Raw genomic sequence first — 60,948 nt, 5'->3', positions numbered from 1 at the left:
AACACATTGTGATCTACTCAGCGTGCTGGCATCTGCTGCCCAATTATTCTTGCAGCAAGTGGGAGCAGCTAAGCAAACTGCTTCCACATGTGGTTTGTTTATTGAGATGTGCAAACTGGAATTCTGGCTTGTCGCTTCTCAGACAAACCAGAGTCATAAGCCATAAATAAACCATGATTTATGACTCTGGCTTGTCTAGGGACAGAGAAGCCAAGTTCCCAGTCCATACATCACAATAAACAAATCATGGACAGAAGGAGCCAAGTGGGAGTGATTTAACAGCGTGAACCAGCACGCTGGTTTGTTCACAGCAAGCCAGAATAAGAATTCTGGTGTATTATGAGATGTGAATTCCCTTGTTTCCCTTTTGCTCATTACATTTTTTTTTAAAGATGTTGGTGGCTTTGCTGTGTGCAAAATGCATATAATAGATTCCACGTGCTGCTTGCTAAGAGTAAAATGTTAGGACATTTTTGTGGTTGCCTCGGACAAGTAAAATTGGAGGCAGATTCTTTGAAAGAATTTCTAACCAAGCCATATAGAGATAATCAGATATAATTCCTTTTCTTGCCACTGGTAGGGTCCTGTTGAATAAAATAGGATGATAGTATTAGTAAAAGGCATCAGTAATACAATGATATTTCACTACCATCATATTTCTAGGCTTTTTCCCCTGGATGAAATTTTAAATTGGCAGTTATTAGGGAAAGGTGCAGTTTTGTTTTCATCTGCTCCTTGCTCAGCAAAGAAAAGCGAACTTCTTATCTAAAGGGCTAACAAAAGCCTGTGCATTGTCCCCCCGCCCTACAAAAAAAATCAAATATAGGGCCTTGTTGACACAAACGAAAGAGCCTCGTGTGGTGCAGAGTGGTAAGCGGCAGTTACTGCAGCTGAAACTCTCCCCATGGCCTGAGTTCGATCCCAGCGGAAGCTGGTTCTCAGGGAGCCGGCTCAGGTCAACTCAGCCTTCCATCCTTCCGAGGTTGGTAAAATGAGTACCCAGCTAGCTGGGGGAAAGGTAACTGCGACTGGGGAAGGCAATGGCAAACCACCCCGCTACAAATTCTGCCAAGAAAATGTCAGCAAAAGCAGGCATCCCTCTAGGAGTCAGCAATGACTCAAGTGCTTGCACGAGAGGTTCCTTTCCTTTTTCCTTGACAGAAATGAGCCTCAGTGAAGTGTTATAGTTCAAACTTGCCCAGTACTCCCCCAGCTCAGGAAGACTTTTTCAAGTAAAAATGTCCATATTAAAATAGAAATTAAAGTACAAATACAAGTTAAAATGGTATAACTTACAGAACAATCAGATTCGCAGCTCTAGAGTGTTCCTGTAGAAGTTCATTCAACCGGACCTGGCGGTAGCTCTGTTTAAAACAAACCAGATTGCAATAGGGAAATAGTGGTTTATATTAGAATGTTCAAAATTGAGTGATCATGAGAATGACATACCAAGCATAGTTTTTTGAGGACTACTGTTTAACATAAGGTCATGATGTATTACAAAGTCTTCCTTTGTAATGTGAGTCCTCTAAAGCACATTTTTTATTTGTTACTTTGTTTGTAAATTGGAGGGAGGAAACTTATTATGACTGGTTGGGAGAAAATGTTTTATTTTGTGGTACATTCTGCTTTCTGTTGTCACTGTCAAATTAATATGCACCCAAATTTATTTTCAGATTCCTGTTTAATGAAATATACTGATGGGTATGAAGTATAATAATGATAATTTAATATGTAGCTAATTTTACCTAGCTAAATAAAGAGATGGATGAATTTAAAGTCTATAGTTACTCTTATACTCCCTTGGGTTGAGGATGATGATGCTACTGAAGATGAACAATTTCCCAGTGAAAAGGACTCATGAATTTCAGTGAGTAACCGATCTCGATCGCACTACATAAACTCCATGTGAAGGAGCCCTTAGAGGCATGGTTTTGATGTGGGTGATGACATACCAGGCAGATGAATCTACACATTCACTATAACCTTTGCAGTGGATGGCACTTTAAAATCCTTTTTATTTTTTAAAGCCAGTCTTTTAATTAGCACTAAAAAGCTTTCTTAGCTATGCATTTCTTGGGCCAGCAGCCCAACCCTATCTGGAATTCGGAATAAGGACTCTAGTGAGAACATGATTTTTTCAGGATATGCATAAGTCCTCGTATCTCTCTTGTTAGGAATTAACCACTGTTTGCATATCATTTGTTTTACTAACTACAACATGCTGGATTCAGAATCAACAGTTTTTCTACACTAGGCTGTTAATCCACCGTAGTTACTTTCAGTTTCGCCGCAGAATTGAGATCCGAGCACTACACGAGAAGCATTTTCTTTCTTGCTTTTCTGCTACATAACTTCTAGATGGCACTGTGGTACAGTGGAATATTGCAAATACGCAAGAGAAAATCGTGCTTGTTTTCACTTTCACAATTGAATGTTGCATTTTCCCTGTTCTAAAAAAACTCACCAAAAGTACTGGTTAGACACAGAAGAAACTGGAGGGTCACATAACCATCTAGAGAACCTGTAAGCAACTGTGAGTAGGGAATGACGAGCACATAATACCTCATGGAGAAAAGCCTTCAATCTCTCCTGTCATGTTTTTTCTAACCCAACAAATTTGCCTTACTATTTTCTTTTTCAACTAGCCATCTCACAGTGTCAAGGGTAATGGCAGGTATGACTCTTCACCTTCTCCTTGAATGCTTCTAGCTCTGCATCAGTGATTTTCCACGGTGCCTCTCTCTTTAATTTCTCAGCAGTTGTTAAATCTTTGCAGCTTTCATGAAGGCGGTATGGTTCAATCATCTCTTCAAAGAATTTCCAGCTGGAACAGAAATTATAAAGGAGGATTCACAGCAGGAGCTGAAATCATTATTTCACAGATATTCTAAGGTAGGCTGTAGAACTGTAGCTGAATTCCATTCAAAGTCTTTAAACTGCATACATTAGGTTTTATACTCGGTTATAGCTGTGCAGTGACACTGTATCTACACAGGCCTACATTTGTCACTGTACTCAGTTTATGTCTCACATGTCATTTTATTTGTTGTAACATAATAACATTGTACCAAACTGCAGTATATTCATGGCTCTATAAGCAAAAGGAAAATGCAACTTTTTCAGTTCATGCCCCCCTCATAGTACTTTTAGTACTAGCTTTGACTCCACTGTGATTAAGCATTTTGAGCTGAACATTATGGCATGGGGTGTGATGTGGACCATTCCTAACCATGATGGCTACATAACCATGGTTTAAGCATGCTTACTAACCATTTACTGAAAAAGGGTTAGTGGCCTAACCATGACTTAGTGTGTTGTCTGAACACCCCCTATGATGGAAGTAACTATTTAGGCCACAATCCACCATTTAGGCATGCTTAGGCTCCAATCCTATGCAGTTATTTACCTGGGAATAAATCCCATTGAACACAGTAGAACTTAGTTTTAGCAAACATTGCATAGGATTGTTCCCTTAACTTGTTGAAATCAATTGTTTAGTTGTATGCACTCAATGCTGTGTTGAATAGTGGCCATAGACTATTTATGGATAATAGCTGTTCAAAGATGTAAAAATAGTATGTGAAATTCCACACACATTATGATGTTTATCAATTTTGATATATCGCCTTTCATTGAACAAAACCAGTTTTGTAAGGTTTTCATAGCACTCAAATTTGTATTACAGAACAGGCGAATAAGAAGTTTAATTGCAGTGCAAGTATGTACACTTCAGCATAAGTGTTGTGGGCATCCATTAGACAATGGTGTGATAAGTTATACATGTCTCTCCTTGCTCAAATGCTCAGAATAGTATTATTATTAGCTATAATCCAAAACAGAATTAAGCATGTTTAAATCCATCAAAATCAATGAACCACAGCACACTTAACTCTGTTAATTGCTTGTGTGAAAAATATGTTCATCCAAATATCCACATTAATAGTCATGTTGCTCTTTAAACTGAAAAATAAGAAAGCACAAGGCTCTTTGCCCCTATCACTTACCACAGCAAAGCTCTCCCATTTCAAGAATATGTTTAAAACTCCATTTCTCTTTGGCAGTATATATTACTCATTGTAGAGCACTAGAGTGAACATCTCCAAATTTTGTTTGATATTAGTAAGTGGAAATTGCTTGTTTTGTTGAATAGAATATCTGTGTACTGTTTTAGACCCTCAACTCATACAGGTTCTTGGTTGCTTTCTTAGAATTTTTTTAAAAACAAAATCCAACATATCTCCATTCATCTCAATTCCTGATTTAAATTGTTTTTTAAACCGCTCTTACCTCTCTTTGTTGGGTTTCATATTGATGTCACCAATTATATTAATGTCAGCAAATTTTATTCTGAATTTACTTAAAAGCGAAGCCATCCTGAAAACAAACGGGGATGTTTATTTTTAAGTGTCATGATTCGGAAGGCTGATAAAGACAACAAGAGCAGCAAAGGGCGCAATTCTATGCATGTTCAGACAGAAAAAAACCCTCCAGTTCTGAACATTCCCAAGCTAGGATAGACTTCTTTTTCTGGCTAAACATGCATAAGATTGCACCCTAAGGCTGAATTCCCATACAGACATACCTGGCAGTAAATCTCATGGAACTCAGGGAGACTTCCTTCTGAGTAGACATGCACAGGAATGTGCTATAAACTACTTATCATACATTTAAATATTGAAATATATTAAAAGTGCTTTAATAAACACTTCTCATTTGCAAAATGTGGTTGACATGGTAGGTGAATTTGTTGATTTAGCGGAATACCAAAATCAATGCAAAATGCAAGAATATTTACACTCATGCGGAGCTTTATTTACACTCTCAAGGTGAGCTTTATTTACATAAGTAGGAGCTGCCCCATTCTTTTCAGGACCAGGTAATGCTCTGTATGCGGACCGGAGCTGCTAACTGTGGTAACAGCACACAAGAGCAGATAAAAGGCATATTTATAGTACTGAAAAGATCTCCAAACAAAAGTTGTAAGGAGATAAAATATGAAAAGTTTGATGATACTACTACTACTACTACTAGAGACTTCAAATATGTAGCTCCATATGCATTATCTGAGTGATTCTTATAACAATCATGTAAGTAGGATTGATAACACGTCCTTAATATCAATTTCATTCTCCCCCTCCCCATGTGCAAATAGTCTCTGTAAATAATAAGAATATATTAAGCTTTGCAATGAGAAGATAGAAGCCATAGTTACATTAATTTCTCCTCTTCAAGACGAGTGATTTTTCCACCAGTGAAGATCCTTAATTTACAATCTTGCCATTTTTTCCGAAGAGTGAGAATATATGGAACTAGGAGTATTAGCCCTGAGTGAACAAATTAGATCAAATTAAAGATTCAGATCATATTAAAAAATAGAGCAAATTAGAGCTCTGTGCAATAAAAAAATTAAACTACTTTTATTACTATTAAAGGTAGGTTTCCCCAGATGTTTTGTCAAGTTAAATGTTCAGATACCATTATTTATGTGTTTATTTATTTGACTTGTTCACCCGCCTTTCTACCAAAAATGGTACTCATATACTACTAATACTTCCTTTTTTTGTGAAACATACATTGGCTATACAATTCCCCACCCACCCCACTCCTGTCTGTGTGATGTTCCTTTGCATGGCTTACCTCCATCATCAAACAGCCACCACACATCAATGGTACCTTTGCCTTGCTTCTTTTTAAACTGAGTGCTAGCTTCAAGCAGCCGCTGATTGAATTCCCCCACATGCATTGAAGAGATTGTGTTAATGCTGCACTCTGAAACCAGAGGGAACACACTTTGCTGACAAACACTGAAAGAGCTCCCAAATACAGTTTTAGTATTTACAAGGTTTCGATTACAGTAGAATGATGCATATTTAGGCAGGGAGCATTTCAAGGGTTTGGATGGGCATTGGGGTCATTTTGCAGTATGCTTTTGATTGTAAGTTTTTAGATTATATCCCTGCACCCTTACCAGGGATTCTTCTTCTGGAGTCTTTCTGCATTCACTACGTGCCTCTTTAGACTGCGACTATTTGATTTTGAATTGAAAACTTCCCCCCTTGACAATGCTATTCTGTTAAATGAAACATAATCATCTACTGGTGGAATTATAGTGCTATGCTAGATTTACATGCTAGAGAAATCCCACGGTAATTTAAATACTGCATTATCTCTTTCTTTAAAAAAAGCGAAATTACTGGGGGGAAGTATGGGAGACATCCTGGAAGTTGATGGCATCATGTGAAAGACCCATGAACTTTCATGAGTGGCCGATCATGAGAGTGAAATAAATTGCTCATGTAGAGAAGCCTTCTAACCCAGGGTGTCCTGCTTGGCCAGAAGTGATATAAAAGGTGTGTGTGGAAAGAGCAAATATGCAATGTTCTTCACCCCATAATAATCTACACGTGAAAGTGGATGTCATTGAACTAGTTCAGATTATGCTCATTCTTAAGTGTCATTGGTAGGAATGGACTATAGCACTGAATCAAGAATATACAACAGCCCATCAACCCACAGAGTTTCATGCACTTTAATTCAGCAGAATTTCCTAGTTTCTAAGCGATCAAGCTTCTAAGTGCCTGACCAGCTATGAAATATAATTTTTTAAAAAAATTGTTCACATTTTGCGATGCACCATATGGCTATATTTATGGATCTATGTTATCTCAGTCTGTTACAGCTTCATATTCCATTAGTGAAAAAAATGTAACTCGATCATAACTTTTGCATGCAATTTCATGTTTACAAAGAGTTCAAGGCAAATTGTGGCATAAAATGTCTATCTTTGGCTTCTGTTCCACCATGCAGACAGATTTTTTAAAAAATAATTTTACCTGACAAATTACATGAGAAAGAAAGATGAGTGGTTTTTTTTTTTTTTTTTAAAAAAGAAATTGGTAATTTTTCTGCCAACAAAAGCTGTGCAGAACCTCATTAAATGCTCATTTAAAACTACCATAATCCACTGAGTTATGTGTCTAGGAAACAGGGTCTAAAACCCTTTTCCTCTCATGGTTCATTTCCTATAATATGTTCCTGCTTGGTTAAACTGCTAGTTAAGCGATGAGGAACTGCTTTCAAATAAAGGCATAACATATACCGGATTGAAACCATAATTTTAAAGTAGACCAGGAGTGGAATTCAAGATGGACCCAGCGTCCCTAATTATTTTAAAGGGTGGGCCCAGCCTACCTAGTTGTTATTATTTTAAGTCTCAGTTTTCATCCTTTTGCTTATTTTAGGTTAATAATACAAATATTAATCCTAAGGGATTGCTGCTTGATAGAGGGTATATTCAAAGCTTTGCCAGGCAGGAGAAGAACAGAGGATATTACATGTTTTAAACATTTGCCGGGCAATGGGAGAGGTGGCAACAGATAGGCTCTTGGATCGAGTATATCCAGGCTTCTTCTCTTTCCCCTCCCTGCCCACCAGAACGGCCTGTTTTCACCTTTCCTGAGTTATTCAGAGGTGATTCCCTCAGTGGTTCTGAGCGAACACCCCAAAAAAGATTCTTATTCAGATTCCCAGATTGTAGCTATGGCCTTGAGGGGTTCATGATATCCACCGCTTGTTCCTGTCTTCTCCTGCCTCTTTTCCTTGAGGTTCTCCTCAACTCCTTCCCCATTCACTATCCCCAGGGCCTAACTTATGCAGAGTGAGGGGGCAGTACATATCCATTGGAAACATTTCTACACCCAAAGCCAACTTCATGACTGGGAGAACTCAAGGGTGATCATGTGTCTTATTTGACAGGAGACAGTCCTGTCTTTGAGGTCGTCTTGTGTTAGAAGGGTTGTTCAGTTGAAGTCTAAAGATAAATAACTCAGACAGCAGACTGAGCAGGCACAGAGGTCACCTAGTGACAGTTTTCCTCACTATGGCGACATGTCTTGCATTCCTACTTAAATAATATTCTATTATTTTTCAAATTTGAACTTACAGATATAAGAAAACATATGAACATTTTATGCAAATCGGTGTCCTCTTTTGTTCTCTTTTTGGCGATTTGCAACTGGCCATCCTAGGAAGCTCAAGCATCAGCTCCTTTCCTCCCCTCAAATGAATTTAATCTAAATGCAACATGAGCCCTATTCAGGCATTCTGAAAGATGTAAAAGTTAACATGGGAGGAGAGGAAGCACTCAAGTCCTGCCTCTCTCCCCCCTTCATGAGTTTCCATCACAATGTATTCATGGATGCTGACTTCCTGTACCTGTGGAGGCTGTCCACGTAATTGAAAATGCTGGAAATTCTAGATTTTTCATTGTGTGGAGAACCTCCATGGATATAGGAGGCTCACCTCTTCAGAAAGTCATGCCCCATGAGGTCAGGGCAACAGTAAAGCTGAGAAGGAAATGGGTCTAGAGCACTTCCTCCCCTCAGGTGTTAACACCTGAATAGGGCTTAAGAGAATGTTGGACAGCAGGAGTCACATTCTGGACTGAATGAACCCCTTGAAATGTCCAACCTGCCCCCTAGAGGTCAGATCGGGAGTGGAGGAGTGGCATCTGCAGGAACAGGCATTCTCAGTGGGGAATGGGGTTTGCGTTCTTGACCCTCCGCTTATAACTCCCTTCTCAAAAATAATAAAGAATCCATGAAAACATATGTCATAATAAATCTTTCTGTAAGCTTTGTTGCTTTTGCTGCAACAAACGAACACGACGATCCCTAAACTGGAAATTGTTCCCTCGTGTGGCGCAGAGCGGTAAAGCAGCAGTTTCTGCAGCTGAAACTCTCCCCACGGACTGAGTTCGATCCCAGCGGAAGCTGGTTTCAGGCAGCCGGCTCGGGTCGACTCAGCCTTCCATCCTTCCGAGGTTGGTAAAATGAGTACCCAGCTAGCTGGGGGAAAGGTAATAATGGCCGGGGAAGGCAACGGCAAACCACCCCGCTATAAGGCCTGCCAAGAAAACGTCAGTGAAAGCTGGTGTCCCTCCAAGAGTCAGTAATGACTCAGTGCTTGCACAAGAGGTTCCTTTCCTTCCAAAATGGCCATTCAGGAAAACTGAGCAGCGAGCTTGCTGACCGGTGAGCTATTACATATATTTTGTTTTCAGTTCCACATCTTGCCTTTTCTGGGCATGGGCTTTGTAATGTTGAGCTTGGTGGCTCTTCTAAAGAATCTACGGATGCCACAATTTCCTTCTTCAAATTCACTGTTTTTAATGGTGGCTTCTAGGGCTTGCCTCTCCTGTTCCAGCTTCTTCAATTCCTCTGTTAATGGGAAAACAAGATTGGCAATATAAATAACAATATCTATTTGTGATATTTGCATCTCCCTGAGCCTAAAGTAAATTTAGACCTAAATGTTTTTCTTTTCACTGGCCACAATTGCCTAATATCTGACAGACCCTTAAATGGTGACAAAGATTAAATGGTGAGATTCTACTGTTGGCATCTTACCTCAAGTTATCCCTAAGTATATGCATACTTCAACTGAAAATTGGTTCTGCAGAAATATTTCATTTGTTTTTTTGTTTCACTGCATACGCTTGTTAAAAGGGGTTTAGATAAATAATTCTGCAAATACGACTGTGTATACTTCGTTCTTTAGAGACAATAGTCTTAAAAGACAGTATCAGGAATATAATTCCTTCAAATTTGATTCCCACATGACAGCATGGTTCTAACATGATTATAACTGCTATCACATTTAGTCAAAACTAAAGAACTGATCACACACACCCCCAAGCTATCTCTGTTTCCAGTCATCTTCATAAACAGCATCACCTGATCTGTTCAGAAGGACATTTTTTAAAGGGTCTCCTGTAATTTCTTGTTGCTTTTAGGCCATTCTTTCTTTCTTATTATTTGGAGTATTTTACTCTAATGGTATCTGCTATTACTGCATTGATGGGATACATCTACATAGAGAAGTCAAAATATCTTTAATTTTACTGACTATTTTTAAGCAATAGAAGTGACAGGTGATAGATACAAACAGGAAATATAGAAAATGAGTTTTATTTTTTGGGCAAAAGGATACCCATCTTAAATACTTGGTTAGACTGTTAATTTTGTTTGTGGCTTGCTACATTAGATCCTGCGCTTTCCATCAGCATATTGAGAATAAACTGCAAATAAAAATGAGAAAAGGCAGCAGGTGGCAGCAGTGAGTTGTAAGTCTGCATTATTATCATGGCCAAGTATTTTAAGCTAATTCCTGAAGACACACCAAGAGATATCTATGGGACATAATGATTGTTCTCTTGGTTTTATTTGGAGTCTCTCTATCCTCTGGAAAGAATGACAAGTTCAACTGAATTCGGACCCTTTCATCCATTACAACAGTATTATACAGAAGGGACACAGGATTCCTACCCACCCCCATTCACTCAGTGTACATGCACCGAGAATCCTAGTGCATATACACAACGTGAAAAATCTCTTGTCATAAATGATTACCTATACATTTGTAACATGCGAAGTGGCCTTTGTTATCTCAACAGGCGAAGACTGTTGAAGAAGTAGGGAACAGGCAACCTTTCTCAGTACAAAGATACCCCCAAAGTAGCTGTACATCTTAGACCTCTTCCCTGTTACATAATATGGCATGATTGTGTGCATATTGAATCCCATTTTAAAAGCATATAATAACCTCAGTCATAATCCCAATCTCAAGCAGCAGCCAGGACTCATACATGGATCAGGAGAGCCAGTACCAGTTGCAGAGCTGTGAGTCATGAATCTGACAGCTGGGAGTCCCTGGAACCCAAGACCACCAGTCCAAACTACTCCCCACCGAGGTAGGACCCTTTGAGCCAGAGTCCCCTGGCTCAAAGGATCCTCCTACCTTTGAGCCAGGCTCCTCTATGCCAGGATCATCATATTCTGCAGTGCCTGCTTTCCGGTGTAGGCAATACACCAAATGAATATTGACTAAGAAGCAACAGAGTGTTCAGTTCCAGAACCAAGAGGTGTCCCTTTAAGGGTCGGTGGGGGTGAAGCCAGAGAGCAGTAGCTAGGCCCAGGAGGGAAATTCGAACTTAGAGCGTCATCACACAGGCGTTTGGGGTGGGGGGAATCAGGTTTCCTTACTGTTGCTTCTCTGCATTTCCTCATTCTTCTGGGAGGGGAAAGAGGAAGTAAACAAAGACCACGTGGCCCATTCAGGGGCTGTTTTATTGCACCACTTTTCCTGCACACAGGAGATCACTGCACATTCCATTTTTTTTTTAAAAAAAGTCAGATTAAAAGGAGTTTATTTTGCTATGGAAAAATGAGCGGGAGGTGGACATTGTCGTCTAAAGGCTGCGTGCACATCCGTAAATGGGCAGTAGCGAGCGTGCAATAAAACGCTAGTCTGATGAACCTCTTAGTTGGAACTGAGACGTTACAGAACAAGAATTTAATTCCCAGTTACCTGTCCAAGGTCCTGAAAACTCTACATCCAACCATCCTTGTTCTCCAGTGTCTAGCAGATATCTGTGTACATGACCATCTTAAGTGTGACCTGCAGTTTCAATCACTCTCACCCCCATGATGACAACATGGATTGGACTGTCTGCCAAGTTGGTTCCTATTCTCACCATCCATCTCTGACCACTTACTGGGACTTCTGCTTCCTGGGCTATCCAGGGGCTTCATCACCCCAGACTGGACATAGTCTGCAAGTTCTGACATGCTAAGTTTCACAAGCACAGAGACTTCTGTTCCGTTCTATAAGTGGGGAAGTGCTCTGCATGTAAAACTGAAATTGCTGTGCATCTGGGGAGTATTCTTCTTCTATAAACAGAGAGTTCCTGTTGGTTTGGATCCCATCCTGAGTTTTTAGAATTGGGCATTGGCCATCCACTGGATGGTACAGCTCTCTTAACAGAATTGTAGCCAATTAATGACCCCCACCCCAAAATGTTATGCACCCCCACAATTTCTTTTTTCATTAATACAATAACAATTTCCACTAATTACATATAATGTAAGAGCTCCTAATCTCCAGGGAAGATAACTAGCAATATTAATGCTCAAGTCTTAAAGTAATTGAACAAAATTTCCTAAGGCTGGTGTGTTTGTAATTCAGTGGGGTTATTATGTGAATATGTTTATTTACAGAAAGCATACCTCTAGTGTAGGATTTATTCGAAATTCATTTAATTAAGTCTTAACATACCTTGAACTTGGAGGACTTGGGATATGTCAAACCCTTGGCTTATTCGAGCTATTATCACACCGAATTCAAAGTCAAATGCATCACTGAAACAGAGTGTAAATAAAAACATATATATTTCATATACATATATTTCTTCCCACAACACTGAAGTACTGACTCAAAGTTACTCTGTAATGCTGATGTAGTTATTATTTACATTGATTCACCATCTTTTCAAATCGTGACTTCTGTCCAGTTCTAATCTTTCCCTCATTTTCACCTCCAATACGGCTGCATCTAGTACTAATTGAACTGTTTTAAAGCCCTACAAGACAGACTAAAACTAAACTTTATGCACAGTTCTACATTTCTTTCCATGTGTGCTTCTCTCTCCCACTCCGTGTGTGTGTGTGTGTGTGTGTGTGTGTGTGTGTGTGTGAATTCAAAGCAAGCAGCGCTGGTTTCATATGAGTGGAGGAAGTGTGTGTGCTAAAAATCACCTTCCCAAGTGCTTTTTTCATTCATGATCTCCATTTCTTCTCTGCATCTTTTCCCCTGCTGGTGGAAAAGCTCCACAGGAATATGATTTTGAAGTTAAAAAAACAAAAAGAGTTAAGCACTCAGATTCTGTCTGCCTAGGCTCTTCAGATTTAAAAAATGCAGAACTGATCATTTTGGCACTCCTTCTAACATGTCTGAGCCATAAAGAAGAAAACACAGGTTATATTTTGCTTGAGATAAATGTTCAAAATGTTGTTTATGTTGAAATTTTCTGCCAACTCCTGTGTATTTGACCAAGCTTGGCCATATGGATTTTACATCGAGGGACATTCATATCCAAGGGCATATCCACACTACAAATTTAAATTATTCTGAAATTAAAGTGATCGCCACGGTCCATGGATTATCCCAAAGAACTCTAAGAATTGTAATTCTGTGAGATAGCCAAGATTTTTTTTTTATTGGAAATTCCTAAGATCTTGGTCATACTTCAGTTCCCAGAGTTCCTTGACAGAGAGCCATGACAATTAAACCATTTTGAAACTGGTTTACATTTGTAATGTGGACATTAAAATACACAGGAGATGTGTGCTGTGGTACTCTCTTCTCTCACCTACAAGCTTTGTCATTATTTTGCTCCGCATACCAATATGTAGAAAAGGAGAAACTGTGATCTTACTCCCTTCCCCCGCCCTCCAGCAGACTTTATGTAGTGCTTGAAACCTGAGTCTTTCGCTTCAATAATTCTTTGGTATATTCTCCATTTGTTTATGTGGAACTATTCAGATATTCCCAACAGTTCCAGTCCAAGCAAAAACAGCATGCTTCCGGTTTCAACTTACTGTATGACACCCATGTAATTTTCAACTTGCACTGCAGTAGCGTGTCTCCAGTCCTTTTTAAATCCAAGCACTAAAGTATTAGGTCTAATTCTGCCCAAGCCAGAGGCCTAGCAAGATAAAAAAAACACACACCATGGTGTTTAAAAAGATGCATGAGCAAGGTTTATCCAAAATGAGGAGTAATGGCAAAAGATAACGGAAGTAATGTTCTGGAGGGATTTAAGATTAAATTGCATTTGGTGAGTGTCCTTCATGCTTGCACCCAAGCAGCACATATAAAGATTAGCTCTAAATCATCTCAGCTATAAATGGTTTTTAGCTGACAGAAATGTAGCTTTGCTAAATTAGCACTCATTTGCATTTCTTCTGATGCATGCTCATTAAAACAGTGTAATAATTTTAGATCAACAGAGTTCTCATGCCTCTGTTTCTGTGTCCATTTTTAACATGATAGCCCGATGTTTACAGCACCCATTATGTAAGCAATGTTGCTTTAAAGAGTTCTAGCATTTTCAGGAATGGGTGAACAGGTTCTTTTATATTGTAATGACTTCATTCAGTTTAAGATGGAAATCCTGTGCACACTGAGAGTAAGTCCTGATGGGTAGAGTGGGAATTTGGTCTTGCATATGATCAGGCTGTATGATCCTCACCATTCAAGGCAATTGTTACACCTAGGTGAGCACACTTCAGCTCTCTTCAGGCATTCTTCATCCCATGTTGAATAAACATGTGAGAAGAGGACTGCTCCAGTTCAACCCCACTCCTCTCATGTTTCCTTTGCCCTGGACATGTGGAAGGGCGATGGTTTGAACAGGAGCTCTGCAGAGGCTCTACATGCAATCCTGGACCCTGATTTTCCTGTGATTCCATTCAACACAGGACAAAGAACACTGAAGACGGCTGTAGGGTCCCATGATTTGCACGTTATCATCAGGAAATATTCAAGACAATGTTTAAAAATCTAAATAACCAGGCAACATAAGCTTGCAAGCAGAGATAAATTGTGGCTGAAAGTGAAGTTGATAGCAGTTACTTACCTTTACTCTGTTGGATTTAAAACTGCAGTCTTTGCCGATACGGGAATAAGGTAATCTTAAAGCTTGTTTCACACATGCATCATCAAGTGATAACTGGGATATGTGAAAGGGCCATCTCATATACTACTCCTCAGACAGAACTTTGACATCATCTCAAACGCATTGACCTGGTTCGCATGATAACCACAATCCATAGTGATCATGCGAAAGGTGGGTTATGGTGCCATGGTGGTTAAGCCACGGTGGGTTGCGGACGTGGTGCCGGTGGACACCAGATCGGCAATTCAAGCCACCCACTGAGGGCTTCCTGGTTGGAAAGCAGGCTGGCCTCTTTTTAGAATGAAATGAAATATACGGAAATGCAAAAACAGAACACTCCTTGTTACTTCAGAGGTATTAGTGCATTCATTTTGATTGATGGTGGATGGTGTGTAAATAGTAGATTTATACTCTGATTCCAAACACATAAAAGTCTTGTTCACTGCAGAGCAACTTAAAACATCATGTGTGTTTATGATTTCAGCCATTGTAATATACGATAGGGCTTCACGTGTTCTTTTCCCCAGTATAAACATCTGTCCATCATGGCCCAATTCTCATGCAACAGTAATCCAGGATTTTTATCCTGAATGAGTCAGCATGCTAGTTCACATGGCTAGTTCACTCTCACTTGACTCTGCCTGCCATTGGGCAGCTGAACAATCCAGGGACACGCCAAACCCAGAACTCTGGCTTGTCCCTTTCCTGACAAGCCAGAGTCGCAACTCAGGATTTATTCTCAGGTTCCAAGTCTGGCTTGTTGGTGGAGAGGCAAGCCACATTTCCACGTTTGGACTTAAACTACCCAGAGATGGAACATATTTGGGTTGTTTAGCTGCTCCTGCTGCCAGGCAGGTAACCTGTTCATGGTAACCTGGATTTAAAAAAACACCTGGATCACTTGTTGCATGCAAACTGGGCCAATGTGTGTAAGGTATAAGAAGACTGAATTGTTGATTGTACTATATGAAATATGTTTGTGATAGAATATAATACAGAATGTTGACTATATTGCATAGGAGTAGGCAAGAGAAGTCATTTGCAGTGAGCATGTGTAGTTTCAGACATTTGTGAGGTACCCTTAAGGCATCTCCGTTTACTATTGGGCCTCATTCATTTAGTACGGAATTGATTAGTTTGTTCCATAGTTCCATTGCCTGAAACAAGAATTGTTTCTGAACTAACCCATAATACAAAGAGAGGTGCCCTCAAGATACGTTCTGCCTTTGCAAGATATTATCCACATAGGCAACAAGTGCTCTTAACGAATAAACAGCAGTTCTTCACGTAACAGAAGCTGCTTTGAAGTAATACTTCTTGCATGTGCTCTGCAAATAAAGAGCTTACTTGGAGGACACTTTTGACTCCATCTCTAAAGCTGTCGGCTGCCACCGCAGCATAAAAGGCTTTTCTTTTGTTCTTTGTCAGCCATGCCTGCTTCGTTGCCATGCCACTGTTCATCTCTGTAACGCACAGCTTGCGCGGGCCCTGCATGACACAATCATATATTAGGGAGAGAACTTTGTATTATGCCCTACACAATAGTGTGATTTTGAAGGAGTTACTGGATCTGCTGTGTGAGGGAATGGAAAGAGTGTCAGGGAAAAAATACATTTCCACAAAAGGTTCCACAGAGATTCAACCTTTTGAAATGAAGCCCGCTGCGAACATCACTCATTTTCTGTTCAAGAAGGGTAAGCCTGTTAACACCACTTAGGTATAGTGATAGCTGGCAGAAACAAGCTTGAATATATATATCTTTAGAAGTAGGCCCAGTGGCTCTTAAATATTCAGAAAAAAATGCATTGGGTTAACATGGCAGCCCAATCTACAATCCAGTGAAGTAATTGGATTTCAGGTGATTTAGGGCCAATTCATACAACCATTTTTACATGGTATTTATGTTAGGAAGCCTCCTCAAGTTGGCATTTAATGCTCCAACAGAAATCGTGTGGCAATGTTGACACATGGCTGATACCTTACATACCACCATACCAAAGTCAGTTCTTCATGGCCTTATTATGTAAGACAGGGGTGATCAAGGGGCCATTTTCACCCCCAAATAACAGCCCCCATGAAAAAAAATCAAATAAAAAATTCAGCAGCAAACAGCTTCATAGCACCTTCAGAGTGCTAAAGGGGTCAGGTTTAGCATGCACACAATCTAAAGCTAACCCTTTTTGTACTCCATAGCACTACATTTGCCAAATTTGATGGGTTTTTTTTTTTTTAAAAAAGTATTTTCCCCAGCTACTGAATTCAGGGATGCAACAAGAGCATGGAGGGGGCCCACATGTGGCCTGTGTGTTGCCCACCCCTGATCAGGGACTATCTTCTTCCTTCCTTCCTTGAATTTATATTTCACTTTTCAAAGACATACCCAGAAAAAGTAGCTTGCAAACTTACACACACACACACACACACACACACACACACACACACACACCACTATCAGAATTCAGGAAATTAAGCCAGGTTTGAGGTTGTATGTCTTCAGAAAAGGGCAGTTTTTAAAGCTTTCTTAAAGGCCTGCACTGGTATAAGGTGCAAAACAGCTGGAAGAGAATTATGAATTGAGGCAGCACTGAGAAGGCCCTGCCCATCCTACCTGGGGTGACAAAACCCTCTTGCAATGGATCTTGGATACATGTCAGGTTCCTAGGCCACTAGTGCCAGCATTAAATTCTGGATTCAGAATAAGGCATGCAAGTTGGAAAACAATATGCAATTTGGATCGCTGTATATTTTACTGGTTTGCAGCACATATTTTGAGTGCAATTGTTTTCAAGTGACAGTACTCTTTACACAGGAGTAAAATAATGCAAAAGACTGTCGTGAGTATAAGTAAGCAGTCTTTAGAGGCATAATAGTCCTGTAGGCAGCACATCCTTGTTTTATCGCCCTCTTATTTTCCCAGTTACACAGATCACAGAAGTTCATTGTGTCACATTTTTATTAGCTAATAAAACTAAGCTTGGCTTAAATTTGTAGGGAATGAGGAAAACAACCAAAATGCTTACATCAGCACAGTATGCTTCGGTTAAATATTTTGTTGAAATAAAAATCTACCAATATTACATGAAAACTGACAATAAGTAAAAACTTGCTGACCTAAAGCTCTTATATACCCTAATAATGTTCCCATTGGACTAAACAGTAAAACTTCCATTGGCTTCAACTATGCAGGTCAGCGTGGTGAAGAGAGATCAAGCAGCTCCCACCTTTGAATGTGCTGCAGTCCTACATTGTTTTAATTATTTAGGAACAATCTCTTGTCAAAAACAAAAAAAGGTCGCATCTAGACATGAAACCTGCTGATACTACTTGAACTGGAGCCTATTATCTTTGAAAACCACGCTGTGATTTAATGCACAGCGCTGGTCTCCAAAACAGATGCTACAGCCCTTCCCCTTATTTTAGGGTCTATTTTAAGTTTGTAAATGTTGCCATTTAAAGAGACGTCTCATAACATAGGGGAGTTTGCTGAGCCCCATCTTGATGCCAGTATAGAGAAGAGGGGAAGCCCAAGCCCTGAAAAGACTTCCGGTCAGCCTGAGAAAACTGTTGGGGCAGCCCCACCATCCCTGTGGCTGAAGGTCTTTGCGTCCTGAGGAAAGGCCAAAATGAGGGTGCTTTCAGCTCTTGAAAGAACCTTCAGTTGGCCTAAGAGAACTCTGTTTTGATTTTTGTAACATGTTTTTTCTTTCAGTAATTTAAAATTGGAAACCACCTAAAGATATATATCAGGAGAAATTGCATTGTTGTTGGCAAGTGCCACATCCAGCAAATTTATTTATGTGCAGCAGCGTGGGTTGGCTGGGACGATGAAGTTTCACAAAGGGTGCCATAAACTACCAAAGGAGGTTGGACTGACTCATTCCTTGCTACGTCGAGGCAGCAAGTCTTTGGGGAATAGTCTATTTATGCATTGGATGATTGTGATGATTGTCATTTCTATTTTAAATGCTTTAAATGTGTTTATATTACAGCGGGTTTAATTATATTTTACACTTTTGTATCTTTCTGTTTTAATTGTATAGGTTTAATTTTGTAAAGCTGCCTTGAGTCCCAGTATTGGGGAAAAGGCAGATGATGATGATGATGATGATAATGATAATAATAATAGATGATGATGGCAATGTGGAAGCAGACCATATAATGAACCTCTGTCTATGCTGAGCTGCAATTTCAAGTTGCCTTCACAGGGCAGCCATTTTGTGTGAAGCAGGCATATATGTTGACTGAACTTACCGTGTAGACTTCGCAACAGATACAGAGACCATTGTTCTTTGTGAACGAATGTGCAAGGTCTAACAAAGCTGGTCTTGCCATGGGTCCTCCTGTTAATACTATGCACTGAGGCCTGTGAAGATGAAAAGAGGTGCCTGAAATTTGGTAATGCATTTGTGCAACAGCAAACTGTGGCCCACTTCCATGGCGACCTTACCTGAAATTTTTCACATGATCATCCACTGTAGTTAAATCCAGTGCGCTGTCAATGGCATTAATGTAGTAAAGTGCTTGAGAGGATGACCCCCAATTTACCTCTGTTGTTGCAGAGAAAAATATTACAGATTACATAATTGTTAGTTCCTGTATTCTTTTACAGAAGTCATCCATTTTTGATAAGCCAACGCCATGGAAATTTGACTTTTATATGTGTGATTCTAAACAGACTTATGGCACAATTCTATGCATGTTTAGACAGAAAAAAATCGCACACTCTCCCGCAATCCCCAGTCCAGCATGATGGGAGTAGTAAGACTTTTCCTGTCTAAACATGCATAGGATTGCACCTTTAGGCTATATGCAGTTACTTGGGAGTAGGTCCCACTGAACTCAATGAGACTTACTTCTCATTAGATATGTACAGATTTAATTGCTAGACTCACACAGTCTGCCCTGTATGGATGGTACATTATATAGTTTAATCATGAAATGGCACTGGGCAGTTATATCCGGGCGGAGTCAGGAGTTTCCTATTGCTCTTCTGTTCTTGTTGGAAAGAGACAAGTTCTTGCCTTGCTTCCCAGCTGGTATTTCCTTTAAGCCGCTGACACTGCCTGATTTATGATTCTTTTGGTTTAGACCAGTGGTTCCCAATTAGCTAAGTACTGTGGACCCCTTGTTTATCAAATGCCAAGCCATGGACCCCCTCCTTTTGAAAATTTTGTTATCTCCATGTGTGAAGCAAATTTTTGGAGAAAATAAGGGGTAGCCCCTAATAAGCAAAGGATTTGGGGTATACTAAAAAACAGACTATAAAATTTGTGGTATTTGTGATATTACCATGCAAATATGACAATGATTTAGTTAGGAATATAAAGACGAATTTAATTTTACTAACGTCTAGTTTACAATTGAACAAATTGTGACATGTCTAGCAGCTACTAAACCTAAATGTGATGGGAGAAATCATGCCTCTTTTTGTCCCAAAAAATCCCTTCCACATCTGGTTTAATATTTCCTACTTTTAATCTCAAATCTGGATCAACATTGAGCCGATTTCTGTGCTTGTTCTTCATATAACAAAATGTTGAAAATGTTTGTTCACAAAGATATGTGGAGCAAAAGGGAACTAAATGTTTCAAAGCTTTTTTCACCTAACTTCTTATAATCAGGAAAAACCTTCACCCAGAATTGGTCCAATCATTCTTTGAAAAATGATTTCAATGAACCATCACAAGTCATGTCAACAAGTGCATCTCGCTCTTCCGCAGATAGAGTTGTTAGTTGTACATTGGGTACATTAAAAAGGATTCCTTCTCCATGAGTTTTCAGGATTAGGTGCAGGGAAGTAATCTCTGAAGCTAGTCGCTAAATCATGCAGGTGCTTTCACGCATGACGTCACCGTCAAAGCAAACAGAGTGCAGGAGACAGCGTATTTTCTTTTATTAAAATGCAGACCTTGCAGAGCTAATAGGTGAATGGTGCCACGGACCTCCTGGGTGGGTTACGTGGACCCCCTGGGGTCCACGGACCACCAATTTATTTATTTATTTCACTTATATACTGCTCCCATAGCCAGGGCTCTCTGGGCAGTTTACAGAAATTCTAAAATTGAGATAAAAACAAGTATACAAAATTTAAAACTAAAACACAGAACATACACACATAAAGCATTAAAAACCGTTAAAAAACTAAACATGTGGGTGATTAAGATGTGCTGCCATATGCCTGGGCAAAGAGGAAAGTCTTAACCTGGCACCGGAAAGTTAGCAGCGTTGGTGCCAGGCGAGCCTCGTCAGGGAGATCATTCCATAGTCTGGGGGCCACCACCGAAAAGGCCCTATCCCTCATTGCCACGCTCCGAGCCTCTCTCAGAGTAGGCACCCAGAGGAGGACCTTAGATGTTGAACATAGATGTTCACGTCGGGAGAGGCGTTCCATCAGGTATTGTGGTCCCAAGCCGTGTAAGGCTTTATAGGTCAGAACCAGCACCTTGAATTGGGCTCGGAAACATACAGGCAGCCAGTACAAGTGGACCAGAGCAGGTGTTATATGGTCAAACCTTCTGGTTCCTGAAATCAATCTGGCCACTGCATTTTGCACGAGCTGCAGCTTCCAAACCGTCTGCAAAGGCAGCCCTATGTAGAGCGCATTGCAGTAATCTAACTTGGAGGTTACCAGAGCATGGACAACTGAACCCTGTCTAGATAGGGGTGTAGCTGGGCCACCAACCAGAGTTTATAGAAGGCACTCCATGCCACTGAGGTCACCAGAGCCTCAAGTGACAATGATGGATCTAAAAGAACCTCCAAGCAATTGGGAACCACTGGTTTAGACCCTTCTTCCACACCACTTCACTGAGGTGGAAGCAAAAGCTTCCTAGAGAAAACAGTAGTGAAATCTGGGATTTTAGCAAAGTTATGGTTTGGGTAGGTGCATGCATCCCCACAAAATACAAAAACAAAATGTAGTATTTACTTCTGCATATCCAGGACGTTCTACAAATATATAGAAACCACCTTATTGATGAGTGGCCTTGTTTGGCTTCCAGATTGATAGTACTTAATGCAAGACTGTAGCTGAATAACTACTAAATTAAAAGATTAGGTAGAACAAGTGGTATTTTTGTGAACCGCCCAGAGAGCTTCGGCTATTGGGCGGTATAAAAATGTAATAAATAAATAAATAAATAAATATTAGTGGATGTGAATACTCTCTGAATAAGAACTGAGTTATTCAACTCATAAAAGCCTCATTAGCAGATATATGTTTGGAGTCAGAAAGACACAGCTTTTCAGAAGTTGCTTTCTGAGCAATCTCCCCAGAGATTTTTTCTACCAGGAGAAAGTGAGTGTGCCAGATGAAAGTGGCAGCAGCCACCTGATAGGTAGTATTAGGAATCCAAGGTAGGAGTGAATAAAAGGAAAGAGATAGATTGCAGCAGGCTTCCCCCAAGGTGGCATCTTCCAGATGTGTTGGCTGGGGGTGCTGGGACTTGTAGTCCAACACATCAGGAATGTGTCAAATTGGGGAAAGCTAGATTAGGGAATAATTTAAAGCAGCATCTTCCTCTTATATTCTTATGAATACATCTGCTTGTCATAATGGTAACATATCCATGTGTTTAATCACATAGTGCTTTTCTATGCAAAGCGTTTGTTGTGCACTCATCATTCTCTACTCTTGCTTGTTTATGTGTCATGACCCTCCAGTTTAGCTTACAGCACTTTCCAAGAGTTTTTTTAGAACAGGGAAAATGGAGTAGGATTTCTGATTTGCGAAAGAAAATGCAATTTCCTCTTCTGTATTTGTGCCATTCCACTATACCACAGTACCACCTAGAGGTTATGTAGCAGAAGAGCAAGAAAGGTAATATCCTGGTATAGTGCTAAGATCTGAATTCTGTAGATGCAGCAGATTATCAGCTTCATGTAGAAAAGTGCAGGGAGTCAGGAGTCAATTTTTAACAGTAAAAGCAGTAATGGTAAAGAGTTCAATAGTTAAGAAAAAAAGAGAAAAAGAAATAATAATATTCCCTCATATTGAGAATCTCCTTTCTGAATCAAACTCAATGGACCCTTATATCTTCCATATTTATGTTCTCTCACACAGTTGCCCGGCCTTACCTGGTTTCTTGTATGTCACATAAATATAAAGAAAGAGCTCAATCGCATAAGTGATGACAGCTGCCCACCAGTTGATGACAAACATGACTGCGCAGCACAGCACAGCTCCAAAAAGGGACACCCACATGTTGTAATACCTGAAAGCAGGTCTCCAACCTACGGAAGTCAGAACAAGTGGGTAAGTTAGGGTGAACATATGAAAAGGAGGACTGGGCTCCTGTATCTTTTAACAGTTGCATTGAATTGAAAGGAGAATTTCCCTCTTCATTACCACAGTTAAACCTGCAGGAGTTTTTTTCCTGCTCGTAGGAAACCCATTTTCCTGATGGGTTGGGTAGGGAGGCAAGGTGCTTTTCTTAATAACTGCTTGTAATAAAGGAAATACTAACAAAGAAGTTCTATGCACCCTTCCTAGTACTTTCCAATGGCAGTTATTCCCAAGAAAAAGAGTACTGGAGGATTGTGTAACTAAGATACAGTATAAGGCAGGAGCAGGAGTCAGCTGTCCTAACATGATTCATCCTAATAACAATGTAATGACAAATGTTGCTGTGCAGAATTGTTTCTCTCTTATCCATGCAGTTATGTGTACTTGTTACTGAATTGGTATCAGCCCCCACAATTTGTTGAAGGAAAAAAGCTTCTTCCTTTTTTTTGGAATGAATCCAGCCCTTAAGTAATCACAATATCTTAACCCACGAGCATACAAAGTGTATACAGTAATTGGTACTGAGGACCCTGCTAGTATAGATCTGATTTGCGATTCTTTAGCTCTGCAGATAATTAGGGGAAGTCTGTCTTTTTAAACCTGCCCTCTGATCAGGAAGCAGCATGAAAATGGAGAGGAAGGGAGTTAATATATATATTTATGCCACCCCGGAGGTTTCTTCCATGCTGGAAATAAGAGGGCTGTTTCTCCTCAGCCTCAATAAATATCTCCATGTGGTGCAATGAGTGATTTGCAGGCAAAGGAAGTTGAGGCCGCTAAGAGTAAATAAGTAGGGCTGCAGCTTTAATCTGTGGTTGAAGCTGATTGATCAGTGGCAGCAGAATGTGGAGTGCACACTATTTTCTGAGGCGAGGGTTGGTTGTGGTAAAATCAGTATGATGACCTTCCCTTCTAACAACGAGAAGTAGCTTTTTCTGTATTAAAATATTATTGCTGCAGATTTCCTCCAACACCTCAAAAAAGGGCACCAATGCCGAGATTTGGTAATACACAAATAATATGAATGTCATTGATTAAAAAGCAGGTGATTCATCCATTTAAAAAACCTGATCAGCGGATACCACTAGTAAAAAGACCTCCAAATGGGCAGCACCCGAGGGAAGAGGAATCAACAGGTGAAAGGTCACGTAAATGTACTGAATTTTAAAATTCAATATTTTTCTTGGACCCGTCCAGTTGTGCTTTTTAGCAGGGTGTGGCACTTTCCACCCCATGTGGTAAAAAGACCACCATTTTTATTTCCTTCCTTCTTTCCTTTGCTTTTCAAATCTCACTTTGGAAAAAAAAAAAGGGAGGGAGTTTTTGTTTTGGCCTGTCATGTACATTAGTTCAGATATATTTTAAAACTATGGTATACAATATAAAACTTATGAATAATTACTATCATTATCTGTCGCCACCAAGCCATTGCTGTTCACTAGCCATGTATGGTAGCCCACCAAGCATTTAATAAACTGGTTTTGTTCCCTGGATGGGACTGGGTTTGATGGGGTGGCTTTTTGTTTGTAATTTTGTTGCTATTTTGTTTTTAAGATATTTGGTCTGTCCTGTGACCTTGAGCACCTTTGGGCTGGAAAACATGATAAATAATAAGCTATAATTCTGATGGGTTGTGTTTGACTTAGTAGGTCACAAGTTGTTCAGCCTTGATACTTAACACCTTTTGGTCATTTCCATACAGCTAACGAAATAGAACAGTTGCTCACTAAAATATAGCAAGCCACCTCTAAATTAGCAAAAACAAACAAACCACAACTTCAGTATTTTATGCAATACAAATCTATCAAGAGGAGACTAAACTGCTTTTTTATATATAAAAAGGCTGTGATTAATGGTATATTGCCTGTGTATTTCCTTTAGAGGAAAAGTGATTCATACTATATATAAAACAAACAATAAATGAACCACAATGGTGGTTTCCTGGGAAGATTTCCCACAGACCCGAGTTATTTGCTTATACTGTGAGGGCCTCTACAAAATATTTTGCAGATTGGCTGTATAATGTCGTATGGGCAACAACTCAGTGCCATAATGTTACTCAATGCCACTGTTTGAGGACAGTACAAACGGTTTGAAAAATGAGCTAGCATATGCGTAATAGATATAACTGAAAACAGATCACGAAAGCTAACCTGGAGATTTTGCATATGATGCATGGAAGCAAGAGAAATTAATAAGTGCATACGAAGCCAAGAAGAAGTTGGAGATGATGGGAGCAATCGTGTTGAGCTCCGCTGTAAGAAAGAATCACAAAATAGACGTTAGTTTAGAGTCAGTTCAGGGCCGGCTCTACCGTTCGGCAGTGCCTTAGCTTATCTGGGATGTCATGAAAGGGCAGCAACTTATTTAATTTATTATCACTGCATTTTTACCACCTAGGACAGGGAGATGTGCTTGTGGATTTTTTTCAGGTTGCAAAATAACTTGACTGGCCTTGGGTACTATGCACCTCTACCCCATTTGCTGCTTTGCCTCAGGCAGAAAAATGTATTGGACCAGCCCTGGGGAAGACAACCTAAGCCAGACCCAGAAGCAGCTGTACGCCATTACCCGAGAAGATGAACCTCTCAGGCAGCACATTTCTGTATTGATTCCCCTAAAGGTATTGCTACCTCAAGCAGTCACCTGTCTGAGGATCAAATATTAGATTTTCATTAATCCTATCGAAAGAGATATTAAGTGGTTTTGAGACAAAGATATATTTGAGTGAACGTTCTTGTCCAGTTTTCGGACTTGCATATGTATGACAGAGATGGGCTTTCATTGCTGGAAATCCATCAACACTTTTGTTTGGTGATATCTAAGATTTGTAAGGGAAGAAAATCACAATTCCCTTCCCTATCTACTTGTACATATTTGAGAAGGCTCCGGGGTACTAGATATGGTATCTTGGCTGAGGCAATTACTTTCCTTTATTAGATTAAAAGTATATGTACAATACAAATACATTAGTTTTATACCATTCTGTCATGACTTCACCCAAAGAAATCTAGGAACTGTAATGTGAAGAGGTGCTATGAATACTCTGTTACAGATCCTTTGCCGTCTAAGTTAGGGTGACCATATTTTGGAAACCAAAAAGGAGGACAACATGGTCGGCCCCCAAGGGTGTGTGTCTAGCACCAGAACATAGCCTTGGTCACATGTCTGATTTTACAGCACACATTTAAGACAAATCTGTTCTACAAAATAATTTTAAAACCTCAATTTTTAAAAAATTCCTAAAAAATCAATGGATGAATGGATCTGTTTCAAATTTGGTATGGCTAAAGCTCTACCTAAAACCTATCATGGTGCAAAGTTTCATCTCTTTATCTTTAAAAATGATGATTTTAAAAATAATAATTTTAAAACTGCAATTATTAAAAAAATCCTTAAAAATCAATGGATGAACAGATCTGTTTCAAGTTTGGTATGGCTAAAGCTCTACCTAAAACCTATTATGGCGCAAAGTTTCATCTCTTTATCTTTAAAAATGACGATTTAAAAAATAATTTTAAAACCTCAATTATTAAAAAAATCCTAAAAAATCAATGAATGAACAGATCTGTTTCAAATTTGGTATGGCTAAAGCTCTACCTAAAACCTATCATGGTGCGAAGTTTCATCTCTTTATCTTTAAAAATGACAATTTTAAAAATAATAATTTTAAAACCTCAATTATTAAAAAATTCCTAAAAAATCAATGGATGAACGGATCTGTTTCAAACTTGGTACGGCTAAAGCCCTTCTTAAGAGCTACCATCGTGCCAAGTTTCATGTCATTATCTTTAAAAATGATGGAGTTCTAAGCATTTTTGTTAATTCCCATTAGAGCTGCTCTTTGGCTGGGGAAGATTGGAAAAATCCGGATTTCCCCTCCGCCCTCCCGGATTTGTCACCAAAAACCCAGGCAAATCCGGTCATATGGTCACCCTAGCTAAGTAGTGCACTGTGGCAGGGGAGGTCTCATTCCACATGGCCCTTGGCCTAGTTTTAAAAGTCCTCTGCAAACTGAGTTCATACTTGTGGCAAGACTGAGATGTACTTCTCCCAACAGCTCACTGGGGAGGGGGGGAGAGAGAGAGAGAAGAAAGAGATGAGGTGGCAGAAAATGAGAGAGAAAAAGGGGTGGCCCTGCCCACTTTTGATTCTGGCCTCAACCACTACTGGCTTTAGCCCCACCTATTATCAGCATGCATCCCCTGGCAGATTACCCCTGAGGGAATGCAGCCCTTGACAAGGAAAAAAAATCCCCACCCAAGTGAGGCTAGTGGCTCTGATTTTGGTAGGGCTGTGAATCTATTCTAGGTTTCAGTCAGAACACCAAAGGAACTATCCAAGGTGCTGAACCCTATCCCCATTGTAATCTTGTGTAGAAACGCTCATGTTGATTTTATATTTGGGTTTATTTTTGATTTCAAAATAATCATTGTTGCTTAACTCTGGGCAGAAATATTTTGTACAAAGCTTTGAACCGTGCAAAGCTAATTGTACCTGCAATGCATTTCTTAAATACAAAAGGACCTCCAAGGACTTTTCTTACGGTTCCTTAGAGAAGAGTAGACATGGTACGTACCAAAACCAAAAAGCCTTTTTTTGTACAGTGAGGAAGCGTGTATTCAAAATCGGAAAACAGGTACAAAGTTAAAACATCAGAAGCCTAAATAAGCTATGATCAAATGGGAAGATTGTAGCTGAAATCTCCCAGGGATCAGTACTGTGAACCTATTATGAAGGGAGGTAGAACGCACTGTGCTAATGGTTTGGAACAGCAGGCCTTTGATTTATGTAAACAGTGGTTGGAGGGGGACACACTAGAAAGACGTTGGGGAAAGTGCCTTGAAGGGAAATTGTTTGACTTCTTAAGGTTCTGAGCAAGATATACATATGCTGCCAGAGGTAACTAGACACTGAGCGACTGTGGCATCAAACAAAATCTAAAAAAGTACAAAAACTTCCTTTGGGGGGGGGGTCCTCTTATTCTAACCTATTCAGTTGATAGCTTGGTTGCTCTTCCTGTTAGGATAATGAAAATCTTGCCACTCTCTGTACTTGTCAGGCATTGTCCTAATATCCAAACGCTTTTTTTATCTGTAACCAGATGAGGAGTTTGTGTAAGTTTTATGGTATATTCAGGGCCGGCGCTACCATTTGGCCTACTAGGCAGCCGCCTAGGGCACAGACCTCAGAGGGGCGCAGTACTGATCTTTAAGGGTCGTCGTTTTATACAAATTAGCTGTTTTAAGAAAAAAACATAATGAAAGGAAAATATAATAGTTCAGAAACTCTTCTTGAACAGATGAATTGAAGTTGGCAATTTTTGCGGGGTGGGTGGTGCAAGTAGCTCGCCTTGCCTAGGGCGAAAGATAGTCTGGCACCGGTCCTGGGTATATTGACAGTGTAGCCTTTGCTTCCTCCTTAGCTTAGCTTGCACCTTCATTAGGAGGATATATCTATTCAACAGCCATCACTACCCCATTTGGTGTTGCATGAGGCAATCCTAGTTCACCACTACTGTGTAGTAGCCACGGTCAGAGCAGAAAAGGGCCCACAGATATATAGGCAACTAAGCCCCTCTTCTCACCTCATCTGTGGTGGTGCACAGACCTCCAGGGCCTTTTTTTTTTAATAGGATGTATCTACTTCTGGAACAAGTTTCTCCTTCTGCATTCTTATTAATAACCAATGGCAACAAACTTGTATTTTCTCCCTTTTACGTCTTTCACTACCTTAGCAATATAGAGGTGTTTTCTTGTTTTGTTTTTTAATGTTTGGCTTAACGTTGGGAACAGTAGCCTTTCTTGAAGCATGTCAAATGGTTTGAAAGTAGTTTGGGGGGGGGTTAATCATGTTTTTAGTTTTTGTTGTTTTAAAAAAAGCTATTGGTGATAAATGCTAGTTGTGATATACGCACCAATCAAAATAAAAGCCATGGCTATGAAGAAAGTAAGAACGTATCCTCTAATTGGCTCATTGTTTCTCCCATATCCTTTGGCAAAAAAGTGGAGCGCTCGGTAGATGTTATCCTTGCAGAGAGCCTGTCAAAAGAGCAGAATTTTGTTCAGAAAGGTAAGGTTTTTCCCGCCTCTAACAAAAAAGTTTCCTTCGAAGTAAGAGATTGCAGTGGAATTATGGACAAGCTCTTACATTATTAGGAATGGTGTGGTTGCTTCAGTACAGTTTCATCCCATACTGATCTCACAATGTTTGAAACATGGAGATCATGTGAAGGGGTGGATGATACAATAACTTTATCATTACCCTTCCCTGGGAGACAATGGTGCCAGAATAACCAAATCACCCAACCTCCTGCATGCTTTCCTTGCTTCAGACATTGCATTATGCTAGGTATTGCATCAGAGATAACAGCGGGGATGGCCCCCAGGAGAGAGTCCCTTGAAGGTGCGTGGCTTGGAGGCCAAGCCCTGTCCCCTGGAGGAACTCCCAGAAACTCTGCGGGCCAGATTGGGGAACCTGGTGGGCTGGATTAGCCCCACAACCCAGGGGTTCTGCACCCCTGCATTATGAAGTGGTGTTGACTGCAGCCATGTAGAAGTGGCGAAACCACCCCGTCCAGTTGAGAGCACCACCAGCTCTCAACTGCACCACAGTAGTAGTGGGGGGAACATTGTAACTAAAACCTAGAGTTAGCCTGCCATTAAACAGGTGGAATATCTGTCTATGGGTCTGAATCTGCAGTGGCTGCCACATGGTCCCCAGTTTTGTGTCATCGATACTGTCCAGTGGTAGGTGGTGCCCATTGTGTGCCCAGTTGGGGCACAGCGCAGGGCAGACACTTAATATTCTACAAGAAATGTTGAGCCTTTGTGTGTACCTGGAAAACCTTGGGTGCGCTGACAAGTGAAGCTAGTGCCGATGAAAGCGTAGCAGAAAATATTCCAGCAGTGATTAAGGGACCGAACCCTGAAACCATGCTCATAACCTTTGGAGGTGGGGGGAATACAAAAGAAAGCCATTAACCTCATGTAAGCAAGGGGATCAAACAGAACTAAAAAATCCCCCGTGTTTTCCACATTGAGGTTTCTTGCCTCTTCTCTATTATCTTTTCAGTCACCCATTAGAAACTTCTCCATGAGTCTTTACTCAGCACAGCAAATTACTTTCATTGTCAAGAAAACAATTTCCTTGATAATGGGGAAGAGTGTTCTGTAATTGAGTCCTGTCCCGTTCCCATGGAAGCCAGAGGCATTTTTTTTTTAATTTCTTTTGCAAATGGTGATGTTCAGAACACGATCATATTAAGAACAAAATGTTACGAGAAGCCAGTTAACTACATTTTACAAAGTGGGTGATCTTCATATCTCTCAAAGAGAAGTTTGCATGGGCAATTATCCCAAATCCAGACTTTAGGTATCAAATGATGGCATGCAGCAATATCGTTATGGAGAGTTTCTATCAACAACTTCTTAGGTGTGTCTGAAGCAGTGACCTCTTCAGATGGGTGCAGGCTTTCTTTGGCATGGTGGCCCCATAAATTAGAGACCCAAAATAGTGGTATTAGATGCTAATACTTGTTAGACCATTTATAAAAATGGAGATGTAAATAATAAGTCCAGTGTTCGAGGCAGTAAGCCTGTGTGCACCAGTTGCTGGGGAACATGGGTGGGAAGGTGCTGTTGCACCATGTCCTGCTTTGCTGGTCTCTGGCCGACGGCTGGTGGGCCACTGTGTGAACAGAGTGCTGGACAAGATGGACCCTTGGTCTGATCCAGCAGGGCTCTTCTTATGTTCTTATGTCTGTGTTCATGGTATAGATTTGTAAAAATCAATTACTTAAACGAAGAAGCTTCCAAATTCAGAAAACTTCATGGAGTGGTTTGTTTTTAATATGCTGTCTAATTTAGCATTTAATTTAGCTGTGCTAAATCCACTGCTCTGATCCAACGCTTTGCTTGTGTTCCAGTGTGTAGAAATAGAACACTCTCAAGGGTGCCTCCCATCCCCATTCACTTCCTTTGAGGTAGTAAATCTGCATGAGCACACTTTTGTACCGGTAGTGCAGCACTCCCTATTAAAGTGAGCGTGAAGTTCTGGTCTGCATAGGATTCTATGTATACATCAGAACAGCTGTGTGTCCATATCTAGTACATCCTTATAAAAGCCCCTTAAAGTCAGACATTAAGAGGGTAATCCTACTGTCCCCGTGTGAGTGTCCCAGCAACCATAGGATGACTTGAGGAACCCCTCTAAGGTCAGAGACAGGGGTTCGACCTCGGAAGGGGGAGTCAGAGATAAGAACATAAGAATAACCATCCTGGAGCAGACCAAGGGTCCATCTAGTTCAGCACTTGGTTCACCTGGTGGCCAACCAGCTGTTGATTAGGGACCCACAAGCAGGACATGGTGCAGCAGCACTATCCCACCCATGTTCCCCAGCAACTGGTGTATATAGACTTACTGCCTCTGATACTGGAGGGAGCACATAGCCATCGGACTAATGGCCATTGGATAGCCTTCTCCTCCAGGAATTTGTCTAACCCTTAGCTGGGTTGTTAGTACAGATATCGAAAAAACAGCTAACGCACACCACTGTGTGCGTGTGTGTATTTGTTTGTGTGTGTGTGTGTGTGTGTTAGTTTGTGTTATTATATATAGTGTGCAGTTTCCTCAGTTGTACAACACACATATGATTATACAAATTGCATAATTAGAGCTCTTTTGAACCTGGAAATTATTCATCAGCCCATAATCACATGTCTGGGTTTTACAGCTGGAGAAATCGTAGCCTAGGGCACAGGCAGATGATCCATTGCAATTCATCCCGGATACAACTGTGTCATTGACATTCCCCGTAGCATCACGTACAACACAAGCAGCTGTGGAAACAACGGCATATTATTATTATTCCTCTTCCTTGTGACAACAGGAGAATATTCCCTCCATCTTCAGTTGCTTAAGATCTATATGCATTTCCGCCTCTATTACCTTGGGGCAGTGAGCTTTGCCTTTCTTTCTTTCTTTACTTTGCAGATAATGCCGCTATTCATTGGCAAAATTACCATATTTCTTCGATTCTAAGACGCACTTCCCCCCCCCCCCAATATAAACATCTCTAAAAATGGGGTGCATCTTAGAAGCGCGGGTGTGTTTATTATTTCTTAGAATCAAAGCTTTTTTCCTGTTGGTGGTACTGAAATTAGTGTGCGTCTTACAATCGATGGCGTCTTAGAATCGAAGAAATACGGGTATTAGTGCTCTAAATTTTGTACATGGCCTGTTGTACATTTAACAAAGTAGAACGTGTGTGAAATTTACAAGTGGCCAAATCCTGACCCACACAGATTTACTTAACCTCGAGGGACGTTTGCAGTTTGTGAAAGGCAGTGGGGGCCAATGGAAGACCAGGAATCCCTTTCACAATTTGTAAACTCACAGTTGACTCAAATCTACATCATGCTAATTGGGAATTGTAGTTTTCAGGCTGTGTTTTTACTTACATCTGTTTTACTAAGTAGCATATCTACAGGAACAAAAAATAAGGAAGGTATTTTTTTAAAAACATGCTTATCTATATTAATTATGGCTCTTGGACTGGAACGTAAAAATATGTTTCCTACTCACCAGCACAGATTGCTACACCTAGATAAGCAATAGTTGTAAGCAGAATGGCCAACATAGTTCCTTTGGGTATAGCTGCTTGTGGGTCCTGGAATATTAAAAGAAAAAGACTACAATGAATTCTTGCATGAAGAAATATGTGTGTGCTTTATATTGTTGTTGCTCCATCTGCATTTCTTTTCAAATTATATACAGATCTGGTACAGAATGTAATTCATGTGAATCTCAGCAATATTTTTTTTAACGTCTCTAGTCCCCATGATAATGTGGCACAGTATGTTTGAGATTGTGTAGGCATTCTGGTGCTTTTGTTTAGTACTGCAGAGAGTCTTGAAAAGAAATGGCTTGATTCGCTCACTGTCCTTGTTTGCACAACACAGTAACTCAGTGTGTGGGCTGAGCATAGGTTGTCATTGAATTTTGGATTGTTGTTGAATCATAGGTTGTTGTGTTGTGTGAACCAGGTCAATAGTAACCCATGGTTTATTTTACTTATAGTTTGTTGTCCTGCCCAGCATTTGTCTAGCAGGCAATCAAACAAATTGTGGTTTGATTTCTCAATCCCTGTGTTGTTTGCTTGTTTTCTTCCTCCTCTGCCTGCTTCTTTCCTGTAACGCAAATGACTTTGCACTGCTGTAATTTGGGCCTGTAGAATGGATGGTGTGTTTTTTACCGCTCTTGCCAAACATCTCTGTAGTCTGGTGAAACAAGCCACAGCTTTGGGTTCGTACATAACAACTACCCATGGTTTAAACAACCCAGAGTTCACAACCCAACAACAACCATGGTTTGTTAGTGGAGTCAGAATTCAAAATTTATACCATGAGGTAATGTTATATGTGAACCAGGAGTGGATTTTATGGAAATTGTAAAATCCACACACAGAATATTAAAAACAACACCCTGCTAACTCACTCATAACTGGATGTAGCTAAAGGGTGCTATGTGTTATCTAAACATTGATGAGAAGCTGGCACTACCTTTACAGAGCAGTAAAATACACTATTATAGTGGTTTCAAAATGACATTTGGAATTCCACCCAGAAGTTTGCTGCACATGTTACTAGCCGCATGACTTGACTGCAGAGGTTATGAGTGCTGTATTTGTTAATGTGGGCTACAGTTTTTTGAGTCATGTCAACATGTGACTCTAAGTTTACCTCTTTCATCATTTAATACAGAGGTTTGCAAATGCCATTCCTCAAAGGCTCAGTTACAAAACTACAAAAAAGAGTCATATTTACAACAAATTAGAACAAAAAAAAAAAGGGAGAGATTTGTGTCTCATACAATTCTGGTCTTACACGCCAAGCCCACGTTTGGACAAGATACTTGATAAGTTCTGGACCATGAACAGGATTAGCTTCCCACTTAAATAACCTTGGGGTGACTTTACATGTAAAGTATAGTCACGTGAAGGACAAAGGACAAACAAAGCATAAGATCATAAGAATCATAGAATCATAGAATAGCAGAGTTGGAAGGGGCCTACAAGGCCATCTAGTCCAACCCCTGCTCAATGCAGGAATCCACCCTAAAGCATCCCTGACAGATGGTTGTCCAGAAGATCCAGGATGGATCAGACCAAAGGTCTGGTCCAGCATTCTGTTCACACAGTGGCCAACAAGCTGCCTCTAGGGAACCAACAAGTGGACCTACTGCCTCTGCTGCAGGAAGTTGCATATTGCCCAGTGCTGGCCTTCCAATGAAGCAAGGTTAAGTCCCCGCCTCAGGCAGCAGAACAGGAGGCGTGGCAAATTGTGTGCTCTCTGCCCCACAAGGAGCACCTGCCACTGCACGCTCTCTTTCCTGCTGCCACTGTTGCCGCTACCACGTCCCGTCTCCTCCCATTCCTGCTGCCACCACCGCTCGCTCTGTGGCTTTTCTTAGAGTGAAAGAGCAGGTGACTGGGCTCCCTGAAGAACCCAAATGCCTGGCTCTGCATTTTCCTCTACTCCTCCTATTGTAAATTTGAGTTCCACCGCGTGTAGTTTTTATGAATTAGCAAAGCTGTAGTAATAGGAATTACATAGCTCATTTCTATCTGCAATGCCCTGATAATGGGATCGTTAATATTCTGCTACTAGAGTTACTGAAGTGGCCTTTTAAATTTCACAGTCTGTTTCTGGAAGACACATTTAGCTGAGTCTGTGCAGCTAGCTCGCTTACATCAGACAATGCAAGAGGGGCAATTAGCTAATCAAAGAATCATCAAATCATAGAATAGTAGAGTTGGAAGGAGCCTATAAGGCCATCAAGTCCAACCCCCTGCTCAATGCAGGAATCCACCTTAAAGCATACCTGACAGATGGTTGTTCAGCTGCCTCTTGAAGGCCCCTAATGGGGGAGAGCCCACTACCTCCCTAGGTCATTGGTTCCATTGTCATACTGCTCTAACAGTCAGGAGGTTTTTCGTAATGTCCAGCCGGAATCTGGCTTCCTGTAATTTGAGCCCCTTATTCCGTGTCCTGCACTATGGGATGATCGAGAAGAGATCCTGGCCCTCCTCTGTGTGACAATCTTTCAAGTAATTGAAGAGTGCTATCATGTCTCCCCTCAATCTTCTCTTCTCCAGGCTAAACATGCCCAGTTGTTTCAGTCTCTCCACATAGGGCTTTGTTTCCAGACCCCTGATTATCCTTGTTGCCCTCCTCTGAATCCCCTCCAGAAGTTCAAAGCAATTGATTGGATTCAGAGGTGCCCTTCTGCATGCAGAAAGTGTCTTCCATCGCAAAAGGGCTGGTATACATCTTGTGACAGAGCAGGGTGGAGAACCTGTGGCTGGCCAAATGTTGACTACAAGTCCCATCTTCCCTGAACATTTGGCATGCTGTCTAGGGCTATTGGGAATTGGAGTCTACCAACATCTGGAGAGCCACAGGTTTCCCCCTCCACTCTGTAATGTGGCATTGACCAAAAAGTGACTAAATCTAAAGGTGTCCTTCTAGTTTTGCAAGAATTGCTATAGTTCAAGATACTTATTATAGCACTGCACAGACTCCTGTGCAAACTCACATACCAAGCAGCTCTTGCAAAAAAGGTTATGGAACAGTATTAGTGACTATTTTCTTTTCAGTTATGATGCTCCGGAGAGAGCTTCGGCTATTGGGCAGTATAAAAATGTAATAAATAAATAAATAAATAAATAAAATGCTTTAAGTCTGGTCCCTTTGTTTCAATGTTAAATGTTTTTTCAGTATTCAGCAAGAACATCATTCATTTGAGGCACTACATGACTAAATACATTAAATGGTTGCCTTTAATTCTTGGAATATTGTTGTCTACTTATCTGTATTCTGTAATTTGAAATATACATACCTCCAGGTCTCCAGAGATATTGGCTCCAGCAAGAATGCCAGTAGCTGCCGGGAAAAAAATGGCAAACACAGAGAAAAACCCTTCTTTACCTCTGAAGTCTGGTCCAAAGTTTTCTGCAAATATTGAAGCTGCAAAAATCAAAACAAAGGAGAAAAAGCTATGAGAATTTCCAAGCCATCTGAGAGATATTATATCATCTCATGCAATCTTCTGCAAGTACTTGTGAAGTACAGTTACATGAAAGGTATGAAGCACTTGCCACATGGCTTCTGGGTGGAGAAGGTATCATGGGGATTGATCCTGCATCCATATTGGCAATTGAGGATGAAGATGCAGACGGAAGGGGCACGATCCAGCAAAGTGTCAGAATCAGTTCATGTGATGTTGAGGGCAGAGTGAGGTCAAAGCATGGGGGAGGAAATTGAAACTAGATCTTCCAATTTTCTTGCAGTTTCTTCCAATGGGTAGAGCTGGGTGGTGGCTCACAGGCTGAATTTCTGCCTGACATTCCTCACAGACCCACTGTGAGTCGAAGTTAGATGTGACAAAGCCCCATTGAAAGCAATTGAATTGGGACTTCATTGTGATTAGCTTAAGTCCTATTGATTTTTTGTAAACTGCCCAGAGAGCTTTGGCTATTGGGTGGTATAAAAATGCAATAAATAAATAAATATATATTTTTTTGCAATCGTGCCGAAGGGCTGCCGTACTAGCACAAATTTACCAGTTGTAGCAATGCACCAGTTAAACAAGCAGACCCAGGATGTTGTGCAAGGACAACAGGGCGTCGTCACTCAACACAGAGAAATAGGTAAAGAGGTGCAACAGAGGCATATCTGGTTACGACTTTCAAGTCAGTGATTTAGCTGCATGTTTATTTATTTATTTTTATTTATTTATTTATTTAAGGATTTTTATGCCGCCATTCAGCCAAAAAAGGCTCTCACGTTTTATGAACAGTATCATGTAGTTGCAGTAGGGCTGTAACTGACAGGCAATATGGCAGCATGGAGTTGTCCCGTTACTTTGAGTCGGAGGCTGCTGTCGTCAGTCACCCTGTTTACATATCAGAGGTAACCAGGGGTGCTAAGTGGGGTGCTAAGCGCCGTGCAATCAGAGTGCTGGCTGAGTGCGCTTCACTTCTGCTTCTCCTTCCCTGTGTGAGGAATGAGAAGTAGGAGCAAAGTTGTCTGTGCACTTGGCTGGCGCTTGCAGGTGCTTAGTGTGCCACGCCCCACAGGAGAATGCCAAGGGGAGTGCAAGCATTGCTTTTCCTTCAGGCACCACTCACTGCTCCAATTGGGACAGTGGACAATGTACAAAGGAGGGTCCCAGGTGGCTTGGTTTCACCTGCCGCATCTCTTCACCCAATGGGAGAAGGTGTAGGGCAGGCAACCCTACTACTACCGATGTTCTGTGTGGATCATTCAGCCCGCAAATCAGCTGGGACCAACTGATATCAGGAGGCATGGCCTCACCTCGGACACACCCTTACATTAGGGGTATGGCTATGCCCCCTGACATCATTGGGTCCAGAGAGGGCTGTGTGTATGTGGACTCCAACCCTCCCACAACTGAAACTGGGGCCCCACTTCTCCCCTATTGTATGTCACTAGTGTCTACTGAAATAGCCCTGCAGATCTACAAGACTGGGGGAAAAGAAAGACTTGCCTTGGTAATTGAAAAAGCCTTGCGCCCTTCTTTCATTGTTGCTTGGAATGACAGTCCCAATGAAGAAATTTACGATAGCAACAAGAAGGATAATTAGAAGAACAACTTGGGCCTATAAAGGAATGAGAGAGAACGTTTTTGGAGTAGACTTGTTTTCAGTCGTTATTTATTTTTAAGTTCTATTTATAAGCCACTTGGGAGCTTTAAAGTTCCAAGGTGACATGATATTTGTAGTGTTCTGAAAAGTTGGGGGCCTTAATACAGAGAACGTTAGTCACATTTAAGTCCCATTAATTTCAATAGACCCTAAGCACTAATAACTTTCTTGGGCACATGACGTTTGTGATACACTGCAGTTCCATTTCACAGATAGTGGACAACTGGGAAATACCAATTTGCCCCAAGATCACACCATAAGTATGTGTTAGCAGTAGGATTGGAACCTTTATTCTCCAATTACTTTTTGTCCACTATGCATTCCCAAGTACAAAATGCACACGTGCCCTATCAAATGTGTGTGCATTTCTCTCTGTGTGTATATTTCTTACCATGTTCCATTTATTGGGCATAGGTCTGTTTGTATGTATTTTAAAATGGTGAAAAATGTAATGACCCATAAGAACAAAGGAAGAGCCATGCTAGATCAGACTAAGGGTCCATCTAGTCCAGCATTCTGTGGCCAACCAGCTGCCCACGGGAAACCCACAAGTGGGACATGAGTGCAACAGCACCCTTCTGCCCATGTTCCCCAGTAACTGGTATACATAGGCAGACTGCTTCTGATATTGGAGGTAGCATTTAGCCATCAGGATCAGGAGCCTTATTTTCTAGGAATTTGTCTAACCCCCTTTTAAAGCCATCCATGTTGGTCGCCATCACCACATCTCGTGATAGTGAATTCCATAGTTCGGCTTCTTTTTATCTGTCTTGAATCTCCCAACAGTCAGTTTCATGGGATGACCCTCATTAGGTTTTAGTATTATGAGAGAGGGAGAAAAATGTCTCCCTACTCACATTCTCTGTACTGTGCATAATTTTGTAACCTCTGCACCTCATGTACCTTTTTGTAGGTGTACTAGAGTAAAAATTAAGTGAGAATGGGCTCTCAAATCCAAGGGTAATTATGTGCAACAAACCACCTTGGCTTCTACAACATCCTCTTGTGTTTTCATCGTCTTTAAACACTTGAAACATTAGCAGTGTTTTACCTTTGCTTCCCATTCCATACCAGCCACAGAAATGCACAAAAGAACTACAACAGTTATGGCACCTATTATCCTAATGTCGTTGGTTGCATCTACCATTATTGCATTACTGCTCTGGAAAAAAGAGAGAGAGAGAGAGAGAGAGAGAGGAAGAAATGATTAAGGATATAGTTTCTGCAAGATAGCTCTGGCAGCCACATAAAATAGAAGGGAATGACTAAATAGGGATTCTTCACATTCCATGGGTAATGAGCCCTGAGTTTCACATTTCTTATGCCGGTTGGGCCTCAGTCGTCAAGGTTATTGGCTGGCTAATTAGAACCCTAATTCCCTTTAGTAATTTTGAAACTCTTACAACTCTGTAAGAAACATTTCTTCAACCTGGTGGTAGTGAAGGGAAAGCTTATAAATTAGAATTTATGGTACATTTAGAGAGTTCCAATTGATGAAAAAGGTAGCCACTTAATGCATTTATTAGACCTATGATCATTACATATAAAAAGTTATTAACCAAGGTCCGTGAGCTTAACTCCACGCAAAGCACCATACTTACCTTGAGGAGTTCCACAACCGTTTCTGCAAACCCGACAACGTACATGGCTACTGCCACAGCATTGGCAAAGGCAAAAATGAGGCCAATGGATCCCCCAAACTCGGGTCCCAAACTTCTGGAAATGAGGTAATAAGCTCCACCTGTCAGCACAGCAAAGGGTTGTGTTTAGGATATGAGCAGAAGTGCCTATGACATGTTGCTATCTCCTGTTAGTGAACTAGGATCCCTTGCCCAGCTGCAGACATGTTAGGATGTTTTAAGGATGTTTTAATCATGTATGCTATGTTTTTAATCAGTTTTGAATGTTTTTTTTATTAATTGTTGTTCCCTGCCTCGATCCAAGTGGAGAGGTGGGTAAGAAATAAATTATTATTATCTGTATGTGTGCGGAGAGTGCATCTTTTGGTTGTGGAGGCTGGTGGGATATGTGCTCCAGGTTTCAATCAGAAACACCTTGGAAAGCTCCTTGGATAGCTCCATCAGAATTCTGACTGAAACCCAGAGCGGATTCATCGCCCACTGACACTGAAGCTATCAGCCTTCACTGTCTTTTGAATTACAACCTGCTTCTTTGCCATGCCTAGAATATTGCTGCCCTACTCAATCTAGCTCAAGCAGTCAGGCTGGCCCTACATAAACCCTTCTTATTCTCAGAGCCCATAGGCAACTTTCTAGGGGAAAGGGCTCACCTGATAAACTGTGATTCAAATCACTGATTTCGCTAGAAACATAAATGCTACTCAGGAAAAATCACATGTGGTCTGAAACATGGAGAATAGAAAAGGGGCAGTATCCAGCGGTGACATTCCACAAACTCAAATAATGCTAGCAGAGCGCTTCAGAATCTTTCCGTTGCACAAGCAGTTGGCCATTACACTTACGCAAGTGCTTATGCAAGCTGTTGCACATCCAGTTGCACAATGGGTGCAAAGCAGTTGCATAATGGGTTGCACAAACATAATGCAAAACCACTTATTCAACCGTGCTTGCACAAACGTAACTTTAGTTGGATTCTTATTTATTTATTTATTTATTTATTTAGAATATTTATATATCGCTCCTCATTGAAAAAATTTCGGAGCGGTGTACAAGGTAAAATGAAAATAAAAACAGAAAAAAACAGTTAAAACAAAATTTAAAAAGAAGCAAAACAACAACAACACAGAAATCCAAGGCTGCACGTTAAAGAAAGGCTTCTTGGAATAAAGATGTTTTCAGGAGGCGCCGAAAGGAGTACAAGGTTGGAGCCTGCCTGACCTCCAGAGGCAGGGAATTCCATAGGAGGGGGGCTATGACGTTGAAGGCTCTTCCCCTGGTGGACTCCAGTCGGAGGAAGGAACTATGTGGGACCACCAGGAGCAGGCCCTCGGATGACCTCAGTGACCGGGCAGGTTGGTAAGGGAGAAGGCGCTCTCTCAGGAATCCTGGTCCCAAGTTGTTTAGGGCTTTGTACACAAGTACAAGAACCTTCAACCTGGCCCGGTAGCAAATAGGCAGCCAGTGCAGTTCCCTCAGCAGAGGAGTTACATGCTGGAAAGGGGCAGCTCCAGATAACAGCCGAGCTGCAGCATTCTGCACTAGCTCCAGCTCTTGCACTTAGTTTAGAACCTAATTTCTTCAAGTGCAACATCATTTGTGCTAATGGAATGCCACATTTGGATATTGGCCAAGATTTCCCTATCTGTCTTCTCTAAATGGTCTACACAGAATTCCAATATGTGAACTGTTCCGCACGGCAGGCTCTCTATACTCTTCATGGAATCGCCAAATCATGGATTTTTGGAAAGTGTCAAATGACCAAATAGATGAAGCCTTTGGCCCCAGGTCTGCAAAGCAGGACTATCTCCTAGTGTCAATCCATGCCATCCAACTTAAAATAAAATATTCTCCATTCAAACATGAAATTAACTCACCTCCTCTTACCACGCCATTTGTGCATATGGCAGACATGGAGATACCTGTTAAAGTTGTAACTACCACACTCAGGAAAATGACTACGGTTCCAAGACCTGAAAAAATCCCAAAAAATATGTTTGATCCAAATACCTTGGTCATATTATTTGTGCTAAAATCCTCTAACAGGAAGCCACCATCATTCATGAAGAGGACAGGGGGCTGACTGGATCTGTAAATACCTGGAACGCACTCGAAGTCACTAAACATAAAGACAATACCTGTAAGGCACTGGACAGTGATGCTGCACGCACGTCAGAACTCATTGACCACATCCTCAGGACATTTTGTGTAGATAAGCGTCAAGAGAGTGAAAAACAAGTTAATGCATCTGATGAACTTCATTCAATATTTAAAGGCAAACAGATGAGGTTCTTCATATCCATTCCATCCAATTAGGAAATACAACCTGCAATGTTCTCAATGTAATTTTTTTAATTAAAGAGGAAAAAACGAAAGTATCTCCAAGAAAAAGTTGATTCTATTCTTCCATCAGTCTGTGACCTTCATGAACTGAACTGAACTGAACTGGACTTTGTGATTCAAGAAGGTTATGAATCAATGATAGATTATTGATACTGTTGATTGTGTGACTCACCTTCTGGTTTCTTTGGTTCTACTGCCCATTGTGATATTATTTAGGATGAGGAACCCTTGACTTGTTCGATAGTAAGACAATACATGGGAAACTTTTTTTTTAACATTGAGAGAATTGGGGAGGGGAAAACACCCTAAAGATTTTTACCTCCACGGACAAAACCATTAGTTGCTATTGCAGAAGTTGATAAGCCAGTAATGGAGGTGACCATGGTGGCAAGGAGGATTATGATAACTCCAAGACCTGTCAGCAATGAAAAGATGAACAATGTAACTTGTGATCCATAACTCACCAAAAGTAGCATTTTAAACTAGACTCTGTTTTCTATTGGCAAAACCTCTTCGCCACTGCTGATACATGAATCCCTGCTCACTCGCTCTCTTTCCCTCTCCCACACATTTTATCTGTGTTATATACAGGCTATATAAGCCATTTGGGGGTAGAGATCAGGTCCCCTTGATGTTTTATTTAGCACCTGGTTATATAGCTATATTGGTTAAATAACTATATTGTAATAGAAAGGAACAGCAGCAATAGAAGCTGAAGTATTTGTATCTGTACTGGTTCTCATTCATCTCATGGTCCTCTCATTTCTTTATTACCTATCCTAGGGGTGGGGGGAACATGTATTCCTCCAGATGTTGTTGGCCTCCAATTCACAGCAACCAGCATAGACAGGGATAATGGGAGTTGTAGTCCAGCAACATCTGGAGGGCAATAGGCTCCCCACTCCTTTTCATTAGTTGACTCCACCATCAACATTTAGATCATAAGCTGCATGGGGTTCTTGCTTATCTCTCTATGTGCAGCCCCACCTCCAACATTCGTGGACAGCCACGGACAGGCATAATGTTTGAATAGGATGTGAGTGCATAAAGTCCAATGCATGTAAGCCCAAATAGTCTCAACATCTGCCCCGTCCCGCCCCATACACACAATCTGGGAATTGACCAAGTGATTTCAGCCTATGTATGTTGGATTTTTCATGGGAGCAACATATTCCATACATAGATGTCTTGGAGCAGTGGTTCCCAATTAGCTAAGCACTGCAGACCCCTTGTTTTTCAAGTGCCAAGCCATGGACACCCTACTTTTGAAAATTTTGTTATCTCTATGGTAGTTACCGGTGTGAAGCAATTTTTTGGAGAAAATAAGGGGTAGCCCCTAATAAGCAAAGGATTTTAAGTATACTTTAAAAAGGGCCATAAATTTGTGATATTACCAAGCAAAAATGACAATGATTTAGTTAGGAATATAAAGATGAATTTAATTTTACTAGCGTCTAGTTTACAATTGAACAAATTGTGACATGTCTAGCAGCTACTAAACCTAAATGTGATGGGAGAAATCATGCCTCTTTTTGTCCCAAGCAATCCCTTCCACATTCAGTTCAATATTTCCTACTTTTAATTTCAAATCTGGATCAACATCGAGCCGATTTCTGTGCTTGTTCTTCATATAACAAAATGTCGAAAATGTTTGTTCACAAAGATATGTGGAACAAAAGGGAACTAGATGTTTCAAAGCTTTTTCACCTAACTTCTTATAATCAGGAAAAACCTTCACCCAGAATTGGTCCAATCATTCTTTGAAAAATGATTTCAATGAACCATCACAAGTCACGTCAACAAGTGCATCTCGCTCTTCCGCAGATAGAGTTGTTAGTTGTACATTGGGTACATTCAAAAGGATTCCTTCTCCATGAGTTTTCAGGATTAGGTGCAGGGAAGTAATCTCTGAAGCTAGTCGCTAAATCACGCAGGTGCTTTCACACATGATGTCACCCTCGAAGCAAACAGAGTGCAGGAGACGGCGTATTTTCTTTTATTAAAATGCAGACCTTGCAGAGCTAATAGGTGAATGGTGCCACGGACCTCCTGGGTGGGTTACGTGGACCCCCTGGGGTCCGTGGACCACCAATTGGGAACCACTTTCTTGGAGTATTTGCGGCAGGACAAATGCACTTGAGGGCGAGACACCAGAGGGCAATTTTGCTCCACCACCATGCATAGGGCGAAGGTAGGAGAGACTATCATCTGAAGTCTGATGACTAACAAAACGATAACTTCAGAATTAAATGTGAAAAAACAGAGCCATTGTAAGTGCTCTCGTTACAAACTAATGCCGAGCTCTGATTAAAGTTTAAATTAAAACCCCAGTTGTAAGGGCATTAAATAACATTAAAATGAATGACTCTTGCCCATGGCTATTTTCATACCTCGGAACAAAGTAGTGCTTCTTGATGATAGCAATAAGTTACTCAACTGCCCTTAAAAAAAGAAACTAATTTTGCATGAAACCCCAGAGCAAAGTCTTGGCAAAGTTAAGGTGCGGAGTTTTCATGGCAAGGCATATACTTATATGTGCTTCCAGCTGCCTGGGCTCATTTGGTATGCATCATAAAATCGGCAAGCACCCTTTGGTCTGGCACAGAGCCAGGTGCAAACATGTAAGGCTGCGTAGATCACGGGCAAAACTTCTCAGCTCTCCTCCCGTTATCTAAGCAAGTTTCCTGCCTATCTGTTCTTTCCCTATAGCAAAAATTCTTTTTAAAGCTTCCAACTCTAATTACACAGAAAATTTCCAAAGCATCCAGAGACAAATCCAGAAAATCCTTCTTTCAACAAAAAGTCCTTGAAGCTTCATCTGGACAGCCTGGCTGCTGAGCTGAACGAGATAGGCTTTTGGTCTGATCCAGCATGACTCTTCTTACGGTCTTATGTTCATCCTGAATAAGAGATGTTTGAGGCTAGAATGGAGGCTTTAGAAAACTGGACTGGGCTTGCGCCTTGATCTCTGTCCTATCCATCAAGAATAGGGAGTTTTGAATTTAAGGGATCTCTGCATAGGTTTTTTTTTTTGTCGGGGAGCAGAGAGTGTGTCAAACTAAATAGTAATAGGCCATATGATCTCTGTGCATATCAGTTCACATCTGAATTGCAGGCTGACTGAAAAAAGACAGCGAGGAAAAACCTCCATCTTCTGTTTTACTTTTTTCATTTTATCCTTTTACCTGTGTGTTATGGCATTGAATCAGGAGACTAATTTGTGGAAATCCTCTTATAATGTGAGGTTCCATTTATACTATCATTAGGCATAATCATGTAACTGACAGCCGATGTTCATGCTCAGAAAATGTGATTACAGGTTTTGGGAAATTCTAGCATGGATTCAAATTCTTCCGATGCCTAGGCAAACCTTCTACTCCCTGTATGAAACAATGGATATGTGTGCTGTTCCAATTGGTGGGTTTACATTGCCATGTTTTTGCTTGTCTTACCCTGAAGACAATTCATTTTAACCCAGAGTACTTAGCACCTAATTGCTCATCTAGGAACAACTGAACTACACGTTGCCTAGAGAAAAACAGAGGTCACATGAGTGAAATATAGAACTTTATCACACCAGGGTTATACTGTGCAATCACTGCGAATTACATGCAAAGGACTCCGAAGTTTTCCAGCTTATAATCTGCTTTGACTGTGAAGTACTCCCATGTATCCTGCTTTAATTGTGCCTCAAAGTCAAAAGACCTGACCTATTTTGCTACCTGTTTAGGAGCGAATCATGTGTTGTTTTCCGAGCGGCCACTGGGGGCGCAGGAGGAGGAGTTGATATGTTTAAACTACCAATTAAACAAATGCTTACATCTGCGTAAGTTTTAAAGATAAAGACATCAAAATTGGCACTGCAATAGATATTAAGGAGAGCTTTAAGCATACCAAATTCGAATCGGATTGGGTCATCTGTTGATTTTTAATGATTTTTTACATTTCCCCCCCTTAAACCCTTTTCCTGGTATGCAAAGGATATTAGGAGCGCTGCCGTCCGGGCTGTGATTTAGCTAACAACAACAGCAATGACAGCTTTACGCTACAGGGGATAATTTGAGGGAAACAGGTACATGGGATGAGGGCCATAGTAGTATGTATATGCCCTAAGGTATCAAATATAAATAAATAAATAATAATAATAAGAGCGTTTAGTTGAAGCCTTCATTTTAGTTGAAGCCTTCATTGTATCCATTATTTTACATTTATTTATTTTAAATATTTTTAAGCCGCCTTTTAAGGTACAGAATCAAACCATGTTAAATTAGATATCAAAGCGAGGTTTAAAATGGACTCAGGGGCAGCCCGACCATTGGGCAGAGTGAGGCAATCACCTCAGGTGGCAGACGCTAGGAGTAAGCAGTTAGCGCCTCCTAGCTGTTCCTTCTGTTGGGTGATATAGCATTATATGCCAGACAATTTCCTTTGTGCCTCCTAAAGTGGCCTGCTGCCTTAGGTGCGGATGTAAACCAGTCCAGCTGGCTTCTGTACATGGAGGAGGGAATGCCATTTTATCCTTTGATTCAGGCAGCAAAATGTTTTGGGTCAGACTTGTATTCTCAATGATTTTGAGATGATCGTGCAGGTGTGTGTGTGTGAAAGAGAGAGAGAGAGAGAGAGAGAATTTTGGAAGTCTATGGACCTATGCATCACGATTCTTTCATTTGCTGAATGTGAAATCAGTTGTTAGTGACAGGAGACGTGGTAAGAATCACACTGTATCAATGCCTCATACTATTTTTTATGATCGGTTGCACAATAAACTGGTGCAGATCCTCTCTAAAATGTCTCTATATTGATTGTAGTTCTGGAATACCAGATTTTCTGTTCAGTCCATTAAACACTTTAGTACTACTTCAGCTATACCTTTTTAGCAATGTTTTACAAGTTGTCTCGTAGAAATTAATTATACAAAAAGGCATAGCGTGACCTTGCATTGCATCATTGCATAAAGAAGCAGACCCTACTAAAATAATTATAATCTGGTTCTTGCATTAGCGTTTCTGCATTAGGAGCTCAGTTCCATTGTACTTCCTGCAAATGCAGTTCAAAGAGTGCTTTGAATTCAGTAAAAGATGCTATTATTTTAAAGTAAAAATAAGACACATTAAATGCATAAATGCATTTAACATTGTCTAGTTTGGCCCTCTGTTGTGCATAACACTTGTTTAAACTGGTTGGAACAGGTCTGTTTCCTTGGGTACATGCTCTCAGCAGGTTAGTACATGGCAGGGACCAAGCACTTTAATTGCTCATAGTTATACTGGTAAAGTCTACTTGGAGTAGACTTTAATTTCAATTTTGCTTTTCCCCACAAAGGAAATTGTGTTCAAGGTGGCTTGTTGATTTTCCTTTTAATGCAAATATGCCGGCATGGAATTATAATGTAGACCAGTGGATTTAGAACTACGTATCTTCAGGGTAACTGCTATCTGCTACAGGAATCTCTGATAAACTTTCAAGGAATCCCACTGATATAACCTATTTCTCACAAAGAGCATATGATGTAATAAGTCTGTTTCTGGACTGTGTGTGTTTGTTAGGGATGTACAGATTTTGTAAAAACCCGTATGGTTCATGGATTGTCAGGTGATTTTTGTTCCATTGTCCAATCATTGACAAAATTGGCTTTTTCCAATTTCCCGAATTTGCGCAAATTACATTTGTGAACATGTGCAAATCCCCTCAACATGAGCATTTTCGTGATTTAACCTTTTGGGGAAATGTGTGTTTTGGCCAGTGTTTTTTGAGAGCCAGTGTGACTAGAGTGTTGGGCTGGGAGTCAGATCTGGGTTCTAGTCCCCACTCAGCCATGGAAGCTCAATGGGTGACTTTGGGCCAGTTGCAGATTCTCAGCACAACCTACCTCACAGGGTTGTTGTTGTGAGGATAAAAATGGAGAGGAGGAGGATTATTATGTATGCCGCCTTGGGTTCCTTGGAGGAAAAAACACAGGATATAAATGTAATTCCTCCTCTTCCTCCTCCTCACATAGAAAACTAGATGTGAATGAGAATGGTTCTAGTTTATCCTAGCCTTTTTCCTGACGTGCTACTTTTCCATATGCCGGGATTTAAGCATTCAGCTATATAATCTCCTACCTGCAATTTGGAACGGTATAGTTTAGAAATAGGCTGATCTCCTCCATCTGCTGTTTGTGAGAACTACTAGGTTAAACATGTGGTTAAATGTATTGCTGAGTCATGTCACACTGTAAGGCACATAATTTTCATTTATCTACAGTGCTTGCCACCAGCACTGTATTGAATTTTTGATGGATGAGAGCTACTTTGGGAGAGACAGTTCCCCCCCCCCTTTTGCTCTGGAAAGCAAGATTAAAATATAGTGAATAAACCCTTCTCCATAATCTGATAGTTTGCACATCCAATTACTAGTCCTGATCAATCTCATAATTTCCAAGGTATCCTCATGTCTCCCCCCCAAAATATCAGTCTTCACAACACAATGTTGAATTTCAGAGAACAGCAGCTTTTACCCTTCTACCCTTAGCCTTTTTCTGAAATACAACATCAAGACAAGAATTTTCTTCTGGAAATCTCTTTCACACATTTCTTTTATATGTACGTATGTGTGTGTACATATACATTTGTCCAAAGGCTAGTATCCAGGACTCTTTGACTCCAATGGCAATGAAGCACACACGTGTGTGTGCTGGATTTTGGCAATGCTAAGTGGAAATTTAATGAAGGCGTGGAAAATTCCGTTATTGGTGGTGTTGCCTTTGCCTTTAGATATAACCAAAATAAAAGAAGCACACAGCACTCTGGAAAGCATGAGTGTGTACCAAATGCTAATTCATACTTCAGTTTAAAGATTAATCATGTTTCTAGAAAGTTCCCCTGTTTCTCCCTCATACAGGAAAAAATATTTTTTTAAAAAAATGCATACCAATTCCAGCTTGACCTATAATCCAGGACAGACGAATGAACAGCATCACACCCCAGATATTCAACATGCACCTCACCTAAACATTAAACAAAGAAAACTGCCTCACCATGTCATTGCTGAATGCAAGCAATTATCACTTTTAAATGCAATAAATGATTTTAAAGACTACTATCAGGTTGAATAAAAGGTATAATAAAGTCACAAAGCCATATCAGTATAAAATAAAAGTGGCCACAATGATATAAAATAATAACCTAAAGATAACAGAGGGTAGTATCCAACTGTGTGACTCCATTAGTACAAATGACATTGTGCTAGAGTGGAAACTAGCTTCTGAACTGTGCACAAGAAGAGAATCCAATCAGAGTTATGTTTGTGCAAACGTGGTTGCACAAGCAGTTGCGCATTGTGTTTGCACAATCGGCTGCATAACCAGTTGTGCATAACTCTTGCGCAACCCATTGTGCAAACTATTGTACAACTGGTTGTGCATTCCGCTTGCACGACAGAAAGGTTCAGCAGAGATCTGCTAGTGCTATTTGACTTTGCAGAATGACAGTGTTGGATACTGCCTCTGAAGGAACTATAATTACATTGATATTTTAAACCCCTAAATGTGTTTTTTTTTAAATAAAAATAAAAGTGTAATACTAATCCAAATCACACCATCTCCATCAAAAACAGCCACATGATTTTCTTTTAAAATTTCACTATGTTTAGTGTACAGAGTTTAGACTTTTAAATTGAGGGAGCAGAATATGATCATATGTACATGAACCATCAGCAATTTATATTTTGCTTACCAGGACACCCTTCATCCATCCAAATTTCACAAAGCCTCCTTTGGTTTCTTCTTCCTTGTTGGATTCAGTTTCTTCTCCTCCATTGCTCTCTGCTTTGGTGAATTTGTCAACTGAACCAGAAGTCACTGCAATGTTCTAAACAATGACATTTTGCATATCAAAAAAGCAGAGCTGGGATTCCACAGGAACGCAGAGACCTGCACATTGTGGTATTCCCTGTTCACATGGCATGCAACACACCTCTGCGAAGGCATGGCAAGAAGTTATAAGGATTTCCCCTTTGTCTATTATGTATGACGCTTGTCCCATCTCTTTCAATGGAACTACTCTACTTTGGACTAACATTAGATGCTACCCTATGTTCCCCAGATGGTCATGCCCACTTCCCCTGACTCACCCACCTTCCTCCTAACTCTTGATCATTTGTTGGTTTTCTGGCTGTTGTGCAGTTTTTCCCCCATTCTGAAAGGTTGAAATGCCTCTTCTAAGGCTTCGTTATTGGCAGTAAGAGCCTTAAGCTTAAATAACCTGGATTTTTAATTTTCGGGCCCCCACTCCTTTTGCCTTTCATCCAGCCCACCATTAGACTGCAGCCTCCAAGAATTTCTCTGAAATCGGATTCAGCCCTTAGCCTGAAAAACGCTCCCGACCCCTGCTCTATAGGTTATGTTACCAGTAACTGGCAAAAACAACAACAGAGAAGACTTTCCTTTCCTTTTCTTTGGCATACCTTTGCCAACTGTTCATGAATGTCCATCAGACTCGGTCTGCTCATTTTGACCCCACTGATGCTGCCAGGGTTGCGGTAATAATCAATGTTAGGTACGGCATCTATCGTATTATGACCAAACGTTTTCAGATAATATGTGTTGTTCTGGGTATCGTAGGGGTGAAAGCTTCCATCTGCTTTAGCGGGATCCCCATTTTGAAAGAAATTGTCATATCCTTCTCGATTCCCAGGCCTGAAACTGACTCGGAGTCTGTTGTTGGCATCATTGGCAAAAGAGGTCTCTTCATAACCTTGTGAGTCGGCATCTCCCTGGGACTGTACGGTATTGTCATGGTTTTCATTAATGACATTGACTTGAAATCTATTGGGACTTGGATCCAAAAATACGTTTTGAGAATTATTCATAGACATATTTGCAGGCGATAGGTGATCTTGCTGCTCCTGTGTTGTCAGATCTTCACTAGACAACTGTTGTGTTGCTTGGATGATCCTGTTGCCTCATTCAGTAACGGTTTCCATGTCCTTGCTTAAGCAGTCATCTTAAAGCGATGCTGTGTAATTCTGTCATCAAACACAGAAAATAAGTGCCATATTTAAGTAGCTAATTTCTTTCCAAACATTAATCCTGGTGTCTTACCATTATTATTATTTTAAAAAGTATGCATGTGTCAGGTTTTAACACAAGAAGAACTATACTGGATCAAACCAACAGTCTATCTGTCATTCTGTTCACACAGTAGCCTTGGAGCTGCCTATGGGAAACCCACATCTAGGACATGAGTGCAATGGCACCCTCCCACCCATGTTCCCCAGCAACTGGTGTACATTGGCATAGTGCCTCTGATACTGGAGGTAGCATGTAGCCATCAGGGCTAATAGCCATTGATAGCCTTCTCCTCCATAAATTTGCTTAACTCCCCCCCTTTTAAAGCCATCCAAATTGGTGGCCTTCACTATGTCTTGTGGTAGCACTGAAACTATGCGCTGTGTGAAGAAAATCTTCCTTTGCCTCTCCTAAATTTCCTACTAATCAGTTTCACAGGATAACCCTAGGTTCTTCAATAAACAGTTATTAGAGTGTTTTACAAAAGTCAAAAATAGGGGGGAAATAGAACAACACATCAGCAAAATCATTATTAAAAAGCAAGTTAAGAGCACCAGTAAAAATCCATGATGAAAACCCTTTTAGATAGTAAATATCTGGGGCATAGTCTGAGTATGTATGGCATAGTCCTGTTTCGCACATCAGAAGAAAGCACCATGGGGTTTCCATTGCAGTGGCCTTTTTTTTAGTATTCAGTGGTGTTCTGTAGCTTCTTGTTAAGTGTGAACCCGAAGAGGGTGGATTGTTGGGATAGTTGACAAGCTATCAACCCTAAAACATCCCATGGGTTCTAGGTGGCTTGTCAACCGCCCCAAGTACCTACTCTTCCAAGTTCACACAGAAAGAGAAGCTGCAAGAGAGAGTGCTTGGATTGGCAATTTGCTGCCTGCAGGCACCATAACACACTGTAGCTAATAAGCCGTGGTGGGCTGTGGTGATTGTGCAAGCCAGGTGGCTGATGCTAAACAGGTCGGAGGCTGGTCAATGTCTGGGTGGGAGACCATTTGGGAACCCCGGGTATGACACTTTGAGTTTCATGGTAGAAGAAAGGTAAGATCTAAGTCTACTAAATAAATCAATAAAAAAAGAAGGTAGATGAGCCTCCCTGAGGAGAGAGTTCCAGAACAGACAAAGCCCCGCTCATACATCTTAGTAGACATGTATAGGGTTTCACACAGCTTTGGTGTTGTTCCTGGTCCCTTAAAGGTTGCAGTCAATTTTAGGGATGTCGGAGAAATCTCCATGGGATTCAAATGAGTTTGGATAGCAAATTGACTAGGGAGGTACAGATTTTGTTAAATCCATTCTTTCTGTTTTTCGCAGATTATTGGGCATCTCTCATTCCATCGTCCGCTCACTGAGGAATCAGATTTTTTAAAACCAGAATGTAGTTCTACTTGCAGTAATTTGCATCAACACTAATGTGCTAATTCATACATTGACTCAATTTGCTGCCGATTAGCAAGTCAAAACAGGAAGGGAACATAATTTCTGAGAGTGCTGCTATTTTCCTTTTCTCCCCTCTGTCTCATTTACTTGGATACAGTTGCATGGATCAAGATGATTGCAAGACATTAGGGCTGAAATGAAATGTGTTTAATTGGTGGATTAATCAACAGAATCCTTAGTTGATTAATATGTAAAGACCAATTTTAATTCACTAAAGCTCATTGCGGACAGTGACAGTTGGGGAACGAGCATTGGTGAAATTATCACTGTGTTTTCCAGCTTCCAGTGGTTACAGATTTGAATTACAGCAATTATTTTATTTTTAGTTATTACATTTATATCCTGCCTTTTTTCCTCCTTAAGGAACCCAAGGCGGTATACATAATCCTCCTCCTCTCCGTTTTAATTTCACAGCAACAACCCTGTGAGATAGGATGGGCTGAGAGTCTGTGACTGGCCCAAAGTCACCCAGTGAGTTTTCATAGCCAAGTGAGGACTAGAACCCAGATCTCCCAACTCCCAGTCCAACACTTTGGCCACTACATCACACTGGATCTCCCAACTCCCAGTCCAACACTTTGGCCACTACATCACACTGGATCTCTTATCACAAGGCAAAAGATTGTATCACCCATCCAAGCACTGAAAGAAACAGCAACAGGTACAGAAAATTATGAAGAAAAGAGAACCCGGGACCTTCCAAGTATGTCATTGCTCTTCTTAAGGGAAAATAGTTTGAAATCTAGCCATTTGCTGTTTTTGAAACTCGTTGCAAGTCTAAGAGAGTTATCTGTAACTCTCTGAAAAGAACTGAGGAGCAAACTATAGGTTACATGCAAGGGTATGTAGTAACTCTGACATGTTTTTTAAAATGAAAGGTGGCCTTCGGAACATGAGCAAGGGAGTGGTGAGGGAGAGGGTATTTAAGTCATTCACAATTGGCTATTTTTCCACTCAAAATTGTCCCTGCTCTGTGCTTTACCTCTGTGGGGTTCCAGGTGTGTTTTTACCCATGCTTATCTTTGGGAGGAAGCAGTTTAGGCAGCAATTCTGAGTGCAAAAAGGGTGCAGCATTGCCAACCTTCCCCTGCACAAAATCACAATTTCCTGGTGCTACTTTTCATTAAAACGAGATCTGCTGTCTGACACACTTTTGTGCGTGTGTGTAATGTGGGGTGCTTCCAGTCGGAGAGGTTCTAGTGCTAACCATTAGAAAGCGTTGTGCAGCTGCTCTGTCCTTTTCTACTTAACAGATTTTCTGTGGTTAAAATCATAAACAAAACTAGGAGGGTCTGCAGGAAAACACAGGAGGGTGACGTTGTCATTTCGACCCCCTATAAAATGCTGCAAACCAGGCCGGCTGATGGTGTGATAAAAGCTGTGGAGTTTGCTTTTGTCTCTTAAAGTACAGCACTCATCTAGGCCATAGCTAGACCTAAGGTTTATCCCTGGATCGTCCAGGGGTCAAACCTGTTCACCTAGGTGACACACAGGAGATTCAGTGCTCAGGCAGGGGCGAACCCTGGATGATCCCAGGATAAACCTTAGGTCTAGCTGTGGCCCTAGTGTGGGAAATTATTGTGCTGAGATGCCCACTGTAGAAAAAATAGGGTATGCTATATGGTAAAGTACATCTGTGGGTGGGTAGTACAGATATCTTTAAATCTGGCAAATTATGCAATTAACCATTGCCGTTAGTCAGTGGGGAAAAACCAGAAGGAGATAAAGACTTTTACATCTACTTTTTCTCCCCTTTAAGCTAGTTCAGTTTACAAGTGCCGCTGGGGGAAGGGAAAGACTCAAATTTCCTCTGCAATATTTACTTCTTCCTAGATTTCACTTGTCCAAAAATTTGTGTTCAACTAACCTGACCCAGCACTGGATGGATATGAAGTCAAGGGCGGTATAGATTGCACTAAATCAACAGAAAGTATATCATTGAACTCAATCTCTGAAAATGGCAACTACATCATCCTTGATTCATTCATGTTACATTTATTGTTGGGATTCTGTTTCTTAGGAGAAAATACGGATTGACTCTTGTCCATAAAAAGGTTTTCAATTTGTTATGGACAAACTGCTTTCAAAATATGAACAGTCCATTATGAATAAGTTCTATCCCTATTGGGAATGAAATAACAATAATAAAAATATCTTACCTCTTAGAAATGATAGTAGGGGGACGTTGAAATGTATTTTCAGGCATCAATCTAGTTTGATCGATTGTCTTTAAGAATATTCAAACAATGTATGAAATAAACTAGCACTATCCGAGGTAGCTTGAGCTCCCACCTGCCCCACGGTTAAAAAGAACAGCTGATTGCTTCTTATTTTTTGATGTACGTTGGTGTCCCTTCCCACATACCTCTCTGGCTGGGTCCTTCCTTCTGTATAAAATTCCAAGAAATCCAGCCAATGCCAGAATTCAAAGCAGAACCTCTGATACTTCTAGCCATATTTTCAGAGGAACATTTCCACTTGTTAAATATTAGCTAGTAATGAGCCCATTAATTCTTGGACGGAAGGAGTCAGATTTGGCACCCAACTCTCGTTAAAAGTCAATGGATTTAGTGAAAGTAATTTAGGTGCTCTTCAAGATTGTGACCTCTGCTCCTGAGTTTATAAACTAGGGTTGCAACCATAAATGTACTTGCATAAGTGTGAACAGGACTGTTGCAGGCTATATTCCCAGGAAGTCATGTGCTACTAAAATAACTATGATGCAGCAACATTTAAAAGTTCTTGCATATTCATGATTTTTTATTTTGCCCTTGAAGCTCAAAAAGGTCATTCTGTCACTTTATTCTCCAGATGCAATCTGACAAATGTTAGTTGCGAGTAAGATGCACCTTTTCTCAATAAAAATGAACTATTGTAGATTATTGTTGTTATTTATTTATTTATTTATTTATTTATCTATGTATTTTTAAATTTCATTTCTGTACTGCCCGATACCTGAAGCTCTCTGGACAGTTCACAAAATTTACAAATCACAAATAAACAAGTAATTAACACATAATATAAAATCTTTAACATACAATATTTCAAAACAAACAGGTAAAACAGAGCTTTTCTGCAGGAGGCATTTATTGTGCACTCATGATTCCTTACTCACATTGTTTATGTCTTCTTTAGATGACATTGTGATCCTCTAGTTTTGCTTCTGTTTTTTCAGAGCACTTTCATGGGGTGTTTTTAGAGCAAGGAAAATAGGGTATTATTTCTCAAAGCGCTATTTCTGCTGGTGTACATGTGCTATTCCACTATAGCACAGCTCCACCTAGAGGTTATGTAGTGGAAAAACAGGAAAGGAAAAACTCTTTGTGTAGAGTTGGGATCTCAATTCTGCGATGAAATCGAAAGTAGATAGTGTTGTAGAAAAACTCACAGTTACAGCAAGACACTGGACCTGATAAAAACAACTGACATAAATGCCCTTTCATATGCCATCAGTTGTTCCTACTAGATCATGGGTGCAGAGTTGGGCCAGAAGACATCAGTGGGTGTGGCTATGCGCATAGACATCAGTGGGTGTGGTTGCATCTACTGATGTCATCAGCCCCCCTTGCCCATTTTCACTTTCTCTGTGCTTAGGAAAAGGCACACGAAGGAATAGTCAGCTGGAGCTGGGAAGATAATCCACACCTCCCATTACCACCCGAGCCCCCTGCTACCTGCATCCCTGCTGTTATGTCTGATTCCAGTTGGAAGGGGGAGCGATGTACAGAGGGATTTACAGATCAGAGATAATAGTGAGAATTCCTCCGGGGGGTGGGCAGATGCTCCAGGGGTGAAGCTTGGTGGCTAAGCCCTGCCTCCTAGAGGAACCCAGGGAAGCTCAGCAGGCTGGATTGAATAGCCTGGATTGGGCCCAAGGGCTGGGTTTTTTGCACAAGATTAACCCATACACTATGCTCAACATCTAAAGCTTCCTTCTGGCAGCCTCATCAGAGGGAAGCTCGGAGGGCGGCGACAGGAGAGAAGGCCTTCTCGGTGGTGGCTCCCCAGTTATGGAATGATCCCCCTGATGAGGCTCACCCTTGCCAACATTGCTATCTTTTCAGTGCCAGGTTGAAACTACCCTTCTCTCAGGCATTTGGCAGCATGCAATGAGCTTAAACTAATTCTTGAATAGTATTGGCTGATAGTTTAACAAATTATTTTAGATATATGTTGTCTGTGGTTTTATATAAATGTCTTTCTTTTTGTATTCTGTTTGATGTGTTTTTAATGTTTTTTTAATTTTTGTAAACCACCCAGAGAACTACAGTTATGGGCGGAACTATATGGAACTAACATACAAAATGTATTTGTGAACATTATTTGCAAAAAATAGTATAACGAAAACATCTACAAACACATGTATATTAGGAGAAATGCACGTGAAAATAAATGCTTTTTTTGTGATGACTTAAAACAACAACATGAAGTTCAGTTTAGAAACTGAGAGAAACTGAAATTGACTTATTTATCCATTATTGCAAACTCTGTGGACATGATCCGGGAACTTTTTGGAATCTTCTGTCTCGTAGAACTGCACTCCAGCTTCTAAACTGATAAAACATTTGATATAAAAAAAGAAAAGAAACTAGTTAATGACCATTATCTGGTCATAATGGAGAGTGGTTTTATTTATTTATTCATTCATTATTGCATTTATATCCCACCTTTTTTCCTCCAAGGAACCCAAGGCGGCGTACATAATCCTCCTCTCCATTTCATCCTCACAACAACAACCCTGTGAGGTAGGTTGGGCTGAGAGTCTGTGACTGGCCCAAAGTCACCCAGTGGGTTTCCATGGCTGAGTGGGGACTAGAACCCGGATCTCCCGACTCCCAGTCCAACACTCTATCCACTACGCCACACTGACATTTATTTTTATAAGATGCCTATAAACCAGGTTCTCTAGGTGTCATATGATTATTTAAAATTAAAATGATAGTGCAATAAGATAGAAATAAAGATCTAAAAATGCAACAATACAAACCAACATGATGAAAATATAACTTGATTTTTACTTTACTTTTATACTGTTAGTTTTACTCTCCCCTGTGCCTGTTTGGTGCATTCCCTTCCCTTTCTTATTGTTTTATTATGATTTTATTAGAATGTAAGCCTATGTGGCAGGGTTTTGCTATTTTATTGTTTTACTCTGTACAGCACCATGTACACTGATGGTGCTATATAAATAAATAAATAAATAATAATAATAGAGCCAACCCAATAAAATATGTTTTAAAAAATGAGGAGTTAAAGCCAGCCAAGAAATAAAACGAGTTAAACCACCAATGTGTAATAGGGATTAAAATAGAAAAGAATTGGTATCTGGTTGCCCAATATCAAAGAAGATACCTTAGAACAAAATACAGAAAGAAGCTAATAAATTATTAGCTGGTTGAGCATCTGTCTATCCCGTGAAGGAAAAGGATAGAGAGGCTGGGACTTTTTAGTTAAAGAAAGACAACTGAAATGGGATACAGTCAGGAATTAAAACATTATGCATGGCATGGAGACAGTGAACAGAAACAGATGCTAAAACCTTGGAGGTCGTCCAACTGAACCATTGGCAAGGATTGGCGTAGCTTCAAAGCAAACAAAAGGAAGCATTTCTATGATTTCAAAGATCCTTAAGTTACTGGCTGGGTTCACACAACACGATAACCAAGAGTACGGTTGAGTGTGGGTTGTCATTCAACCATGGGGTGCTGTTGCTGAATTGTGGGTTGTTGTGTTGTGTAAACCCAGCTGTGATAACAAACCATGGTCTGTTAACCATGAACAACTCACAAAGAGAACTCATGAGGCCGGCTCGCATGATCAAACAGCCCAACGTGGCTTATTTAAGTCACTGTGGATTGCAGAGTGGGTGGGTGGCCATTTTGAATATTGAGAACAAACCCAGGCAGAGGGTGGACACAGGATGGATGGTTTACACACTGCCTGTGTCAACCGAATAGCCTACAGAATCACAGACAGTGTCTGAACGTGGAGTTTAGCCCAGATCTTGCAAGAGGCCATACGACTCTCTTAAATGTCACACAGTTCTGTCTCACCAAGGTCTCAGGCAAGGATCCCTGCTACTTGAGATCATCCTTTGAGAAGAAATGGTAGCGTTAGAACCTGGGACCTTCTATGTGTGCAGCTCATATGTTGTGCTCCTGATCTCTCCACCCTACTGCTAACTTAGTGCATTGTTCCACAGGATCCATATTTCCTGCAGCATCTGAACCTGGTCCTCTCTTTGGACTCTGGCTTTATGTTCTTCTTAGCGTTTCCCTTGAAAATCTAGTGTGCTCTGAGTGGCATTTCATTAGCCGACAAACCCACAATTCCCTTGGTTGTCATCTGTCTAGATTATAAGGCAAATGACACTTTATGAAATTATAGAGATGAATGAACGAACTGTCCTTGCTTTATCTCAGCGCCTCTGTGTGCGCATCTCTAACGAGAGTGACAATGCCGAGATGAAGTGTCGAGTCCAACGTTTCTTAAAATGGAATCAAACAACTGTCAAATATTGTCACTCTGGCTCTCGCCGTATGAGCGGAGAGGTGACCTTGAGGCACAATTTATGACTCCCTTTTCTTTGTACCTTCTTAGAGCTTTTCCACATAGACTTCATTGGGACAGAACAAATCCAAGTGCTCTTCACAAGGAATGGTGGCCCCAGATTTGCTCCTCCTAGATATCTGTAGGAGAAATAATATGGTGCATAAATGCAGAATACATAGGATCGTGTGGCAGTTAATTGTTGGATGGTTGGAGGCTGCTATAGTTTGCTCCCCCCCACCCCTGGGTTGCTGCTTACTTTATTCATAGGTTCCTGTGATTTGGAGTCAACCCCAGGTAAACACAGGATCAGTAGGCAACAACTGCTTCTCATACTTGCAGAAATTAAGTAAAATCCAGAATTAACGCTGCTAGCCAGTGACTTGGGCAAAGGCGTGATGTGAACCTTACATGATCTGGCTGAGATTTTGAGAGCATACATTCTTTTTCTTTTATATTGATGTCTCCACCTTCCCTGCCCCACCTCCCTGCCCTCCCCACATTGTTCATATTTGGTCCCCTAACAATTGGCCTTCGGTGTAGAGTATGGGAATGAGTGTGGGAAGAAGTAACAGGCAACCGCTGGGGTGGGTGGGGGGAATAGCCTCCCAGGCCCTGGAAAAGCTGTGGAACGTGCATGGCTTGAAATCCCGATGAAGAATCAACAGACTGGAGCAATGTTTCCAATACAGCAAATGTCAGCATCCCACCTTCTTAGCTTTGTAAGCTGGATTCTTTCTTATTTATTTATTTATTTATTTATTTATTTATTTATTTATTACATTCTTATACAGTTCAGATATACATTGCCCCAAAAAGCGGACAAAAGAGAACACAGATTTGCGTAACATTTGCGTGTGCTAATTGATAGGTAAAAATGTGCCTTTGGAAGTAATTTGGAAGAGCCAGTGTGGTGTAGTGGTTAGACTGATGGACCAGGACTCAGGAAATCGGAGTTCTAGTCCCCATTCAGCCATGGAAGCTCATTGGGTGACTTTGGGCCAGTCGCAGACTCTCAGTGCAACCTACTTCATAGGGTTGTTGTGAGGATAAAATACAAAGGAGGAGGATTTTGTACACCACCTTGGGTTCCTTGAGGAGGAAAAAAGGCAGGATGCAAATGTAATAAATAAATAAACAAACAGAAATACAATACAGTCTCCATAGCGTGGGAGATTGTGACTACTGACCCATTCGCCTGCTCAGTCTGCTGTTGGTGGCCAACTTCAGGGCTCAGTTCTTTCTCCTCTTTAACTTTAAGCTGGATATGGATTGGGGAGCTCATCAAACAGAGGCTGTTTTCTGACAGCCCTTCCAATAGAAGATTGTTCTCTATTAATTTGGACACATGGCCACCGCAGGAGTACGGCTCAGGCACCTGTGCACCCAGCTCTCTGTTGCCATGACAAGCAAGACTGAACTCTGTGTGTTGAGAGCGCCATCTAGGCTGCAGTACCAGCCTACCTGAGTAGTAATCAGCTGACCCCAAGGACCAATCCTTCTCCAACAAGCTGGCTGAAGCTCACGCCTCCAAACTTCCTCCTCAGCCTGAGCAAACTCTCTCCCCTGTTTAAGCTTGGCAGGTGAAGACCATCCCAAGACTCTGCTGTGATGGGATTTTCCTTCTTTTCGCTACCACCACCATCCTGCCTTCTATCAACTGTCACATGGGAACAATAATTTATTTTTAATTGTTTATAGTGATTTTATTAATGTAAATTTATCTCGCTTGGAAGGATTTCTATCCTGAAAGGCGGGATACCAATACTTGCAATAAATAAACTAGCAAGCAAGTTCCTGCTCTAATGACACACTTGCTTCTGGTCTCTCTGCAGTGGAGGCTGGTGGCTCCAATGTCAGTGGGGCTGCGAATCCATTCCGGGCTTTTGTCAGAACCAGTCAGAACTCTAAAGGAGCTATCAAAGAACTTGACTGGTTCCGAAGCATTTATCATGCACTCATCATTCCCTACTCACAGTTGTTTACAGGTTCTTTAGACAACGTTGTGACCCCCCAGGTTCGTTTCTGTGTCTAACGAGCCCTTTCAGCGAGTTTTTTTAGAGGGAAAATGCGGCATTTAATTATAAAAGAGAAAGAAACCACTTTTTTCTCCTATATATTTGTGCAATTCCGCTATACCACAGTGCCACCTAGAGATTCTGTAGCAGAATAGCAGGAAAGGAAACTAATATAATATATGCCTTAATATATCCAAATTAAAGTGTTCTAATCTTCTACTCAAGTTGAATGAACTTGGAAATCTTGGTCATGCTTGAAAATTTCTCCTCCATCATCTTGTCGTTCTTATTTTTACATTAATAACACACACAACTTTCCAAAACAAAATGGCATGGAAACTATTTTTTTAAAAGTCTGCAATAAAGCTTTATT

General features: G+C 40.7%; 2 protein-coding genes across 6 annotated transcripts in view; both read right to left on the bottom strand.

Moving 5' to 3' along the window:
- Positions 1–448: 448 nt before the first annotated feature.
- SLC12A1 (solute carrier family 12 member 1) lies at positions 449–50,366 on the bottom strand. Of its 2 annotated transcripts, none has more exons than XM_063142726.1 (26): positions 49,956–50,366; positions 49,226–49,360; positions 48,423–48,498; positions 41,830–41,925; positions 39,132–39,271; positions 38,582–38,692; positions 37,374–37,485; positions 35,703–35,830; positions 32,388–32,472; positions 31,491–31,642; positions 29,641–29,748; positions 28,720–28,843; positions 24,956–25,057; positions 22,595–22,750; positions 18,966–19,065; positions 18,770–18,881; positions 15,866–16,006; positions 13,440–13,546; positions 12,118–12,200; positions 9,078–9,221; positions 5,641–5,772; positions 5,216–5,327; positions 4,291–4,377; positions 2,692–2,827; positions 1,297–1,364; positions 449–584 (listed from the first exon to the last, which is right to left on the bottom strand). In XM_063142726.1, the coding sequence occupies exons 1-26, from the start codon at positions 50,364–50,366 to the stop codon at positions 449–451; spliced, it is 3,294 nt and encodes a 1,097-aa protein (XP_062998796.1). The 2 variants fall into 2 exon arrangements, with proteins under 2 accessions (XP_062998796.1, XP_062998797.1); XM_063142727.1 differs by lacking the exon at positions 41,830–41,925 and adding an exon at positions 41,045–41,140.
- A 10,570-nt stretch (positions 50,367–60,936) lies between these two features.
- CTXN2 (cortexin 2) overlaps positions 60,937–60,948 on the bottom strand; it is a 6,146-nt gene continuing 6,134 nt past the window's right edge. For all 4 annotated transcript variants that reach the window (XM_063142309.1, XM_063142308.1, XM_063142311.1 and 1 more), the window contains one exon: positions 60,937–60,948. This exon is cut by the window's right edge and continues 419 nt beyond it. The gene's annotated coding sequence lies outside the window, so the exon portion shown is untranslated.

This window comes from Elgaria multicarinata, chromosome 16, assembly GCF_023053635.1.
Source record: "Elgaria multicarinata webbii isolate HBS135686 ecotype San Diego chromosome 16, rElgMul1.1.pri, whole genome shotgun sequence".
Taxonomy (NCBI): domain Eukaryota; kingdom Metazoa; phylum Chordata; class Lepidosauria; order Squamata; family Anguidae; genus Elgaria; species Elgaria multicarinata.
The sequence above is the reverse complement of the archived record's forward strand: the minus strand, read 5'-3'. Positions and strand labels throughout refer to the sequence as shown.

What these genes read in the sequence shown, in the direction of transcription:
- SLC12A1 (XM_063142726.1), bottom strand. Translation starts at nt 50,366, where the DNA reads ATGTCTATGAATAATTCTCAAAACGTATTTTTGGATCCAAGTCCCAAT. An exon ending in GCGCACCCAAGGTTTTCCAG is followed by an intron (nt 28,844 to 29,640) that starts GTACACACAAAG and finishes CTCTTTTGACAG; the next exon opens with GCTCTCTGCAAGGATAACAT. An exon ending in GAGTCAAAAGTGTCCTCCAA is followed by an intron (nt 13,547 to 15,865) that starts GTAAGCTCTTTA and finishes TTATCTTGCTAG; the next exon opens with GCCTCTGGCTTGGGCAGAAT.